At 46.7% G+C, this 64,530-nt stretch overlaps 1 protein-coding gene across 1 annotated transcript; it reads right to left on the reverse strand.

The window, feature by feature from the left end:
• Positions 1-4,610: 4,610 nt before the first annotated feature.
• On the reverse strand, positions 4,611-24,628 carry FAM174B (family with sequence similarity 174 member B). Its single transcript, XM_082488762.1, has 3 exons — positions 24,319-24,628; positions 15,445-15,576; positions 4,611-8,562 (listed from the first exon to the last, which is right to left on the reverse strand). The coding sequence occupies exons 1-3, from the start codon at positions 24,609-24,611 to the stop codon at positions 8,559-8,561; spliced, it is 429 nt and encodes a 142-aa protein (XP_082344888.1). The 5' UTR covers positions 24,612-24,628; the 3' UTR covers positions 4,611-8,558.
• Positions 24,629-64,530: the final 39,902 nt, after the last annotated feature.

Below are 64,530 nucleotides of genomic sequence, written 5' to 3' on the forward strand. Positions count from 1 at the left end.
TTCTATTGTTTTATTTAAGCTTAGCAAGCTTCGGGAATGTTAATACCGCTTAAATAGACCTGAGTCTTAACCACAGGAGCTCAGACTGGAACCTTGAATTAAGTGACATTGAAGTTTGCTCGTTACCAGTGGCACTGGCCAAAGAGTGGTCCATGGCCACGCACGAGGAGAAGCGAGCGTACCTGCGTGACTTGGGGCCACGCTCGTTGGTGTGCACAGACCGTGGGGAATGCCACCTCCGAGTGTGTAGCACAGCCTCCACGTCCCGCAGCTGCAAGCTCCATACCCGAGCTTATGGTGGTTTTAGGGACAGGGTTAGAGCTGGAGCATCGAATGGGTGACCTGTGCCAGGGACGGATATTCATTGCTGCTGTACAGGCTGAGCATGCGGCTTTTATTAGCTGGTGGGTTCAGGTCGGTGAGTCAGCCTTGGGAAATAGTGGGTCCTGAGCATCCCAGGAGCGCTCTGGCCAACATCTGCTTTGCTAGCAAGACTCCTCCTTGTCCGTAGGTTGCTGCAGCAATATTTTGCCTCATTTCTCCAAAAGAAACAGCCTTATTTCTCCCCTGCCAGAGCCTTCTCTACAAGGGCGTTGCTAATCTGTGGTAAACCACAAGGACTGGGGATGGGAGTAAGGTAACTGGGAAGGTGGTGGCAGGAATGTCAGAGGAAACTCTGGGTGGCATTCACTTCTGAGCTTTGATAGCATCGCTTTGTTACCACCAAGAGGAATTGGTCCAACCCAACAAAAAAATTTATCAGATAAGGAAAGGAAACAGGAGAAATTGTCTAAATACACTGTTTTTTCTGTTTACCTGAGAAACATCTTGATGCCACTGGGATCTGTACGATAGGACTCCTTGGGCAAGGAGAGGGGGAGAGAGGAGTAATTCCAGATACTGTCCAAAAGGTGCTGCTGAGACAACTCTGCTGACAGCCAGACAGGAATGAAGTGGGAAAACGTCAAACGTTCTTGACCTGAGCTTAAACCTTTATGAATTGAGGGCAAGAGAAGAGAAAAGTGTCTGTAAAGAGGAGCTTCTCTTCAGCTAAATATGTTTGTATCAGGGCAGAGGCAGTCTGGAAACTTGGGGGGGGAGGGAGCGGGAACAGCAGAGTGGGGAGGCAAAGGCTTTAGAGCTGCCTCAAGGAATAATGATGATTTTAAGCATTATTTTTTATTATCTCTTTTTTTTTTTTTTTGCTCAGCAGCAGTGCAGTGATTATTCTGGGCTGGCATCAGAGCTCACGAGGACCAGCCACATCAAGCCAGGCCCCCTGGCATCTCCTCTACCAGACTCAGGGCAGCACCAAATACTTGTTACCTGGCGAGAAACGCACCCCCGAAACTCCCAGCTGACGATTTACTGTGAGTGGGGCCAGCAAGTCTGGAGGAGAGAGTTTGGCTTCTGTGATCTTACAGCCCCGGAGCGAGTTGCCATCCCACCACGTGTAAGCGGGAGCACTGCTCCAGTTAATTCACTGGGTTTTAGGCTTGGCAGAGTCGTCCCCAAGGATGCTCTGTGCTGCCTAAAGCAGGTCAGAGAAGATGGCCAAATGAGCTCACTTGGGTTTTGGAATTGGTAAAGGTCCTGAGCAGGTATCTGTTGCTAAACTGTTGCTAGGCCAGAATAGCAACATGGACATAAAATTAAATTTTCTGGAAAGAGCCAGTGGAAGAAGCCTAGAGGAGTCAGGAAGAGCTTTAAGTAGATAATATGTGTTACCCTTCATATAAAAGCCTTAAAATAAATCGAGCTGGCTGAAGTGGTGCAGCAGGTCATCTAATCTTTATCCCTCCTCATCTTTCAAACCAATGGTCCCCCATCTGCACACCACAAAGCTGAAACCCCTGGCCGGGAAGCCCCAGTCCTTGCTTCGTGCGCAGATCAGCGGGTTCCCTCCATCATCAGGAGGGATGGAGTGGGCAGCGATGGGCAAGAACTGGGAGTGTGCCCTCAAGCCAGGGCTGGCAGCCTTTGAAGGCTGGCATTTAAGATTGTAATCTCTTCCAAAAATAGAGATTGAACATGCTGGTTGAAGCTGCGAAGCAGCTGTTCAAGCCCCTCAGGACCTGCCTCTCCTCGCCTTGTCTGCCCGTAGCCTGAGCAGGTTCTCCCCTTGGAGCTGGGAGTCCCCCAACATGGGGGGAAGCAATTGAACAAGATAATTTATGAGAAACCAGCAGAAGGGGAGCAAAAAGCCTAGAAACAAGCTTTGTGCCTCCTAAGCCACCCAGAACTGCATCTGGGTTTTTAAGAGCCTTCGCTTTTTAGCTTTAAAGGCAACGGCCACCCCTTCCATACTGCTTTCTTGAACTGGAGAGTTGTTTTTCATGAGATAGAGTCCTGTTTTGAATTATATTCAGCTCATTTAACGTGACATGAGCAAGCAGTCACTAGAGAAGCAAACCAACCAGGAGCTTGGTTGACTGAGCTCTGAGGAGTAGATGTCTGTTAGAAACTAGAAGCAGCTAGATGAGTTTCTGGTCTTATACAAATTGGTAATTGCCAGCTGATAGGGAGATGAACTATCTTCAATGATGTTTTTGCACAGCTTAGTTACAGACTACTTGGTCTTAAGCAATTAGAGCTATTCCTGTTTCATACTCTTAATAGAGCTCGTTGTCAGGCATAATTCAAATGATGTTGGTGTTAAGCTAACATCCCTCTGATAGCACTTGCCAAACACTGCTGACAATTTTGCAGTTATCAGTATCAAGGCATCCAAAGATCACTGACACTAAGAGACACAAGAAAGGCACCCCCTCCCTTTTCCAAGGTTATAAATGCATGTTTGGCAGCTCCGTTCAGATAAACTCACACTTGTGCACAGACTTGCTAATAAGAACAGCAGCTTGTATGAAGGAGGCAACTGCCACGTATGGAAGAGAGGGGAAGTTGTGTTATGCTCTGGCCCGTGCAGAAGTCTTCTAGATATTGGAGAAATAACCCTCTAATAGGATCCATTAAAAAAAAATATACATCTGAAGACTTGCCTGAGAATCTTTGTTGTGCAAGAACTTGTCGCTTCAGGCTTCCCCTGTCAAAATCCAGAAAGGGCTAAACTGAGCCTCACCCTTTCTGCCCAGAGCCCCAGCTGCAATCATCTTCACCAAGCTCTAGCATTTCAGCTCTTAATTAGCCAATAATTTACACCAGATTTCTGGTCATTTGCTCATCTTCCACTTGAGATCTCATCACAAATGTAAGTACACCCAGAGATTGCAGCCATTACATGTCATCTTCACTTTTGCAGCCCATGCTAATGGAGGTCTGTCTTATTTAGCCACAGCTCAGTTAGGTTGGGGCTCACCTTGATGGGTCTTGAACTTCCTACACAAACCAGCTTTGTTGCACAACAGCTGGCTCATGGCTGAGGCCTGATAGCATTTTGATAAGTATTTTGAACAAACGAGAACCTCAAATTGCCCTGTTCCTTGTCTCTAGCCCTTCAGCATCTCACCATGCCCCAAAAGCTACAAGGCAAAGTTGCTTCAGATGACAGGGAATGTGGTCAAGCAAGACTGAAGTGGAAGGAAGTCTGCTTAATGGCTGTGGTGTGATCTGGCCACCCCAGGGAGGGAATGTGGCTTGGTTCACTCAACTGGGCTTGGAGTCTGGGACACCAGGTCTGCAGCCTGTGGGCTGCAAGGTAGAATAATAGAATTGTCTGGATTGGAAGGGACCTCTAAGATCATCAAGTCCCACCATCAACCTAACACTGACAAAACCACCACTAAATCGTGTCCCCAAGCACCACATCTACCTGCTTTTTAAATACCTCCAGGGATGGTGATTTCACCACTTCCCCAAGCAGCCTGTTCCAATGTTTGATAACCCTTTTGCTTAAGAAATTTTTCCTAATATCCAATCTAAACCTCCCCTGGTATAACTTTAGGCTGTTTCCTCTTGTCCTATCAATTGTTACTTGGGAGAAGAGACTGATCACTCCCCTCGCTACACCCTCCTTTCAGGTAGTTGTAGAGAGCGATAAGGTCTCCCCTCAGCCTCCTTTTCTCCAGGCTGAAACCCAGTTCCCTCAGCTGCTCCTCATAAGACTTGTGCTCCAGACCCCTCACCAGCTTTGTTGCCCTTCTCTGGACATGCTCCAACACCTCAATGTCTTTCTTGTAGTGAGGGGCCCAAAACTGAGCACAGCACTCGAGGTGGGGCCTCACCAGTGCTGAGTACAACGGGACGATCACCTCCCTAGTCTGCTCACCACACTATTCCTGATACAGGCCAGGATGTTGTTGGCCGCCTTGGCCACCTGCGCACACTGCTGGCTCACACTGAACATGGTGGTGGTTGAAGGTACTGAAATAGCTTCCCTATTGCTGTGTGTTCTATCTTTTGAATCCAGGCGTAAGCCCAGCTTCTGGATGGGGACCTTGTGCGATTGAACATATTCCTCTCCTGTGCTGCTAAAACCAGTTTCTCCCCTTGTCACGCTCTGGTTCAAGATAACAGGACAAAAGGATTTGCACTGCAGGGACTCAAAGCCCTCTAAGGAGGGATCACACAAGGCTTCCAAACCCACCACACTTCAACAAGCAACGGCCCCTTTCCCATTCCCTCCCTAAACATAACACACAAAACAAAGGGGATCTCAAGAACATGTTTAATGATGGCAGTTTCTGCTGAAACATCAGAAGTCCATTCAAACTAGTCTTACCATTTTTTTTTCCTCAAAAAGAAGCTTTGGTCACAATGACAAATTCTCTTAAACATTTTTAAACAAAGTTCAAGCAATTGTAAAAAAACAAAACGCATGGTCCTGATAACTCTTCACACAAAAAACACAGCAGCAGAAACTCATCTAAAGAAAAAACCCTTAATGAAAACCACAGCCTGTCACCCTGCAGAGATTATACCACCTACAGTGAATTAGAGGGAACAGTTACTAACTAAATGCTTAAATGCATTAGTGCTTGTGCGTTCAAGCTTCATTAGTGCTTGTATACTTCTACAAGTCAGTTTGGGGTTAAGATAAGAATTAGGATAGCACATGTTAGTGTGCTAAACAAGCATTTGCAGTCATCTCCACATCTTTCAGGGGGAAAAGGCAAAAAAAAAACCAAAAAACAAACCCACCCCGAAACCCAAATACAAAGCTATCCGTCTATTTCTGACTTAATTCTGCAGGCAAGCGTGGCATACCAACCTTGGTTCTCAAATGTAACCTCCAGTGACTGGGCTGTGGTTGGAGTAAAAAGCTGCAATTCTGTGCAGGGTTCTCCCTCCACAGCACAGCACGCACAAAGAAGAAACCTCTCATTCGCTTGCTCCGTTTGACTGGCTACTAGTCGGTGGGTTTTGTAAGCAGTGAGCGAGCTACAGGCAGACATCTGTAATAATGTTTGTCTTTTCATTTTCTGTAACAAAAAAATACAGGTTTAGAAACGTTCTTGAACAAAGCAAGTTTGACTATGCAACACAAAATAGCAGCAGATACTAAGACACTTTACAGTCACAATGAGATTAGATCTGCAGTGTAAGATACACAGAACATTAAGGTAAAACATTCATGTAGTGGTTAATGGCTATTTTTTCTCCAATGAACTCCTAGAACTACCTGACCCAAACAGTCCAAATTATTAAAACTATGTTTTAAACTAATTCCTACCATTAAAAAAATATTTATATATATACTATTAGATGAGTCACGTCAAGTGCTCTTAAAATCTTAACTAAATATAGCTATAGAATATTTAACCAGACACTTTAAATCACATACAGCAACTTTTGTAGAGGTAAACATTGCCTCACATTTGCAACAGCAACTGAGTATCAAACAAAGCATTCAGATTATTTTCATGACCACGAGCAACCGGTGAGGTTGGCCTTTTTTTTTCCACCAAGAAGCTGCTGCTTCCCCATAAGCACTTTTCAGCTTATGGCACAGGGTTTGGGACCTTTCCCAAGGAGTGAGAGCATCCCAGCAGCAGCTGGGCACCTCCATCTTCCACATCTTAAACACCTGGTCCTAGTCTACCATTGACATTTGGCCTCATTATGGAAACAGTAGGAACTTTTAGCCACAAGCAAGGAAAGCGGATGGCCTTTGCCAGCCTAACTCAGCAAGTGACTTCAAGTTGGTGGAAAAACTCCTGATTTCAAGAACTGACTCAGCCTTAGAAAGGAGAAGTGCCCTTTATGCACCTTTGCCTCTCATCTCTCTCCTACATAACTTGGTCTCCCCTTTCTTTTGTGCACAGAGGTGGTTTCATTCCCTCTCCACCACTCTTCCAGCGTGCCTGATGCTCAGTTTAATGAGTTTGGCAGAAGAGTGGACATGAACATGTTGCCATGGCGTCTGCTCAGACAGGGCAGCCACCTCACTCCATCGCCTCCTTCCGCAAATGCAAACAGAAGCTTTTAACCTCTCTCTCTCCTCTCAGCATTGCCACTTCTCTGACTTCAAAAGGACTTGGTCTGCCTAAGAAGTTCAATTCCCAGTCTTCAAAGTACTTTAGTCCTGAAGAGCCACAATATTTCCTTCAGAATCATCCAGCCTAAGTCTGAAACTTGTTTCACCAAGGCAGGGAAAGAGCCCCGGAACTTATCCCAACGCACAGCATCGTTCAGCTTACTGGTCCCTGAGATTCCTACCAGCCAGAACACAACCTGCTCGGCCCCCTCCTCACCTCGCAGCCGACACGTTAAATATTGCTTAGTAACGGTAATACGGAATGACTCAAATTCATTCCATGAATGAAAATAACGTAGCATTTTTATATTGCCTTGATGACTAATATTAACACAACAGTCCGCTGTGGGATTTTTCCATCCAGGCGGAGTGGGCTGTTCGCAAAGCCTTTGCTGAGTCACGGCAAGGGAGAGCAAGCTGTGTCATGGGAGTGTCTTTGATGAGAGCACAACGCTGCTGGAAAGGGAAAAAAATTTCCCCCTTCACCTCCTTTTACAGACTGCAGGGCCCAAGGGAACCGCGCAGAACTGCCGTAGGTTGTGGTATCATGACAAAGCAGTTCAGTGTTCTCAGCAAGCCTCAAATCCCAGTCAGCCTTCAAAAAAAAAAAAAAAAAAACACCAGAACTGGCAGCTTGCTGCAAGGATGGTGCTTTGCCAGATACTCTGCAGTCTCCTTGAGGGGTTGTAACTGCAGGAGGCTAGTAGATGGTCAAGCAAACAGTGGAACAATCCTCAAAAATTGGAAAACACGCATTCCCCAAGAAAAGCAAGGTTCCAGCCAGCTTAAAAAAAAACAAACTAAAAGGTGTTAAAGGGTGCAGTAAACAGAGAATAAACATGTCAAAGAGAAGTCTGAACTGCATCTGTGGTTACTTTAAAGGAAAACCACAAAGTAAAGAAACTAAACCAGTTAGGTTTGCCCTTTCTAACGATGGCCTGGAAAGTGTACATGTTTGCGGTCTTCTAAACCCAATCCATCCAGATGCAGTAATCTAATTCTCATCATGTCATCCCACAGCTCTGACCTACGCAGCACAAAGCACAGCAGGGAGCGATGGTTAAAAACGCATCCTTGAGTTAAATGGGATTTGTCAAGCAGGTGGTAGGGAAAAACTTCCAGTTTGATACAGATTAAGATCACTTACATGAAGCTTCCATGAAAAATAAGGTGTTCTTTCTGCAATCTAATCATTCCACATGAGGACTTACTTTGCTTAGAAAAAAGGTAATATAGATGAATTGTAGACAAGTTACAGTAAGCAAAGGACAGTACAACACACTGTTTTTACTCCCTGTGCAAGGGCAGAAAATTACAAAAATACATCTTCTTTAGTCCAAGATTGTTGTAGTTTAGGGCACGCCTGATTCTTCCTATTTCCCTGTGGTCTCATTTATTCAAGTTGGTGTGATCAGAGCTCCTTGGGACAATGAGAATGTCATCACAAAAGCTTAGTGCAATTGTTTTAAAATAAAATTAAAAAAAAAAAAAAAAATCAGTAGCAAGTCAAGAAAATTTTCTACATGAGTCAATCTCTCACCCCCTCCCCTGAAAATCCTACACTAAACATAGTGTGGCATTTCAGCATGGCTTACATTTTTACCACCTAAAGTCATAAGTCGCCTCTGTAAGTCCTAAATAATACACCTTGATTTTTTTTTTGAAACACATGATCTATTTAACAATGACCAAAGTTTAACAGTGACTGAAGCACTGAATTAGAATTTTGGAAAATAAGTCCTTGGGGCAGCTTGGTTCAATCTTCCTCCTCTTCTTCCTTCTTCAAAACTTAATTAGACCATAATGAGCCGCAAGTCAATACATAGCGCTGCTTCTTTTCAGGCTTTAGTGACACCACAGCCCTCCCAAAGCAAGAGAGAGCTGAGTTTGCAAAGAGGAACTCTGGTCATTCCAATACAGCAGTCTGGAAACCAGGCAACCTAATGGTGACATTTTGGTCAGAAGATCCATAGCCTGCTGTACAAACAGCACCTCGAGGAGATGAGGTTTGGTTTGGTTCTAACGCTGCAGAGATGAAAGCCTCCCCTTTCACAGTTACGGCTTCAGCAGGTCCCTCGACAGCAGAATGACATCTTGCAGGGCACCAACACTCCACGGAGCTGCTTTACCTGGAAAGCAGGAAGAATTAGTGCAGCTGTAGATTTGCAATTAAATAGCTCACAGGCAGAGATGAGAACCCATGTGCAAAGCAGAAAAAACCCCAAAAGCCACATAGCAAAAGGCAGCATTATTCACTGTGATTGCCATCAGTTCCCTCCAGCAGTTGATTTCCATGATGTCACTGGACACTGATGTGATGTTAACACCATGCCAGGAGAAGCTGGACCAAGCAAAGACAAAAAAAACCAAACCAACCAGACACATCAGACAAAACCCAGATGCTGAAAGATCCTGTGACCAGCCACTCTGCGGACCAGAGAAGGGAGCATGCAGAGGGGGGCTGCTATTTCACTGCACGTGAAACAGCATCTTGGACCTCACAGGTCATTTTTCACACCAGTGCAGCCCCTTATTAACCGACACACATGGACTGTCCTCCTTCCTATGGATTCTCCTCCTGACACCCAACTGCTTTAACTGCTTCAGGGTTCAAAACAAAATACTTAATAGGAACTTGTTATACTCCATGAAGGAGGCAAGAGCTCTCCTGTAGGACTGCACCGCCAGTGTATAATTGACTGAATGAGCCAGCAGAACGTGGTGCGCTCTGCAACAACTGTTGCAGCCACATGAGGAAAGAACCTGGCCTTCAAAGACCAAACAAAAATTGCTTTTTGATCATCTCTTTTCCTCCCTTGCTGTGGACCCATGGGAAATCCTTAACAGCAGCACCAAAGCTTTGGCAATTTGTTGTATTTATAGTAAGCAGCTGACTGTGCTAGTGATTTGCACCCCCTTCAGATGAGGATAAATGATACCCCTCCATTTATACACAACTCGTCACTGCTGCCTGCTGGGGAAAAAAAAAAAAAAAAAAAAAGCTGCTACAAACCCCAGCACAATTCACCTGGCATCATCCAGAACAGCCTGCGGCTTTTGCCGGCAAAAAAATCCATTAAAGCTGCTCCCTTGAGAGTCAACACCTTGCTGTAACAAGCAGACAATACCATGCTCCATTCAGAGCTGCACACACAGTCAGGATCTGGAAAGGACGTATTCAAAGAGAAGACACCAATAGCGTAACTCTCATATTTTACAGAGACTCCCAAAAGACTCGAGCACATCAAAGGCCGAGCCCTGCAACTGTGATGAAGATGTTTCCACACAGTTCAATGCTATCAGCACCTGAAAAACGGATGAATCCAGAATCCAGCCTTTACATGTGCTGCATCTTTCCTCTAAAACATCCTGCAACCTCTCAAAAGCCCTTTAGTCCCGTGATGGTTGAATAAATGCTCCCCTTCCCTTTGTCTGCCACCACTCCTTACGCATAAATCTTTCTGCTTTCAAGAGCACTTTGGAAGATGCATTCCTAAAATGCTTCTGCATTTTGCTGGTGCTGCTGCTGTTAGAGGGAAAAAGGACAATCCATGTGGAAAACAAACTGAGGAATTTCACTTAGCCAACAGGAAGGATGGAGGCTTCAATCCACCCCAAGAAAAACTTGAGGCTTTCTTTCACTACTTATTTAGAGGCCCCCAATCAGGGGAGGGAAATTTCCCATCAGGATTGGGAAAATTCCAGCTCTGGCATTTAAATTCCACGTCCTTCCCCGACTCCGGGCTCTCATGTGGCACGTATCACCCTGGACTCGAAACGCTCTGCAGGGACGGTTGTGAAATTCACCCAGCTGGACTCAGCCAGCATAGCAAGAGCAGAATGCACTGCCTCCAACAGCTGCAAGTCAGCAGGGAGAGGAGACACTGCTGATATCCCAGATTACTGAAGTGCTTTCAAAGCCTTTCATGTGCAAGGCACCACAGAATTTATTCAGCGCTTGTTTTCAGTTTTCTATTGAAGCTGACAAGAAATCCCCCAATGAGCTACGCTAGAGTTAATAAGCTTAATAAGCTAACCATTTTATTTACCTTTTCAGAAACTGGTTCTTTTTGCAGCTGTTTTAACCTCCTTTCTCTTATTACACAAAACAAGCAGAGTGCTCTGTGATGGGGGATGGACGCTAACACCAGTTTGTCCAGGACATTTGCCTATAACTTACTTTATGTCAGTCCTCTCTTCTCAGCTATCACACAGTGCCAACTGTCTGATGAATCAATGACCTAGGCCATCAAGTAGAAGATCATGCAACCTGTACAACCTTCCCTCGCCTTCTTAAAAGAAAGTGTTAAAGTAGCAGAGAGGAGAGGGAAATCTTAAAATCAAGATCTATTGATGGGATGAGAAAGAGTACACTTGGAGGATGGGATTTAGCTTTCCACTAACTCATTTTCCAAGATGTGCAGCAAGTGTAATCCCATCATAAAACATGAAAAAATACCTGACATCTGGAAAATGATGATGAATGAAGTTCATACGGTCCAAAAAATCAATTGGACAGGGATACCTTTCGGCCTTCAGCAGCAGAGACTGAACTGGCGATGAAGAAACAAACATCCTTTCTGTGTTCAGTTTTCTTTTTTTGTGTAACTCTATAATAATTTCAGAACAATTCTTGAACTTTTTATCCAAATGCCTCTTTCAATACCAGAGCAAATACACACAGAAAACCATCCTCCATATTAAAAAACTGTTTCCACGACGCTTTTCAAGGAGGTGTTAGTGTCCAAGTGATTTGGCATCTTTGTTCTGTGCCAATCTTTGACTTACACTTTCAGCCTCCTGTCACACAGAAATTGTGCTTGCAGGATTAGAGAAGCCACTGACAGAACTGCTTCCCTGCTACTGAAATGAGATCGCAAAGGGGGCATCTAATCCGGCGCACGCACACTTCTGCATTTGTCAGAGGCAGGCAGTGGGTGGCTTTTGCATCCACAGAAAGGACTGTGCTTGGTTAAGATTTTGAAGTAGTCTCATTAGCCTGCTTTATGGGAGGAAGGTGGTTATTTCTCATTGCTCCACAGCCCCTGGGAAGTCAGGGGCAGGATCTACCGGGAGGCCCAAAACCTTAAAGACTCCTGAAACAAATGTTTTTAAAAAAAAAAAAAAAACAAAAGTAACAACCTTCATCCAACAGCCCAATTTACAAAGTCTGCTGTTCTTTGATGTCTCATGTAAGACTGGAAACAAATACACACAAGGACAAAGCATTAAAGGAAAGAAAATTAACTGCATGAGAACAATTGGAGAGGTATATGTCGCTTCTCCCCTGTTGCTGCTAGACACCAACTGCCTTTTAATTACAGCGCTGTTTGCATTACATGGGGGAGACAGCACAGAATCTCAATTACTCCCCCAAACACAGATGCAAGTGCCAGTACAGACTTTTCAATGGTGGGAGGGGACCTGAAACAAGCCCAGCCCAGAGCCTAACCACATCATCGTCAGCAAAGACTTATGCTACAAACCTAAAACAAGACTTGATTTACGACTTGTGTACCAGTCAGAGTAGGTTAATATCAGGGTAATGTACTTAGTATTACGCACAAGAGGTACCAAATGTCATGGCACTCCAGGCCAGCTCTTCAGATTTTTCCTTACTGCCACACTGGTGGTAACCCTACAGATCTGAAAGCATAAGATTGGCTTACAGTACATATAAGTAACACTTGAATTGAATAACGCTTATAGTCCATCACAGCCAACACGTCTTTACTGCACTGCTCTTTGGAAAACCATTTCCCTTTTCACTCCATTCCCATGTTTTCTCAGAAGCCTGTATTTCAAAAGTACTTTTGGTGCCTTTCTACTGGAAAGCACAGAGCAAACACCATTGCAAATCATCATGTTATGGATCATTTTCCCCATAGTTTCACAGTCTTTAAATCAAAAATGAACAGGACAAAAGATTCCAGGTAATTTCATGTGATATTCGGGAGCCAGGGAGACTTTGAAAATTCTAGGAACAGAATTTAAAACATCAGAAACAGCTATGGAAAGTTGGTTTCTGATGTAGATATGGCAGCATGTATACTACAATGCTGAACAATGGCCAGTCCAGCCCATAGGTATATCTTTCAGTACCAGTGTGTCACAAAGAAATAAAGAATCAAGGAAATCAAAATAATGACTCTTGTCAGCTATGGCACTGCACCAGTGGACCGTACTGCAGCAAGCGGCTGCATGAGGTTCAGCCTCTCTGAAAGCAATCCCAGTAACGACACAGCCACCAAAGCAGCACCTGGTCAAAATCCCCTTGCCAAGACTTGGTAGCACAGACGGGCCAGAAGTCTGTCATGCCATAAGCCAAGTAAGCACCACTGCTAGGAGGCTGTTTGAATAAACCCAAACAGCCACCACAACTGATACTGACTGCTGGCAAGGATGCGCCTTCATTTGAATTAAAAAAAAAAAAAAAAAAAAAAAAAAAAAAAAAAAAAAGAGAGAGCGTGGAATATTCTAGCCTGTGGGCACTTGTCAGGAGAGACTTGTCACTCCTCTGTCCCCATCACAACTGCTTCCAGGTTCCTACAACTCATGACGCATTGCTTTAGTTGGCTAACAAGCTGAAAGAGCACTATCACCCTATCCCATATGCATCAGCCCTAGAAATACCTCTGCAAGTTCACCTGATGCATCTACACAATTTTTGTGTTTTTGCGATAATGAAGAGGGGAAGTAGTTTTCCTGACTCAGCAATTAATGAAGGCTTTTACAACTGTAGGTACTTGCTGAATATTCAAACCAAACTCTCCAGTTATGTAGCTACCTGTACATATTTATAACTCCCAATCGCCACAGAGAAGGATAAAGTTACCTCTCCTTGCCCTGTCTTCCTGGAATCTGCACCCAGTTGCAAAAGCCTTAGATGACATAAGGCAACTATTGCTATTTATTATTATTGTTATTATAGTGCCAATTTTGGGGGCAGGGGGACACTGGAGAAGGAACCCCAACGGAAGACCTGGTAGAAATTAGTTCACTGACACCACAGGCATGTCTAAGGTGCCCTTTCTGCAGCCCTAGCCCTCTCCTCCCATCTGAACACAAGAACCTATGAAGAATCTCCTGACTGGTTTAATGGGGATGTCAATGGTCAAACTCAGCAATTCACATTTGTAAAGTGTCTTTACTGGTGACAGGAGACAGGAACTGTTTGGGGATGTAGTCTCTGAGCTGCACAGAGGAACCAGAGAGCTTGACGCCTTTTACAGCAAATGCATCCTCAAAGAAGCTTTACCAAAATCAGTCCTGCTAAGGGGTTGTCTGTAAGATGATCTCCCCCTCTAAACTGAGGTAGCTCTGTTTGAGCTAAACAAATGTGCATTCAAAACAGCATGGACTTCAGAAAATGTGGAATTTAATAGTTGTTTCACTGCAGCAGAAAGGAAGAATTCCTACAGCTGAAGGGAGGACTATTTGTCTAAGAACCAAAAACCCCTACAGTCTCCGATAAGAGCATCACACAAGGTGAAGAACTTCTGTACTGGGGAGGAACCCACAAAGACCAAATACCTTTTGTGAAAGCATCGACACAGCGTGTGCTCCAGGGAAGCAACGACAGATAACACGACTACATCTCTCTTGAGTCAGATGGTTTCCAGCAAGCTCTCTTCTTTGTTCATCTAGTATTTTACTATTAGATATCTTATCCTGAAGCACTGCCGTGATTGAGAATCTTCTGTTCTCTTTGGAAAAACCCCCTGAACGCACTACCAAAAGTTCACAGAGAAAGTACTCAGCTAAGAGGCAGAGGGGCAGGAGACAGGCTGTTAAAGTAGGCCATGGCAAGACAGATCTCTGCACTCTGGGTTTAACAAAGCTCGGTCCCAAAGTAAAAACTGCATAAGCTGAAATTATTAGCTAAACAAACACAGGTCAGCTCCAGAGAACGGCAAGAGTCAAGCAAGGACTGATACGAGTCTTCTAATTCAAGAACTAGTTATTTTTACATAAAGGCACGACTCACATCCTTCATTGTTTCATGGCTTCCAACTAGACTTTTACAGAGAAATAGCGCAGTTATATTGAAAACGACCAGCAGAGCATGCAGTGGTATGTGTTTTAGATGCTGGCACGCATGTGCTTAGAGCAAATGTGTTGCTCCCCCTTTCCAAAGTTAGGACATGGGCAACATGAGTAGAGTCTGTAAAATCTCCAGTTAGGAGTTGTCAAGATTTGTGTTTTTATAATTAGGAGAGCTAATTTCAGCCAAAGTGAGACAGATTTTAGAGTAGGCCTTATTTGGATGAGAATGCAACTCAAATGCTGTGGATGGCTTGATGCAAATAAAAATAAGAGACACAGATATCCTGATGCCATAAATCAATGCACAGCATCTTCATGTGTTGAGTGGTTGCTATAAATCTCAGGCCCAGAATAGGCACCCAAAGTTTTGGGTTGTCACACCCCTTCTTTTTCAAAAAGAGAAACACATTTAAGGAAAGTTTGTTGCTAAGGGATAACCGCTAACAATATCAGCAAGGGACCTCAGTCCTCTCTTTGTCACAGAACAACATGAGAGCACTCTGGTAGAAACATGGAAACTGGTGGAGATTGGCCATCACTTCCCTCCCAGGCTCACGGCAACGGCAGCACCTGGGAAAGCTGCCCTCCATCCAGTGCGTGTGTAGGCACTGAGAGTACACAGGAACAACTGCCAACAGCTTCCCAAAGAGGGGAAGTTCAGTCTGTTAAACTTTGTTAGCTATTTGGGGCACGTGTATCCCGTTGTGCTGCTCTGCAGAGCAAAGAGGAGGGCAGACAGCCTAGGGGGAGCAATGTGGCTATTACAGAGAGCAGGAGAGTACAGAGCAATGTGTGCTGAGAACAGGCAGAGGAGCTGTAAAGGACAGCGATCGTGCTTGGGCAAAGTGAAAGGGAGACTGTGACTGCCTCATCCCTGCCAGGCTGGCCCAGCAGAGAAAAAGAGAGCTGTCTTCACTAATAAGAACTCAGTGGGCAAACCTAACTGGATAGGCTCGCAGCAGTACCTGTATTTCACATCAAACACTGTTGAGTCTTCATCCTCATCGTCTTCTTCATTCAGAGGAGCCATTTCTACCCGCTCGGCTGGAGTAGTGATTATGTCGTACTTCCTGGTCTTCTTAATCCTCTTGCCAGACCTGAAACACAGAGGTAGAAAGGGACAGATCGTCTTTATTCAGTAGTCCTTGGAGAGGCTGAAGCTGTTCCCACCAGCACTGAACCACTGCCCCGTTTGATTCAGACCTCCCCAGATACGAAGGCTGTAGAGCCAGCCTGCGTCCCTTCCCGCTGCCTTTCCATGGCCACCGTTTGTGCCCGTCAATGTAGCGCACAGTTCCTCGTCAACTGCAATCCAGATCAACGTCAGTCTTTCAGCTGCTGACAAATCAGAGATCCTCTGGCATCCCGGGCAGGCACAAGAGCACAGCAGCCCACTGCGTCCTCCTGCTGCCATGCTCAATAAGCGAGACATGGGCTTAATCAGCTGAAGCAGCCAATGGTTTAGTGAACACGTTTAGATTAGAAAGCCCAGGTTAAGCCCTGCTGAGACAGGGCAATGTTCTAGGCAGGATTATAAGGAGCAAAGGGGTGGCAATATTTGGGTACAACCAACCTGCGCTCTTTTTTTGCCATCAGGCCAAGCTCTGAGCTTGACTCCCAGAGCAACAACCTTGAGCCTTGTCTGAGAATTTTCATGCTCTACGCTGTGTAAGTGCTATGAAAAATTATCAACTATCATTCAAAGCTAACTGTACCTACCACCTCTCCTCCTATAGACAACAGCCTTGCTTTCCTCTTGAGATGGAGATGCTCAAGCGCCTGCACGTCCCGCAGTTTTGAGAGATCTATTTTCTAACAATTAACAAACACTTGGTGCGCAGCTTTTCAACCGATTTTCTGCCTCTAGCTTGAATTGTGCAGGTTCTTTTTATTTCACCTAATCCTTTCATGCATATTAGGAGGGTCACACTGCTCATGCATGAATCCAGTTTTGTGATTATACATTAATGAAGGCACTGATGTGTACAGCTAGCCTTCAGGGAGAAAAATGGATGTCTTTGGTTAACAAACTGCAGAATTTTCCCCTTCACCTTTTATAGAACAAAATTGGCAACTGCCAAGCATGGGAAGGGAGCTGGTGCAGGCACAAGCAAGCAGCCCCTACATTTTGGTAATCACAACTACTGCTCCAAGCAGACAGCACATCACAAGTACACTTTCACCGTCAAGAAGTCTTGCCCTGGCACATCATGCAAGGTGTGCCAGATTCAACATTGCCATTTTTGCATCAAGAACGCAACCTTTTAAAGAGTTACATGGCAGCAAGAACCAAAGTGCGAACATTACAGAGAGACTGGGACTCAAGCCCTGCATTTGCTTCTCCACCGCAATGGTCCCTTTCAGGTTTAAAGTAAATTTAAAAGTTTAAAGGAAATTTAAATCAGTGAACAACTCCAACATGGAATTCTCAGTGCCTTTGCCTAGCATTGCTTTTGGGCAGTTGTCCAAGGCTGAACAAACAGGTCCCAGCCCTTGGGATGGAGCAGTTTGCATTTCCTCCCTGTTCTGAACACTAAGGTTGCATCAGAAGCGAGAAGAAAGACATGTCCTGTTGTCTAATCTTTATAGCAATCTGTGCTGCTGTGTCACGTAGAGCACAGGCTGGTTTGTTCTATTACTGCTGTTGTTGAAACAAGCAATTTTATATCCAATACAGTAGGACTCAACCCAAACACTTGAAAATCCTTTTGAAAACACTTCTCTCTATTACTCTGCTTCTCAGCCAAGACCTAGCAGCAAAGTGATGCAGGGAGGTCTCATCTTACAAGTAATGCAGTGCTTTTACAAGAAACATTTACTCATGCTGTGAAGCCTAAACATAGACCAAAACTAACATGTGTCTACCTGTCAGAACAAACCAAGCACAGCCTTACCACTTTGCCTTACATGTACAGTCCGCAGGGGGTTTCCACTCATTTAAGACCTCACCTCGTTATCAGGCCCACTTCACTAAGAGACATCCTCCCTCATTCCCTCTATTAGAAAACATAACTTATCCTAAGTAGTTCATCTTACAACAGTTAATTTTGGAGTGTTTGAAGCAATTACTGCAGAATATGTACTTTTAGAAATGGAAAACTAGAACCCTTTAGCCTCCAGCCATTAATTAGTCTATTTAGGCTACACTTTAAAGAGGACCTGGAGCAGAACTCGCTGCACAGTGATCTATTAATCCTCCACAACCCTCCCTTAAGCACAGTGCTCATTTAGAAAAGGGAGAAAGCTCGTTTTGCTGCTGGTTTTGGCTATACTGCTACAATCAGTTGTGTGCCATTGCCAGGGCAAAGGGTCTTTCCTTGCCTCTTCTTCCTCAATTAATGCTACACAAGATTACCTAGCTAATTTGTCATTAATCTGCGCTTTTCAGTGGTCTGTTTTCTCACAATTGCTCATTTGAACGACTCCCCTAGGCTTCATAAATACTAGAAGGACTACCCGAGCTAAGTTTAAAGGAAAGCCTTGGGAGTGTCCCTACATGCAAGCAAAATAAGCCTGCCCATCAGGAAACCGTTGCACATTAATACTCCTGAACCTCAGTAGGATCCCTGTAATCATCGCTGACGACAGCGCAAAAGGAAAAGCATTTTATCCAGTGGGTGGGACCAAGCAGCATCTTTTGTTTGCAGACAGACCGCAGAGTCAGCGAAGCAGCACAGGGTAGGAACTACAGCACACAAATGTTTCATGAACTTTGGAGACCTCCTGGATAGGATCAGAACAGGTTAGCCCTCAAAGGGCAAAGAGAGGATCTCCTTTTCCAGCCGTGTTCATTTTGTGGTTTGTTGGTTGTTTGTTTTTTGTTTGTTTTTTTTTTTTTTTTTTAAAGTAAACAAGAAATGGGCTGGAAGCTGTGGTGAGAGTATGCCCCTTGAATAACAACAAGCCAAAACGCTGAGTGGTTTAGCCAGGGTAGAAGTAGTACCAGGTATTTCAGCACAGAAAACCGTCTTCCACTTAAAAAACAAAAGAAAACAAAACATTGCTTCTGCTCTCTGATTTCAGCCACCCCCTGTAATTAGAAGGGGATGCTACAGGTCTTACACTGAATCATCATGAGGAAGAAAAAAAAAATTAACTGCAGCCAGGGATATTAACCTTTCACTTCAGACCCAGTGCTGCTCCCACCAAAACAAACTCACTGGCGTTAACATAAGGTGGGCACAGTGAGCACCGCGCTTAATTGAGAGAAGATGGAGAATAACTTATCAGATGTGGGGGTCTGTTTCCAGTTCCTCCTGAGCTGTTCAGCAACAGTGGTGTTCGTACAGGTACTGCCCTTGGGCTCGAACACCCGCGGCACTGCACACCATGCCGGGATTGGGTCCATTAGAAATCAGATGGATTCCTTCCACCACGCCATGCAGTGTGGGGAGGGACAACATACGGAGATGGGCTGGAGCAGAACGCTGACTTTGTGTCTCTGTATTTTGACCGGGGGCTATTTTGATCAAGCACCAGTCATATGCAGTACTTCATCCTCCTTTCTGAGGCATCATGTGGCGGAGTATATGCTCAAGTCAACTCACTAGTTCACTATATTATTTACGCCTCTATTTTAGTCAACAACCCTGATATTCAAAGATAATGCTTTCCGTGACCTGGAGAGAGAGGTCTCTGCATTTCTAATCTAACATTAACACTTTCTGCCAAGAGATGCAGAGAGATGGGACCTGAAAAAAAAAGAAAGAACAAGAAAACCCTTATCCCTTCTTAGTAGAGTACTTATTGGAAGTCTAATTAAGCCAACAACGATCCTCCTCCTAGAACTGCAGCAATGTTATAACAGGAACGGAACTGGGACCAGTTTATTTGCTGTTAATGGGGTCCCTTAGCCTTAAAAAAAAAAAAAAAAAATGGAAATATAAACCTGGGGAAACTCCGGGCTTACTGCCAGCTGATGAATTATTAGATCAGCGATATTTCATTAATGTTGATCTGTCTGGGTATCTGCTCTCTGGATGGTGCTGTATACAACAACGTGAAACGATGAAGCTAAGCCCTCACATGTTTTCTGGTATACATCTTGATGTAGCAAACCGAAAGTGCTGTGTTTTCTAACTACCAAGCCCTTAAGATGGAATATATGCGGCCACAAAGAGCAGAAGTGTCCTCTTGTTTAACTGTGCTGCTAATAGGAGGGATGGATCAGAGACTGCTACTGGGAATAACTTTAGGACCACCTAAATGGGATATTGTTGTGGTTCAATGAAGCAGTGATGTCTGTAAGTAATTAAAACACAGCCACTCACACCTGGTGGTCAGTATCAGTGCCAGCATGTACTTCTAAACTTTATAGCACAGTCAGACCAATATCGCTTGAGGTGTGCTCGAGAAGCATCCTTATTTTATAGGGCAGAGCTATAGAAACTTTTATGATCTACCCAAACTCTTCAAGGCAGTGAATCCTACAACAAGAAACAGCGTTCATCCTCTGTTGCGGCTGTTCATATCAGAGCTGTAAAGAGCCCAAGACAATATGAGACAGCAATCTCCTCTCCCTTCCTTCCAACAATTTGCTGTCATGCTCATATCAAGACAACCAGTCTTCCCAAAGACAGGGCCTCTGAGACTCAGGACTAGTGCCCCATTTGTCATTCCCTGCAGCCCTAACTAAACTACTTGCAGCTTAAACAAAGCTTTCAACGTGGGTCACAAATATATGTTTTGGGGTTGGTTGTTTTGTTGGTGGGGTTTTTTTTTCTTCTCCATTTAAGGTTATTTTAATGGTGAGCTTCTCTTTCCTGTTCCTGGCAGAGGTCTTAGTCTTTGCTGGAGTACTCTAACTGGTTATAATACAATCATTTTTAAATCAGCCAAACTTTCCAGGGTTAAGCCTTGGATGGCCCGGAGCAATTGTTCAGCTCATAGAACAATGTGTCTTGTATCCTATGATCATATCCTTCAACCTCTCTCCTCAATCTCAGTAATTTATACCAAGTTTTGCAATTACTGGAAAACTAAGCTTAAAGTGGTGTTTGAGAAAGAAATCAAAAGTGAACAACAAGCAACGTAGCAAAGCAATGAGTTGCAAAATAAGCAGGTAACTTCTCCCTAAAAATCTAGATAAATATCAGCCTTTTCCAGCCTGGGTTCTGTTCATTCAAGGACAGGTCAAGACACGTAGAAAACACTTACTGCATACAGTTTTCTGCAACTAAAGCTTTGGGTTGCTTTCAGCTGGCCCATTTGAAAAGAAATAACCAGTTTCCCTAGAAGGCATATGGTCTACCAGCACAGATAGCCGCATCTGAAAAATCATGTTTCCTGGGAGCTAATCCCAAGAATTGTACTGCAATGAAATGAACTGAGCTGCATCAGGGGAGAGAAACAGGGCAGAATATGGGGGTAGAAAGGCAAAATCAAAAACACAGATCAAAAAGTGAATTCAGACACACGAAAGGCTCGTAAGCTGTTGCAAGACATTGTATTTCTTGGTAAGGAAACTTACCCAACTATTTGACTGAGAATAACATGAAATTTGGTCTGCTGTTTTGGTTTGGGAACACGCAGTGCCCAGGGTTATAGGAAAGAAAGCAAGCCCAGAACTGAGCTTGCCAAAAAAAAAAAAAAAAAACAAACACACCAAACCAAACTATAGCAAATTAGGCCTTGACACGTGTAGACAAGTAGCAAAGTCTTGGCTGGCCTTCATAGTCCCCAGTAGCCACAGAGAGAAAGGAAATTCAGACCACTTTGTGTGATACCACATTCTGAATCACAGGACCATCAGACAAATTCAGAGCATAACATTCCCAAAAGGAATGAAAAGGAATCTCTGAGAATTGTCTTAAAAGCAGAGCTGGAAAGCTGAAGAAATATATCTATCCCTGCTCAAACCAAAAGAGGAAAATAATATATACCTAAAAATATATAAAAATGAGATGTATAAAAAAATAAATCCAAAGCCTGTAACAAAAATATCTGGCCACTCACTAGCTCGTTTCATCTCTACAACCCATATCTAAAAGGATAATTTACTTCCAGCAACCCAGAGCAATTTCACAGTGAAGGTTTAATCAAAGATTGGATTCCAGCAAAATCTCTTTAATAGGAATCCATGACACTTCAAAAAAAAATCACAATGTTTTTGACTAAGTATAAGCAAAGCTCTTATTCTGATGGAGAAAAGCTTTACATTTTGAGGGTAAATCCCTTATCTCTTCTGCAACAGAATCTCCTCCAATCTATGTTGTCAGCTACAAGTATGACACTGTACAAACACACCTGTTGGTATTCTTGTCTCATTTGCAGCTGGGATAACTGTTTACAAACAAGTGCTCTGTCAGATAAAGAAATGTACTTGGAAGCCAAAAGTTTGATATTCCTTGCAGGTTCTCTTAAAGATATACAAGAGAACTCAGAGGGTTTGGTTTTTTTACCTATATTTAATGCTGCATTAATTCTGACCAGTTGCGTAACGACGATTTTGGCATGGGAGAATTAATCCATCATCCCCAAGGTGACTTTAACCTGGACCTGGTTTTGCTGATTATGGTATAGGGAAAGGTCTTTAAAGACTATCAGTTTGCTTTCTTTGTCTAGAAACATTCAGCCTTATGCCAGGTCTCCTTGACACAAGGTCTCGCTTTATACCCAGAAGAAACTGAGGCAGAGGAAATAAACTCTCCAAGATCAGACAGAACTAGGAGTAGAAGCTTAAGCTCTTTATTCTGCACTTAGTTATAAACTTCCTAATTCTAGCTCATATACTTCCTACCAATTTGGCTGTGTTTGTCCATGACAACTTTATACAGCTGCAAAATCACAGAATCATAGAATGGTTAGGTTGGAAGGGACCTTGAAGATTGAGTTCCAACCCCCCTGCCATTGGCAGGGACGCATCCCACTAGACCAGGTTGGCCAAGGCCACATCCAGCCTGGCTGGATATTTTTAAAACACTGATTTAAAAAAAAAAAAAAAAAAAAAAAACCAACAAAAAAAACCCAATCCTCTTTGATATTTTACTGGGTTCTCCTGAATCACCTCACTTTAACAAGCAAATTTGTTTGCATTGTCTTTTGCCAGCTGCTGTGACACCTACGAAGAATTTTGTTAAATGTCAATTTCGTTAGAAAATATCAGTTCTCATCACTTTGGTCCTTAAGATCACACTTCATAATACTACTGTTGTGAACACTGCCCTTTCTACACGGAATTAACTCAGAAGCAAAAGAAGCAGAGCATTCAGCTACAGACATCATGTAAATACAATGGAGCTGTGTGAAGACAGAACAAGGAAGAATTCAGCAACTCCACTTGTTCAACTACTTCTGTCACCTGAGACGTGGCACACACCACCTCCCTGCCCCGAGCACCAGCTGTCCCCTCTCCGGGCTCTTTCCTGCTGCCCCTACCTACAAGTCAGATGACTCTTAACAACTGAAAGTTTGCAATTTTCCCTGGCAAAGCTGGGCACAAACAGGCAACAACTTATCTGTAGACTGCACAAGGCAGGGACAGCCTCTACTGCACCATGGGGACTCTCGCCACTACCCCAAGATAAATAATAAACGCTAACAGTGCCAAATGGAGCTTTAATATTTGCTTTTCTTCTGCTCCAGCAACAAGCGGAGAGGAAGACCAGCTTTCTAAAGGCACTGAGTTTAATTTGCTCGTGTCCCTCACAGCAGGAGACATTACATGAGTTTCAAGGGCTTCCTGGATAACTCAAGCACATGCCAGCACCAACCCACTTCAGCAGCGTCAAGGACAGTGAATGAACTGGTCCGTGCCAGTTATGCCATGCTAAATGGATGAGATACGAGCACCAAGCAGATGCAAACCTCTGCCCAGCTTCCTGCTGCTCACCGGCACTTCCCCCGGCCCCGCGAGCCACCAGGAACGTCCTCCATTCTGTGCTGGGAGCAGAAGCCCACAGCCATCAGCAACCTACCCGGCTGAAAACATCGGGGAGTTTGGTTACACATCGCAGTTCCAGTCAAATTCTGGCTGTGGTCTAAACCAACATCTACTTTTGGTTATGCTGGACCTCCTCAAACCTATCCGCTTAAGCTTTATTAAAAGGAAAAAGAAAGATTTGTCTTTTTTACCCAGCATGAGTTACCACAGCGGTGGCATCTGCATTGTCCCATGGTGCACACCACGCAGGTAGCTGGGGCTGGCCAGGACCTCTCGAGATCAAGCAGGGTCACCTGGAGCCGGGCCATCCCCTTGGGCTTTGAGCATCTCCACAGATGGAGACCCCACAACCTCCCTCAGCCACCTACCCCAGCGACCCACCATCCTCACAGCAAAAAAAAAAAAAAAAAACAAAACACACCCAAACCAAACCCATGTATTTTTGTACATTCAGGTGGCGTTTCACGTGCTGCAGTTTGTGCCCACCCCAGTCCCCAGCCACCGCCGTGGCCCCGTGCCCTGAGCTGGGACCCGCGTACCCCACGCCTGAAAAAAAGAAAGCCACTTGGAACCCAACTCTTGCCCTATTTTTCTACAGAAGAGGATAAAGACGCAGATTTGCGAGGCCCTACGACTCCCCGGGAGCTCCATAAGGCGTTTACACGTGCTGTGCTTCAAGTCGGGCGTTAAAAAAAAATAAATATTAATTATGCGAGGAGCTCCGTACCGCCCGGGCTTCCCGCCTCTCCGGGGAGGCGCTGGGGGGTGGCCCCGCTACCGGGACCCAGCGCCTCCCGCCTGCCTGGGCCGCAGCCGCCCCGAACCCCGGCCGCCCCGAACCCCGGCCGCCCCGCTCCTCCTCGGCCGGCGGTACGGGGAACCCCGAGGCCGCGGGGGGGAGGCCTCGGCCCGGCACCTGCCCGGGGGAAGGGTGCGGCGCGGCCCGGCCGGGCCCTACCTGAAGACGCGGAGCAGGAGGCAGGCGATGAGGGCGGCGGTGAGGGCGCAGGCCCCGATGACGGCGGCCTTCAGGGCGGAGAGGTCGCGGAGCAGCGCGGGCACCGGGCTGAGCTGGGCCCCGCTGTGGTTACCGGGGGCGCCGGCCGGTTCGGCGGGCAGGCGGCTGCCGTTCACTACCGCCGGGCCCACCGCCGGCTCTTGGCTACCGCGGGCGCCGGGGGCGGCCGGCAACAGCAGCGCCGGCAGCAGCAGACAGGCCCAGAGCAGCAGCAGCGGGGCGGCGGAGCCCATCCTGCCCGCCGCCGCCGTGCCGAGCCCCGGAAGGCAGCGCCGGCCCGGCCCGGCCCGGCCCCCCCTACCCGAGAGGCACCGCCTCCCGCCGCCGCCGCCGCCGCCGCCGGCCGGGGAAGCGCGAAGGGGGGGGTGCGTGAGGGGGGCGGCCGGTACGGCGGCCTTCAGCGCCTCCTCCCCCGCTGCTCAGGGCCGCGCCGCTGCCGGTGGCAGCCCCGTTTCCTCGCCGATGAGCGACGGTTCTTCAATTACAACGGGCAACATCTGCCCCGATGCGCCGCCGTGGCAGGGTTCACGGCGCGGCCGCGCACACGGCAGGGACCTCCCGCGGCTGCTGGGTCAGCGCGGGGCGGCTGCTAAACGCAAGAATTTCGAGGCCAGGTTGGCGATTTTTTGGCCTTTCCACTGGTCGCCGAGGCCTTGCTGCCGGGTTAGCTCATTTACCGACATTTCATAGAATCATAGGATGGTTTAGGTTGGAAGGGACCTTGAAGACCATCCAGTCCCACCCCCTGCCCTGGGCAGGGACACCTCCCACCAGCCCAGGTTGCTCCAAGCCCCATCCAACCTGGCCTTGAACACCTCCAAGGATGGGGCAGCCACAGCTTCTCTGGGCAACCTGGGCCAGGGGCTCACCGCCCTCAGAGTGAAAAATTTCTTCCTAACACCTAATCTAAATCTCCCCTCTTCTAATTTGAAGCCATTCCCCCTCATCCTATGACTACACTCCCTGATAGAGAGTCCCTGTCTGCCATTTCACATCTCCAAAATCTTAAAAATCTTAAGATTTGTGGAAATTGTGACCACCTCAGGCATGCCGAGCACATGAACGGTGCCAACGACGAAGCCAGACAGGGAGAATAAACAGGGGAGCCCACCCTAGGCTACTGCGAAGATAAAATTTAGTTTTGCTGTCCATATTTTGTATTAGCGTGAGCTTCACTACTGCAAAATAACTGCGTCTGGGGAGAGGGGTGTGTTGCAACCAAAATGAAGTGAATCGGAGAAAGGAGGGAAAGAAGAATGAGCTGATTTCCTTCCTATTAAACCCTATGCTTCAGGGCTGGCGTGGCAGGGTATAACCCATACGAGCGTGTGACTAAACCGTGAAAAAGCTTGCAGAGATGTATTCCTTCTGGCAATGTCCCATTGGAAAGGTGGCAGTGCAATAACGCGCGGTTCCTCGCCTTCCCCAGCCAGTTGGGATGCCGTATCAAATGCCGCCCACTCGGTAATAAAAGCGTCCTGTGTTTTTTAGCAGGAAGTTCTTTGGGATGAGGAAATTTTGACGTGGACGATGTGCAGAAGGCCCCCTACACTGTCTGAATTGGTCATTGTTCCGGCTTTATTTCATTGCTTAATTTTATGTAGCGACCCAGTTTCCAACATGGGGCCCCAGTTTATTTCTGCTCAGGGAAAAAAAAAAGAAAATCCAGCTGGGCAGGAGGTCAAATTGGTGATGCAGACTCTTTCCCAAACATTGGTGTGAGCACTGCTCAAGTGATTTATTATTTGTAAACACTGCCCCTGATGCTGGCCCTGCCTTTTCTGAGATGTTTGCCAGCTGCTGCTCGGCCTCTATCAGATTTCAAGATTTCACTTGGTCGCACCCTGCTGTTCCTCTTGCAGTGCTTTCCCATAGCACGAAGGAAGAGGTGTAAGGAGCCTCCAAAGCAAGAAGCACCTCCAGCTGGTCGCAGGGCTTAGGGTCCAAAGCCACATCAACCGTTCACCATTGCTTGTGTATTGAAATCAGAGCTCCACAGTACCATGTACCAGGCATGTACCTAGTCAGAGACACTCTTCACCCTCAAACACTAATATTCACATATGGGAAAGTGATGGGTAAACACTAGATGATGTCCCACACTGATCCTTATGTCCGTTCCTCTGGTCTTCCTTGAGCAAGAAGAGATGAGCGGCAAAGACTCCTACTAAACTTGCTCAGAGCCTAGTACTGCCAGCTTTGCCGTGGGGTGACGCAGCGCAAAATCCTTCTTGAGCATGAAAAATGGACATTGCTGGACCTACAATTTTCCTGCGATCATCTTTGATCTTATCTCAGCACTGCTGCTGTGGTGCTGGACTGGCAAAGGGGCACCGTAGGCTTTGTAAGCCAAGTCATTTTGTTCCGCATCCATTTTTTAATAGAGCCAGACTTATTCCTGAAATAAATGTTCTGCAGATTTGCAACAGGATTTGCTGTATTGTGTGAGCGTATCAGTGTAATTTCCTCTGAAATGCACAGCCTGAAACATCTGTTACTTAGTGACTACCATAAACTGGGCAGTGGTAGATGCTGGATCTGGCACTTTTGGTTGACTTTTATTACTGCTTTGGCTTTTTTTGACGTTCCTGTGTCAGATATTGCAGTCTACTAAGATTTAGGCTGAAAGCCAGCAGAGGGAATTAGTATTTATTGTCACTAGAGTTCTTCTATTTGACAAGTATTGTACCAGTATGTGTGGTGTCAAACATATTCCAAATAGTCTGAAATGACAAAGCTCAGGATTCTTCTGGCTTGTTTCTGATCCCACTAAGAAGGAAGCTTGTGCTGTTGGGATTTTTGGTGCTCAGATGAGAAGCTGCACAGCAGAAGGAAGAAAAGGAAGGTGTTACCCATGTGCAAAGTGCAGTTAATTCCGTTTGTACCCTTGCTCTGTCCCCTGCCTTCTAAGGATCTTATTTATGCCATCTTCTGCCTGGGTCTGAACATAATTATGTGACGGCAGTTAACGATTTGGATGCTTTTTATTGCATTCCTTGCATTTGGTTACATTCCGATCAGCAATGTGTAGATACATGTGGGGGTAGAGGCATGACTCTGGAAATTAAACCTGCAGAGTGGTGGTGGGGGGTGTCCCATAATTCATACCTCCGTGTATCTCTTACGTGAACCCTGCATCACTAGAAGATGTCAGAGAAATGCAGACGGGACCAGCCGCAGAGCGTCGCAGGAACCCGGTGCTGAGATTATACTTCAGCAGAGCTTGGAGCCCCATCTAAATCTCTCGGAAAGAACGAGGAATCTTCTTGGCTTAGAGGAGACTTCCATCCAACTCTGCGTTGCTTTGAGGACTTGAGCGTGTGCCTGGAGGTGTCTGTGACCTGTGAGGAGATGGAGCAGAGCTGCTGGCTGGCACTCTGCAGCATTAGTCCTGTGGCTCACCAAGTGAACTGTAGAGAAAGTCCCCTTCACATGGACGTGGGGTGGGTTGATGTGTAGCACCCAGCAGTTCTGCTGCTCCTGACAAAGGATTGCCTCCTTCTGTGCCTGCCCTTAAATGTTGTACTTGCAGCCTGGAAGACCTCTATTTCTTCCATGGTGTCCCCATTCTGCAGTGCAATGGGACATTATATTCCACCACGTTGTGTGGGATGCTGAGGAACTGCTCAATAACAATTTAATTTGGTTTTGTTCTTTAATTAGGCCAGATTGGGCTTTGTTCCCATCTGTTCAATAGAAATCTCAAGTGACTGATTCTTAAGAAAATAATATCTAAGCTCTGATCCATGTTTTTTTTCTGAGTTACACAAAGTATTTACCGTAGTCTCTTCCCCTTCATATGTTATAAAGGCTGAACCAGTGGAAAATGGCTGAACTTGCTTGAGAATGAGACATAAAGCCCTAGGAGGTAGTATGTCTCCTGAGGACTTCCCAGCATCTCAGCTAACTTTAGACAACATAAACTGATCCATCTGTCCTTGCTGTCTTAACTTCCTTTGGTGCCAGAAGAGGGAAATTTTACCCCAGAAGTGAAAATACTAAGCCAACCTCAAGAAATGCCATACTGGAAAGGAATCCCAACACTGTAACGGAGGGGGAGAAGGGCCTTCATCTCAACGATGGTCATGGAGTAGGATCTTCCAGGTTTTCAACCCTGCAACAAACTCCAGCCATTCAAAGACTCAGCTTTCAGAATAACGTTATACGTGCTCTTCATATTAACATTCAAACAAGTAAATAGGCTGTTGGAGCAGAGGAAGCTTGGAAGCTTTTTTACAGTCCCACCCCTAAAAATGCCATTAAAATGGGGAGCAGGGCATCCAAAATCTCTGCCAAATGGCAGTATCTAAAGGAAATATTTGCAGATTATTGCTATATAAATAATATGTAAATATTGCTCCTGAATTTTAAATTAACTTTGCAATCCTAGCTCCATATTCTCAAGATACTGAGGACTTTTTAAGTAAATATATTTGAGGTGAAGAGTCATTAACGTGACAGTTCTGAAGAACATAGTTTGTTTCATGTGGCTTCAGGTTTTTTTGGTTTGGTTTGGGGGTTTTTGTGGTCTCTTTTTTTTTTTCCTGGTAGATGCTTTGCTGATATTTCACATGTCATTTGCCTAATTTGGGAATCATTCCTGGTTCCCAGTCTGGAATGTGGGATTTCGCAACTCTGTTCTTCAATGACATCATGTGGTTTGTTCTGAACAGAGCAGGAACAAATAAGAGCAAGGGGAGTTTACCAGCCCTTCCATAATAAACACTTTATCTGAAGAGTCATCTTTTGGGGATCTGAACTAATTTTGGGGGGTTAGATTTTACTTAGTAAGTCACGTTTTCCGTGTATATAGGACAAAGAGTCCCGCTTGGATAACAAGGAAACTACGTCTCCGTTTCATCTCCTCCTGAGCAGTGGTTGATGTGAAATCCTGTGCTCCCGAGAGCTTCGGTGGAAGAACGGGACTTTGAGAAGTTGAGAGGAAATTCAGAGCCAGTGAAAGTATTTGTTTTCCTTTCTGACGAGAGCTTGCTTTTCTTTCCCGATACAAACATGAACCTGGAGGAGAAGGCTTTGCTGATTGCAGGGGCGGGAGTTGGTGTGGCTTCTCTCCCTGCTGAGCTGTTCTTACAGTTTACACCTGTTCAGGATCATTATAAGTCGGAGCTCTCACTAGCAATTGCACTTTCTGTAGAAGAGCGTGGTGCTGGCGAAATAGAACGAGCGAGAGTGTTTCTATATGCAATTGCTTCTGGGAATGGCAGATTTCTGTATTTATGAACGCCTATTGCAAGAGCATCCCCATTTGTGGGGAAGGCTCTTCATGCATTGCTTAGCAATGCATATGAAGCTCGGGCTGCCCTTTCCATTGTGCTCTCCGATGGCCTCCAGGCAGCACCCAGATGTATTTTTAGCTCTCAGAATAGGAGAGAATTTGCAAGAAATTGCACAGAGAAGAAATAAGCAAAGGAGTTGAAGCTGGCTCAATCGATGGATTTAGGCAAGCTGGATTTGCGGGAATGAATACGTGTTTCTGTGCGAGAAATGAAATGTATACAAAATGAGGCAAACTACCTTCTCAAAGATTTTCTGCAGAAGTAATACACCTTCTGGACAAAGACCGGAGTTCCAGTAAAGAAGGAACTAAAGTTTAACCTGTAAGGGATCAGTGCTACACGAGCACACCTCTGACATCTCAAAACTAAAAACCCGGGCTACTTGCAGAGATAGAAATTCAAGGAGCAACCGGGTCTCAATCAAAGAGTCTTTAAGCTTGGATGTCAGAGAAGAGAGCACATGGTAATTGCAAGGTTTAATCATTCTTCCGGTGACTATCGATGGATAATCTCGATGGAAACTGCAATGCCTCATCTATCACGAGTGGTCTGAGGGCTGCTGTGAAGTCCTATTGCTAATTAAAGAGCAGTGATCTAGAGCAAGCAGTAGCTTCAGATATACTTGGACAAGTCTGATTCCTTTGCACGTTCCTAGTTAGCACATTATATTAGCCTGTTATTCCTATAACCCTGTAAAGCATTTATGGCTTTTTACAGACACTTAAAAGCCGGTGTTATTGCTGCAAAAGGCTTGCAATTTAAGTCTATGATAAGCAGCAGATTTCTTTTGAACAAAGGTTGGTGCAGTCATTAAGCTGGGGTGCAGAGATTATCTCTTGAACAGGTTCCTACAATATCGCTAATACACACAATGTCACAGTGTAGCAGTTAATCTGAAAAAAAACAGGGAAAGGAAGGACACCAGTAAACCACAAATCTTTGTTTAGTTTGGATAACAATAATCAAAGAACACAAAAGCCGATTATGACTTTGCCTCCCACTGCTTCGCTGCCTATTCATGCAGTACGTCCTGGCTGGCCCACTGAAGTGCAACCTGAAGGAAGCCAACAAATAATTCAAATATATATATATTTTTTAAGATAATTTGCAGATTGTATCCATAGACTGTTTTTCTTCATCTCAGCTGCATAAAATAAACTCATTGGGGTGGTAGCTGCTAATCTTGCAGCTTCAGATGGCTTTGGAGGTTTATTGATGATGTTAAAGTGACTGCCAAGTAGCAGGACTCCATCCAGAATTACAAGTGACCTGGATGTGAAAAAAACAGAATTGGATTTTAACCCCTACTTATACTATCTCCTGGTCCAGCTGAACTGTCGTCACCCCCAGACATGGCACTTACTTTGTCATCACAGGAGAGAGAAGTCAGATCAGGTCAAAGGAGACGTGTGTGTGTGCTGTAATACTATTTCTCATCCATCAGCACCTGCTTACCTATGTCTTAAAAGTCCTGCACAGGTATAAGAAGCAGAGAAGCCACCTGAGCCCTTCTAGGATGCCACACTAACACATCATGGTCATTGCCACTATGAAAGCGGCTCTGGGATGTCTGCATGCCGTTTGTCATGCAGACATCCCTTTGGAGTGTGTAGCCTGTCTCCAGAAATCCTGAAGCTCACAGAGTTGCTGTGTGACTTCCCTGTCCATCCCACGGTGGAACATCTCACCCTGAGGGGTGCCTTTGGAGAGGTTATGCACTCTCCCCGTGCCACACTGTGCCTGTGGACTGGGGTGACCCCGCTGATCCTGGGGACTCTTTTGTGAAGCTCATACCATGTCGAAGTGCTACAGAAGAGCTGGTTGTTGAGAGCAACATGCCTTGCCAAACATCTGCTTGCAGTTCACGGGAATCCTAACACCCGATGGAGCAGGGATGAGGTAAACTGCCTCCTGGCTCCGCTGAAACATTCCCCTTTAAGCAGCAGTAGGCTTTAATTTTGATTTAACGGAGCAATGCCTGTAACTGTCATCCCAGCACCGGCCTTGCTCCTGGAATGACAGTGATCTTGAGTAGCCTCGAATAACTCTCCGGGTGGAGCAGCTCCCCTGGAAGCTGTGAGATTAAACCCTTGTGGCATCTTGTTACAGGAATCAGCGGATAGAGGATTATAGATGTGCAAGTGGCACCCACTCTCTGGGGAAGGCAGAGAAACATCTGTTAACATCTGCAGCCGGGCTTCCAAATCCCCAGTGTGAACCAGACCTAAGACTGTTTCATGGCAAGATGGATACCAGGAGAAGGACATCCCGAAAGGTGTACTGAGAGGAGAAAGTTCATGAGCTCTTGCTATGGTTTGTTGCTTTCAAAAAGGGTCGAACGCTGTGGCTCGTTAGTGGAGTTTTTGTGTGTTTGGTTTTGCTGTGATATCCAGAGAGGGATTTCTCTGTTTTTACTTTAGAAATATGAAACCTTATCTTTGTTTGGCTGGAGGGTCTCTAAGGATGAGTGGAGAAATAGTAGGATTATGACCTTACTCGATCAAAAGATAAAAGATAAGCGATCAGGAAAGGAAGGATTATTTCTTAAATTGCAGGCAACTCACTGTTGCTTGTTATCATCTATTTAATCCAAATATCAGAAAGACACCTGGGGTAAGAATCTAGATGTTCAGAAGATCCAGACATCTCATCACTTTAAAAGAAACTCACAGCTACTTTCCACTCTGTTTAAAAAGTGAAGCAGAAAGGGAAAACGCCTTGACAGTTCTCAAATAACAAAGACATTTTTTCAATGAAAATTTTAAGCCTCTGTTACACATGAAGAGTAGGTGTAAAATATATGTTTCCTTTACAGAGTACCTTTAAATCAACTAAATAAATGTCGCTTCCCACTATGCAAATTGTCACTTAAGCCAGCCTTTGTGGCTGCTATTTCTACCCATCTCTTGTTTTTGCTGCCTGAAACACCTTTTAAAATATTTTCAGCATCACCCCAAATACAGCTGACGATTTTTGGAAGCAAGCACTTCAGATAAGGTTGGCTGTAAAGAATTTGCCTGGCGCTAAACACGTGCTGTCAGTGCTGTTATCAGCCCAGTGCCACAAACCCTTCCTCACCTGTGGGATGCTAATAGGTTTATTGCAGTTGAGATGAAAGATGTCTGGTCCATAAGCCTATCCTGTTTCTCCCCATTTTCTTTCCCCAATCCAAACACCTGTGAAAGAATGTAGTGTTTATGAAGGCAGGAGTCTAATAGCACTTTTCGGAGCCAGGCATAGCGCACAATCCTCCCAAAGGAGGCTAATTCACCATGCTCCTAGCCATGAGGATTTGCTAATCTAACCTCTACTCCAACTCCTGTCCCCTGCCAAATCTGCTGTGCCTCTAAATCCTGGGCACCGAGACCCCTACAAGCACTTCTCCTGAGCGAGATGTACTTACTGTTTTCCAGTGTACCGTAAACTTCACCTCAAATCAAGCCCCTTAAGATTTCAGTCCTAAACTTTGAGCACAGCTCTACCCAGTGAATCCTTACTGGTAGGGTGAACCTTGTTAGAGCATTAAACCTCACACAGTCCAGGGAACAGCATACCCATTCTCTACAAGAAAGGCTGACAGAAAAATCACCTCATTTGAATTCAGCTTGGAAAAATTTCCACTTTATGTCATGCTTCCTGCCAGCAGAATGCAAAGCCTTTTTATCAGAATAAACCTTCTCCAAATCCCTGGGCAGTGGGTAATAATGTCTACTTCTATAGTGTACTTCAAAGCGTTTCATCAAAGCCTTCACTACCTGCACAACACCATAATGACCTTTATTTTAGAGAGAGATAAAGCCAGGCTCAGGAGCAGTGTAGGCCGATGGAGTGAGGTGCAGCGGCACGGTATGCTCTGTATGCGGATCTGTACGTATTGCTTTGGCTGAGCGATGTGAGTGGTAAATTGGAAAGTGCTTCTAGGTCACGGAAAAATTATATCATGCAGACAGTTGCTCCACAGGCTACTGGGCATCAGCTAATGCTAGACAGGGTGGGGTGGACCTACGGGCAAAGATCGGTCCTCTGCTGCCACCTAATACAAATCCTTTAGCACTGGTGCTCTGGGGCCACCCAAAGCAATCTGGTGTTGGGTTCTCTTGCCCCCAGTTCCCTGGCTGCGCTGCTCTGTCCTACCATTCCTCCAGAACATCCTTTCCTGGCTGCTGGCGTAGACTCTGGAAGGGAGGGATGCTGCAGCACAGCAGGGAAACCTGCACAAAAGAGTTGCTCTGCACTGGCTTAAATTTGCCCAGTTTCCCTCGAGCTTACAGATCAATGATCCAATGATCCAGTGTCCCTTGGACTCCTCCACCTGCTCCTAGTCCCATTCTCCAGCAGCCAAGGGGTGCTGAGCAATGGGTTAAGGGAACTGCAGGCTCCCTGCACACCACAGCAAATTCTGACTCCTAAACCCTGTTTGGGTTCTCTAGAATCCCTCCTTAAATAGAGATTGTAAGTTCAAATCCAGCCCCAAACACCTAAACCAAAGGAAAGACGGCGACATTTTCACTTGTGAATTTTCATCTGCCAGAAGAGGAGTGTAGATTTGAGAGAAGTAAGAGAGAGTTAGTTACGCTTCCTTGAATAATCCACTCTTGTCAACAGAGGTTGCTAATAGAGGCTCTGCCTGGGCATTTGGATGGAAATTAATGCGTCGAGGAGACAAAGCCTGGTGCAGTTTGCAGACATGACACTAGCCCAGTGAACGGAAATGATACATCGAGTTTTATTATAGAAGATTCTTGGTAGACCTGTTTATTAAATGGCTTGCCTGCCAAAAGTGCTAAAGCATTCTCTGCCATTTTCCTTCTGGCTTGCTATCACGTATCTCTAGGGCTTCAGATGGAGCATCTCCCCATACACTGCACTTTTTAGGCTTTTCCCCCCATGGCATGATCTTAATGAGCATCGCCTTTAAAGCCTATAGGCATCAGCAGATAAGAGACTGCCCGGCTCTGAGATTCATTGCACAGAGATATTTTCACTCTGAGTTTCTACTCTATCCAGATTCCTTTGCATTATCTTTCTGGTTTCCCTGGTGTTTGTGATCCCTTTCAACTTCATGTCACTTTTGTGAATGCCTGTCATCCTTTTGTTCAATCCTTCTTTAGAGTCATCAATAAAAATGTCAAAAAAGACCAAAGACCTGATCTCTGTGATGCCCTAATAAACATAATTCTATAACACAGTAAGTCCCTGTTTAGTATTCCTCTTTGTTTGTAGCCGCTCAGCAGTGATTTGGTCCATGGACTATTGCATTCAGACCATCCAAAGAGCTAAATTTTATGATATGATATTAAATGCTTTCCCAAATCCAAACATGCTCATAGATTTTTAAGATCAGAAAGAAGCGTGAGAGCATCAAATCTGCTCCTTTCAATCCTCAGTTGAGCACGCTAACGGGTATCACTAAAGCTTTGCTTCCGGAATGTCTGGAGCTGCAGACCCCAGGAGATGGGAAATCAAATACTTTGCTTCATTAATCACACATATTGCTTTTTTTGTTTTAAATAACTTATTGTTAAAATTAATCAGGCTTTACCTTCTAGACATTGGTTTTGTGTCTTTTTTCTCTAGATTAAAGATTGTCTGGTACCCGGGTGTTTCTCACTGTGCTTATTGATGTTTCATGCAGTGATATTTTGGGGTTTTGTTTTTTGTTTTTTTTTTCTTTTTCTTACTAACACTGCTTTTGATTCTGCAAACCCCTCTTTTCATACATCGTTGCGTGCAGAAGTCAGTCAGTCTCTGTGATGAGGAGGATCTGCTTTCACGGGGCAATTTGCAGACTTTGAACTCGAGTTTCTAATTCTACCCATAAGCAGATACCTGTCAGCTCTGGCAAGGCTCCCTTCCCCCCACATCTTGCTATCGCTTGTAGGGTCCCTGATGTACTTTAATTTTCATCTCTCCATACATAACTCATTTTCAGTCATTTAAAAGCTTAGGTAAGGTTCGAGACTATCTTTAAATGATGGTCCGGATTCCCTGCTCACTCAAATGTGGGCAAATGCAGAGTAACTGCTTTGAAGTCAGCGATGGAAAAACAGGTATAAATGTCAGGGGAGACAGACACAATCTCTTTTGATATCTCTGGAGCAGGTCATGCAGAAATAGCATCCCAAACAATATCTATGACCAGCTGTTCATCCTGTGCCTCCAGTCATTCTCCACATACATCAGATCCCATCTCCCAGCTGACAAGAAAACCAACTAATCCAAAAATGGAATTACCTAATTTTCTTCCCCATTATCTGAGGCTCATAATAGAAATGTGAAACGACCTGCTGTATTTCAGCAGTGGAACCGGAGATCCTAGTTGACTCTCAGGTCTCAATTCTCACTACATCGTATTTCCATTTGCAAAGGTTAGGGTCGAACCTGGAGGGGGTTTTGTTCAGGAAAAGCTCCCTACAGATTAAGTGGGATTCTTTCAGAGTTCAAGAGGGAAGAGGGAAGGAAAAAAAAAAAAAAGAGAGAAAGAAAAAGCTGCAGGATTTATTTAATGGAAAAAGCCTACTTCTCAGGTGGTGTAATTGAGGGTAGTTCTGCTGATTTACACCAGTTGAAGACCGGGAGCACCCTGTGCCTGTGCTCCACCATCTCACCCCATAATTCGTGGCCAGGACGATCAAGGCTTCACTCTGTCCTTCCATCTCCGCCAACAAGGGCTGTGTCACACCTCTCTCGGTGGGAAGGACAGTGACTCACCCACCATGATGTGGATTCCGTGATTCCCCAGAGCCATCAGTGGAGGACAGACAGACAGTCTCCGCACACTCGTACCTCGTAATCCCACAGGCAGGGAATCCAGAGGAGGAGATATTTAAATGTTTTCTTTACTTGCTCTACCTCTGAGCCCAAATATATGAGTGTCTAGGTCTGGGCTTCAGCCTGAGAGCTGTAAATAAGGACCTGTAAGCTACCTTAAGCTTGTAAATCTCCCCGCCATCCTGAGAAATCAACTGACATTGTCAGTCAGACCCACGAGAGCACAATTCATTACGCTCGTTACTCAAGGTGGGAAGCAAACTCCAAGGCAGCCCGCAGAGCTCGCACCTCGCAGAGCGAAGAGGAAGCAGGGCGAGCGTGGCACCCATAAGGAGCCGGCAGACCTGGTGTCATCGCCACGGCAGTCAGCAGGGGCCGAGGTGCTTCCCATCTGGGTTGTGGCATTAGGTGGATGTGGCCGGCAGCCGGCTGCGGTGCCGTGCGGAGCCGGCGGAGGGTTCGGTTCCCTGGCATCGAGGTTGCCAGAGAAGCAAAGTCGTAGGATCTCTTCCACGACCATCTGCGCTGTCTCATAAGGCACCAACCACGTCAAAGAGATTTCTCCCCTGGGCCATCATCGAGACGCTTGCTGGTGTGTCTGACTTGCATGGTAGTGGAATGCCTCAAAGTTAAATGAATTATTCCAAAAAGCGGAGAAAGCGAAAGAGCTCTGCTGTGAGCACAGTGCCAAGGCAGTAGGAAATTATTTTGCTCTTGGTTGGGGACTTCACAGTGTCAGAAAGGCCCACAGTTTATATGTGAGCACCAGAGCTAGACCTCTACGTCCTCATTCACGTGCCTAAATGAGTGCCAGCCCCAGGCTGTGAATTCAGGCTACAGCCGCGCGTGCCAGGGCCCTGCAACAGCTTGTCATAACTCTGGGACACGGCTGCCCGCGCACGGCCCCGCATCGGAGACGTGCAGGCGATGGGGGGGCTCAGGACCTGCCTGCAGTTCAGTGAGGAGAGCGGTGAGGACATCCTTTTGTCCCTGGCCATCCTTTCGCAGCAGAGGCTGCAGCGGGACTGTGGAAGCGCAGGTGTCTCTGGAGACAGTGAAGCCAAAGAGATGAGAGGGAGCAAGTTCTGGGAAGTGAGGAAGGGGGAGAGTGAGTCAGGCAGGGATACTGGTCCACGTCCCACACTGTGAAGCTGCTGTACAACACACTGGGGGCTTTTTGGAGAGAGAGGCCATGCCCTGGCTGGCAAAGTTACATCCAGGCAGTTGCGGTTATGAATGGGATGGGATTCATGTAGCAAACGTGACCCCGTGATGGAAACGGCTTTGCTGGAGAATTGATGATGTTCGGCACAGGTCGGTTCATCCCTTCCAGTTCCCTGCCCCTCTGCCCATGATCTTGCAGGACACGGAGACCACAGCTCATCCTCCAACAGCCCCAGGCACCGCTCAGGTTATAAGAGCGACTGAAGGCATCTCAGGGGGTTGGCTTTATTGGAAGGAGGAGTGGTTGTCCACATCAACTTGTGGGCAGCTGAGAGTTGTTCAGGAGCTTCGGCAGCCTGGCTGGAAACAGTTTGGCAGCCCCCACTGAAGAGCTGCCCACGGCTGTAGGGAAGCTGCCATGACTTTATGCCTCAGGCTGTGCAGTCGGGGCGAAATAAGGAGATTGTGAGGGAGCAAAGGGGTCTAGAAGAGGGTGTTTCTCGATTTGGGCTGCAAATAAGAGTGGAAGTTGCAATAGGGCAAATCCTTGGTGGGGAACAGCAGGAGGAATGAAAGCTGGAGACTTTTGTGCTACCGGGTAAAAAGGTGTTTGGGACTCCGGGGATAAGATAGTCCTTTGAAGCTCCTATTTCATCCTGCATCAGGGTGCAGTCAAGAAACAAAGTGGGAACAGTGATACGAGCTGGGGACAGGTCTCCAGTTCTCAATGAATAAGAGGTTAAATCCAAGCGATTTTGTAACTTTCTTTTCCCAAGTTCAGGACCATCTTGCAGGACCTTTGGGGGTAACAGAAGGACATTTTCCTCCTCGTTGGAAGCATCATTGCTGTGAGATGCATCCAGGCTGGGAAGAGCTGCATGTGGTGGAAGAACAATGCCAGCCTGCCTCGGGGACTGGTGTTGCTGCAGCTTTCTCTCCTGCTATATTTCAAGAGGATTTTAGGAACTCTTGGGTCCTCTTAAAACAGATTGTCTGATTCTTGGCAGTATATTTTGAGCGCCCAATTTGTTTCATGGCACAGAAGCGTTTCTGGACCACGATGTTTCTATGTCAACACGTGCTTGAGGAGGTAATTTTTTCAGCAGAAGTGGCAGGTGTTAGAATCCAGATCAGAGCTCTCTCTACATCTCCACATATTTTTAGTAAAGGACTTTTTTAATAAGACGTGTTGATATGTTTTCTCTATGTGGGATTAAAAGCACTTTAGGCTCATGCACGGAATTTCGCTTTATAAATCTGTGGGAGTGCAGATTTTCTCCACTCTTGTCCACTCTTGTTATATTGCCTTTGTGCAATGGGAATAATAAACCTTGTCTGCCTCCTGAAGGGGCAGAGAATTAACTCTTTGAAGTTTGTAAGACCATATAAATGCCTTGCTATTATTAAAGTTACTACTACTCGGGGCTTTTAAACAGCTGCCACATTTCACTTCAGAGGAGGTTGTCTTGAACTGGTAGGTGAAGCGAACACAGTATATCAGGGTGTTACGCTGAAAAAAAAGCTTTGGCATCTGTTGGGTTGAAAGGCACTATATAAATATGAGTTATTTGTAGAAATGGATTTTATAACCCTATCATTCTCCTCTGGTGTACCTCTTAATCTAAGGGTTTCAGTATCCTTTATGAACACTTAACAAGACCTATATTAAGCTTCAAACCTCTCCAGTGCACGTATTTTACATTTACATCGAGTCAATGAAGTGAGGACGGATCCACTTTCTGCCCAGCTCACACAGCAGGTCCACAATGGACCCCACTGGCCTGTTTTGGTAATTAGTAATTCATAATGACCCGCTGCACAGAAAATGGCAAGAGAAATGCAGGAGCTTTAGGAAGAGGTGGCCTCTCAGCGCTGTCAGGGTTTTGGGAGATTCGCTGCCTCTTCCTGCCCTTGCAGCTTTTCTAAGAATAGCTGAAGACCGATGGTCTCATTTAACAAATGTAGGCTCCCGATAAGTGGTTTTGGATGACAGGCACAAGGGCCACGCTCCGAGCCTGGCATCTGTGTTTCATCCGCATATACCTGTTCCCGTACCTTTCATAAATACCAGGACAAGAATAATAAATGAAAGCCTGTGAGTGGCCCAATTAATGCAGTTATGGAGACACACTGAGTATGTTATACAGACTGGGAAACTAAGGCAATGAGCTGGGGTTTCAGACAAGTCTGTATTCAGAGTGCCAGACTTTTGACTGCTAGAAGGTGTAGGATTTAAGTGCAGATAAGCATTTCTTGAAGGAAGATGCTGAGGGCTTCCCTAGTCCCAGTCCCTACATCCCTACGCTGGGAACCTTTTGAATCCGCCTTGAATCTTTGCCAATGGAGCAAAAACATTTTTTCTAACCTTTGATTTACTATTGCCTGGAGAAGAGAAGGCTCCAGGGAGATCTTATTGCGGCCTTCCAGTACCTAAAGGGGCCCTACAGGAGAGCTGGGGAAGGACTTTTTACTCGGGCATGTAGCGATAGGACGAGGCGGAATGTGGAAGAGGGCAGGTTCAGCTTGAACATTAGGAAGAAGTTTTTCACTTTGAGGGTGGTGAGGCACTGGCACAGGTTGCCCAGAGAGGTTGTTGAGGCCCCATCCCTGGAGGAGTTCAAGGCCAGGCTGGACGTGGCCTTGGGCAACCTGGTCTAGTGGGAGGTGTCCCTGTCTATGGCAGGAGGGTTGGAACTCCGTGATCTTCAAGGTCTTTTCCAACCTAAACCATTCTATTTATTCTATGATTTCTGCTTGAGGAAGGATCACATTTTGACCCGTGATACTTCAGCAATGCAGAGTAGCACTGATGGACAGTAGCTGTTTCAGCCCATGGTTGGTAACTCTCACTGAGCTTTCAAAGCCGCGAAGCAACAACAGGGCCATGCAGCTCTCTGGCAAAGGCTCTTCTCGTGATGTCCTCAAGACAGTGTGTATGGGAAGGCAGCAGCGTGTTAATGTGGAGTGGAGGGAAGCCAAGAAATTAGTTGCTTGATTTTTCAAGTGCCAAGCTTAGACCAAGTTCCATAAGCCAATAAAGGCCACAAGGATGCATGGACAAGCCCACGGCACTTCTCTGGGCATGAGGCTACAGGGAGGTTCTCCATCACTTGGTGACCTGTCCCCTCTCCCTGGGAAGCTTCCAGCTCCTACTGCTGGAACCAGATCTGTGTGCACCCTCTGTCAGGAGACAGAAAGCAGCAGCGTCAGTCTGTCCAGTCATCCCCTGCAACCAACTTCCCTCTTTAAAAAACAGCAAACATTAGGTTTCCCCTGTGCTTTTTCATGAAGCCCATGTCCTTGAACATACCAGATAGTAAACTTGTCTTAGCTTTGGTATCTCCAGAGGTACAGGCAAGCCACAAATGGGTATGTGCAAAGGAGACTTATTGCAGGGAACGGACTCTAAACCTCCTGCTGGGTCGGCGCAGAGCTGGCAGGCAGGAGAGGAGGAGGCTGCCTGTGCTGGGCGAGCTGCTGGTTGGGTTGCAGGTCCTCTCCTGCTGCCTGTCCCCGCCTTGCCTCTGCAGGATCACCCTGACCTGCCAGGGAAGGTGCCACCCTGCCCACCTCTTCTTTCTCCTGAGTGGGAATAGCGTAGGGAGCAGGGTGCTGCTGGCCAACAGACAGGGCTGTGTTTGGATCCCTCAGCCTTGGCCTGAAGGGACCTTATCCATGGCCAAGGGGAGAGCTCAGCTAACGAGTCAGTTTAATCATGGACAGCTTTTTATTTCGCCTGTGAAGTGTCCGTTGGCTGCTAAGTTACACATCAGGCAGCTGCAGACTGGCTCACTCTTGAATTGCAGCCGTTGCCACCGGTTCTTACATGATGCCCAGGTCTGGGACAGTGTTTTAGCACTGAATGGCTCTTCATCCTCCAACTATTTCCCAGGAGCCCGAGACATTCACTCCTTCTCTCTCCCTCTGTTGTGCCTACTAAAACTTCTCCCATGCTGCTGGCTCACAACTGCTACACGCTGCATCTGCTGCCTGGAAAGAAGAAACTGCTCGAGGCAGGGAAAACCGTGAGCCGGCTTGGGCTCCCGGAGTGATCCCCCACCCCTCGCAAGCCCAGACAGCTTCGGGGCATGAACGGTCTGGTGAGCCTCTTCCCTTGTCTGGGAGAACTGCTGTTGCTTTCAAATTCATTCCCGGCGTAGCTGAAGGCTGTACCAACATGGCCTTTATCCCGCTGCACGCCGCAGCGAGCACATTTGCAGGGGGGTGCAGGGGTACGCGCGTGGACCTGTGTGCGCTCCCCTGTGGGTCAGGACCAGGACGTGGGTATCCAAGTCCCTGCGTGCTTCCACACCAGCCGGGACCCGTCACTGGTGGCTTTGCCAAGCGCCTATTGATTTCAGGCACCGAACGCAGCCCTTTAAATACATTTGTTGCTTTATGTCTTCAAAGTACTCAACGAGCATTAGCTAATTAATCTTTATAGTGTGGCCTGTAAAACAGGTAAATATTATTCTTGCTCTGGAGCCAAAGAAGTGAAACCAAGAAGGTGCAGTGGCTCCAGCAAGCTACCCAAGAAAGTTGTGTTAAGGCCAGTAGTGAAGACTCCTGACTGCTGACGGCAGCCATCATCTCTGCTGCCACGGGCACACGTATGTGGGGCATCCTTTTCTAGAGGAATTAACAGTATAGACCTCATTTGTCATCACGGTGATATGCCGAGATGCAGCATGAATTCTGATTTCTAGCCCTGTAACCCACATGGGCTTCACCAAGTATGGAGTTACCAGAAGGGACAAAGCGGAGCGTGGTCCCCGTTGTCAGCATCACTGTGTATTGGATGCTCAGCTGCATTTACAGCTGCCACGTGAGTTAGAAAATGAAATACTGTGAAACAGCCTCTTCTTTTACAGCCACTTTATTTACAGCTGCCGAGTAAATCGTATTTTGGAGAGGCATCTGGATTTAGGCTGTTTCTTTCCACCAAACCGCTGAAATTTCCAGACAGGTGAACTGTGGAGGCATGAGGATGTGAAAAATAAAGCAGCTTCCTATTGCTGTTTTCAATTTGAGCTAAAATTTCCCTATGAAAGATATGTAGCTGCCAGCATTGTGGGTGGAAATTATTTGCCGTACTTTTGCATGCTCGCCTTTTGAGTAACATGTCTTAATAAGAAAAAAAATACAGGCTAAGAGCTTGACACCGTTTTGCCCAGTTTGATGATCAAAAGTGCTTTTGTTCTTTCTGCTGCTCCTGTTGTTTTACACGGAGAAGACTTCAGTAAACAGAGAGCGAGGCTGCCCAGGCAGCGGCAGAGAAGAGGATTAAACTCCAGGAGTGAGGCACAGATGATACCTGGAGGTGACGCGTTTTGTACTGAACATGTCATTAGCTCCCACAAAGCTGTCGCGCTGACGCCTGTTCATTAGCCACATACATCCCAACCCAATTGCCCATGTAGCTCTGTGAGGGATCCCATCGCTTTATCCCGACGGTGCCGCATACAAAGCAGGAAAGCTCCAGATTTCAAGCCAGCCCCTCAGTTGGAGATATAATTAGGGAGTCTGGTCCATCAATATTTCACCGCATCTCTGCTCCATGAGGGAACGGGCTGTGGGATGTTTATCTGTAGCTCATGTGCTTCTCAAACTTACCTCCTTGACAACTCTTTCGTTTAAACAAAGATTATTTTGGAACCCGAGCTGTCAAAAAAAAAGAACCAGCAGCTCCAGGAAGTTTTCTTGTTAAAATATGTTGGCTCGGCAGCACCATCTTCTGTTCTGCCCTTTAAACAGCCTTAGATGTCACACTTTAAAAATGAGCGCAAGGGCCTCGGTTAGCTCGGGGCAAAAGAACAGTTTGACTAAGATTGAGTTAATGTTTTCCATGCTGGCGGTCGAAGCTGTAAAACAGATATAGCACAACAGGTTGGAAGTGTGAGTCCCGCTCTGCGGACCGAGGGGGTGGCTGGCAGCAGGGACCACGGTTTGCTCATGCAAAACCTTGCAACCGTGGGCAAATCTCTCCAATCAAGTGGTTTCCCAGGTGAGGTGCCTTCCCTCTGGTGGTTGGAGTCCTGCTTAGAGGATTTTGGAAGGGCTGCAGCCCCCTTATTACTGCCGTGGCTTTGGGGGAGCGGGAAGTCAGGTCCTGCCCTACACAATCCATTGAGCACGCCTGCCAAGCCCTGCTTTCCCCGGATGCAGAGTGGGGAGGTTTGCTGTCGGGTTTGCTCAGCTTTGAGGTGAAGATGTTCCTCCTTGCCAGAAAAGTTGCTTGGCGGTCGCTTCTTTGATGGGGCTGCATAAATGCCGGGTCCCATCCGGCAGAGCCCAGGGAGATCCAGGGCCAGCAGAGGAGACAGGGAGAGGGCAGAGGGAGGGAGGACTCGGAGGAGCCAAGGCACGCTGGGGAGTTCTCATGCGACGGTGAAAAATCTGGAATTACAGGAGGAGCTGCTCCTTGTCCCACTGCTGCACAGCACATCGGGATTCAGGCAGAGATCTGTGGCATGACAGTGAAATTAGGAGGGCAGCTACAGTAATCTCTCATATCTTCTTCTGGCTGGCTGCAACCTCTCAATGTCCTGCATACAGCGCACCTCCTTCACCTCCAAATACAGCTCTGCTTCCTGTACCCTGGGCTGCATCAGAAGAAGTGTGGCCAGCAGGGTGAGGGAGGTGATTCTGCCCCTCTACTCCACTTTCGTGAGACCCCACCTGGAGTAATGCATCCAGCTCTGGAGTCCCCAACATAAGAAGGACATGGACCTGCTGGAGTGTGTCCAGAGGAGGGCCACGAAGATGATCCAAGGGCTGGAGCACCTCTCCCATGAGGAGAGGCTGAGAGAGTTGGGGCTGTTCAGCCTGGAGAAGAGAAGGCTCCGGGGAGACCTTATTGCGGCCTTCCAGTACCTAAAGGGGACCTACAGGAGAGCTGGGGAAGAACTTTTTACAAGGGCATGTAGTGATAGGACGAGGGGGAATGGCTTCAAATTAGAAGAGGGGAGATTTAGAATAGATATTAGGAGGAAATTTTTCACTCTGAGGGTGGTGAGCCCCTGGCGCAGGTTGCCCAGAGAAGCTGTGACTGCCCCATCCCTGGAGGTGTTCAAGGCCAGGTTGGATGGGGCTTGGAGCAACCTGGGCTGGTGGGAGGTGTCCCTGCCTATGGCAGGGGGGTTGGAACTCGATGATCTTTAAGGTCCCTTCCAACCTAAACCATTCGATGATTCTATGATGATTCCTCAGCCCACCATATAGACAGCTGCCCATCTGTATCACTATAGTGTGTGTGTGAGAAAGAATATTCGTATATACCTTTTACTTTAGAGTATTGTTGCAGACCCAAAGTAATTAATATCTGAGCAGCTGAGACCCTTGTGTGGCGATCACTACACAAGAGAAAAGTGTTCTTATGAAAGATACAACAAAGCCCTTAAATCTAAAAGACAGCAGCTTTCTTGTAAGAGACACTCTGTGGCAGGATTCTGCAACACCGCAATCGGTCCCGCTTCAATATACAGACCAGGGCAATGTAAGAAATACTTGGAGAGCGGCCACAGCTTTCACAGCAGCTGCTGCTACATTTTTGTCAGGATTAAGTTTATTTCAATTATAGAAAGGCTTGTGATCACCTGCTAGGAGGTTTTCAGCGGTTCAGGAGGCCTAGGGTGTGTATACAGCTATATTTAAATACCAACTGCTTGGCATACTCCAGCACCAGCCCATTTGCAGAGCACTCTGCAGACATCCCCTAATTAAGTGTTTAAGTATAGATTCCGTCGAACTTTATGGCTTGATACAAGCGGATTTTTTTTAAATGATCCACATAAATCCTAATTTAATTTGGAGACAATTTAAAGGAACTGAGGAGGCTGAATATAATGGACATCACGCCGTGCATCCCTTTGTTCCTGCTGCATTGCTCAGGATATGCCAGAAGAGGGCTAAACGTTGTACCTTTTGGTGCTGCTTCAACCCTTCGCTCCATACGATGAAACCATGAAATGATGAAATGCTCTGTCCCAGTGTAAGCACCCAGCTGCTGAGGCAAACCTCAAAAAAAAAAAAAAAAGAAATTTATTTTGCACAGAGGTTGATGGACAAATGCAGGCAGCAAAAAGGCGGAGAAACCCACGTGGGAGCCTGGAGCCCCCCATGCAACCTCAGAAGGGGGAGGACTGGGAGCTGGGACAGAAAATGAATGTCCAAGAAGTGGTCTATGGTAGGAGGACGCGCAGTTTCCCATGGCCCTTCTGCCAGCCACTGACACCAAAGGTCTCTTCCACGATGCCGCTGGGCCCGAGCAGCCAGAGCCTACATTGCAGTGTGAAAGGGAAGAGGCTTACGGGGACTGTTGGGAGTTTTAAGTGTGCGTTCTGCACCGTATGTGCAGCCTGTGCCACTTCCCTCCCTCCTCCAACCCAGGTATGACCGCAAAGGCAGACCTCAGGGGCTCGCCAAGTTTAGCCGGATTGATGCTTTGCCCTTCTGTGCCCTCATCTGTGGGAGCTTTGCAGAATTAGCAGCAGATGGTCCCACAAGACATACCAGTGTCCCTGTCTGATGGCAGGAGAAGGTAGGTATGAAGAGGGGCAGCCGTTCACCTTCTGCTTCACCTCCCGCTCCCCATCGGGCATCTCTAAGGGATGTCACATTGCAGGGCTGGCCAGCAAGGTCACCAATAATGGTCCCCCTTCCTACCATGCCTATCTTGTTATAATCAGACCCCGCAATCGTTGTGAAGGTGGCAAAAAAGGGACAGAAAACAAAGGGGCCAGAGGACTGCGGCAGCTCAGGCAGCAGGGAAACCTTTCGGGGCAACAACTGGGCTTGGCAGCTGCGGGAAGTGACTTCTGGTGAGAAGGTCTGGCACTTCATCTTCTGGTAGCGGTGCTGGCAGGCAAGTCACAGCTATCATTTGACCTGGGGGATGATATGGTTTGATTGCCCTTTTAAAAATAAATTAGGAAATGGCTAATGCCAATTTTTAAAGAAGTGTCAGAACAACAGAAGCTTCCTAGCACTATCCAAAGTGATGCCAGAAGCTTGTTCTCAAAGGAATTAATTTTGTCTAATTAAATATCTCCACAGAGCTCTCCAAGTATCAAACCAAAACATCAACACGCAGCACTTTGCAGACTAATCGGAATCACACTGGAGATTGGCATCGTGTGCTGAAGTGTTGACAGATGGAGCGGATGGTCACGATGGAGGAGTGGGAAGACAAACCTCCCTTTCCACCTCTGCCCCAAACGATGCGCTTCGTCTCCCGTCTCAGCTTACCCATCTGTTAAATTCACTGGAAAATACTTCCTATAGCATGGATTTACCCAGAGGCTCACAGAACAGCATGGCAGAGGCTTCCAAGGAGCTGAGAGCTTTGGTTTTTTGGATGAGGTTCAAATGAGCGGGGGGCAGAAGCCCTGGTGGGATCTGGAGGATTACATCTCGCTCTGCACTACAGCACTGGGACTCTCATTGCTCGCAAACCCTGAGCGTTCAGGCCTGCCAGACGCCGGCTCCCAAATCTTGCCATTTTGGTGTACATTGCAGCAGAGACGGACCGGAGGGTTGAGCTGCATCCTGGAGGCAGAGGACTGCCACCAAACCCCATCCTGGAGCATCCTCTTCTTGGATTGCTTATTCACACAAGAAGTAAAGCATTTTTGCTTTCAGCCTGATTCATTTACTGTCTCTGGCTCCTTTTTAAGTTCCCAGGAGTGGAAGCCTTGTGTTACAGCCAGCTCTGGTCCTGCCCCAAAGTCATTGTTCTCAACTCCGTCTCTTTATGGAAGAACAGAGTGTTTACATCCATGGCCGTGTTTTGACAAGCTGGAGAGATTTTTGACACTTGGAAAATAGAGCTTTTAAAAATATTTCTTACCTCAACACCTTCCATTTTATAAAACCTGGACTATTCATTCCAAATCAGGTTAAACGAAAAGAAGTGAGAAGTAGCAAAGTCCTCCAAAAAGTCTAAATAGACAGTTGATATTGGCGGTGCAGGTTGGTACATGATATAATACAGCCATTCAGTGCAGGCTCAATTATTTCTCAAACTGTTCTGAAAAGCCCACTGGCTTTGCTACCTATTATGAGCATTTACCCTATTTATAGGAGACATTTCTACATAGCGCAAACTCGGGATGAGATTCGATGCGGTGGATGCCTGAGGCTCCTGGAAAGCCCTCCCTGAGTCAGCTGCTGCAGTTTGCGATGCAAAAGTGGTGCCTCAGCACAGACAGGAGCAGCTCACCCTCTTAAAAACTGTCAGATTACCAATCCCTTGCAGCAGACAGTAACATTACTCCAGGTTGGGGTTTTTTGGCTTTTTTTCAGTGGAGTGACAGGCACTCAGGTGAATTGTTTTCATGTCAGATGATTTCCATTGACACAGATAATCTTGCTGCAGAAAAAAAAAAAAAAAAACAAAACTTTTTTTTTTTTAAAGCCACTGCAAATAATAAATTATCAGTGCTGTGCATCTATAACTATTTATTTTTTTTCTATTCATAACACCTCACGTTCCTGCTGGTCTGATCCCCAGAAATGCTGGGTAACAGCAACAAGTCTCCCAAGGGTGGACAGGGGCTAAAGATGATTTTGAACAGGAGGGGGAGCGCTTTCTGCACCAACTGCTGGGGAACCGCTGCTTGCTGCAGGCGGAAAAAATGCCAGGGGAAAAGCTCTGCTCACCATTTTGTTCCCGATGTGTTTTCTCATACGTTCGCAAGAATTTCACAGGCTATTTAACCGCAGTGATTTGGTTTTATGTATATAGTAATGCTCTATAAATCTAATAGTAAAACAAGCTTCCATGCACAGTGTGTTTTCATTCCCGCTTAAATGCAACAACTTAGTTTTTTGGGAGAAGTTTGGCACAGGAAAGGGAGAGTACACTCGTCACATCCCTCAGAGGTCCGTAGGTGAGAACCTTTCCCTTATAATTTCAAGAAGTTTACAGAATGCTAAAAGCTGTGCAAGATAAAGCTACACTTGAGATCTGAATTTCCTATTAAAAAAAAAAAAAAAAAGTGTTCAGATCAGATCAAAGTATTGTTGCCCTTTTGACCTAAATAAACTTAAAAATAAAATCAAGGACTAACAATTTGGAGAGGAGAGGGAGAGGGAAGGGAAGGGAAGGGAAGGGAAGGGAAGGGAAGGGAAGGGAAGGGAAGGGAAGGGAAGGGAAGGGAAGGGAAGGGAAGGGAAGGGAAGGGAAGGGAAGGGAAGGGAAGGGAAGGGAAGGGAAGGGAAGGGAAGGGAAGGGAAGGGAAGGGAAGGGAAGGGAAGGGAAGGGAAGGGAAGGTGCTGAACAATTAATCTTTGATTTGGTTTTGTGCATTTACAAATATACAAAATCCTTGTTTTTTGAACAGGAGGATTCAAACAACTGGGGCAGTTTCCTTGTTCAGGGCTTCTGGCCCAGATCTTGCTCAGTTTTTTCAGCATCGCACATCATTTCTTGTTCAGGGTGTTCTGGATCCCCCTGGTTTCTCACTTTCGGTAATATTACTTCTTACTTTGCAGTTTGTCTTGCTCCCTTGTATGCCTGAGGCAAAATACCGCCCATCCACACAGCCACGCACACGCGCTCCCAAAAATCTGCCGCGCGGAATTCCACAGCCCAGGCGGTTTGAATCCCCCGCGCTGTCTGGCATTGCCATTTTGGGGACAGGGAGATGCCTTTATGCCCTTTAGCTGCCTGAAACCAAAGGCGGAGCTCACGGATGGGGGTTTCAGCCCGGTTCAACCCCACCAGCAGTGCCACACTGGCGGTTTTTTTTTTCCTCTACGAGTTTTTCCTGACTTTCTAGGTTGGGTTTTTTCCCCAGTCTCGCACCCCCCCACACATATACCCCCCCGCACCCCCCCCCCCCGAGCTCTGCGGCGGGACCCCCGTCCCGGGCCGCGAGGTGGCGCCGCCGGTTTCCAGCGGGACCGACGGGGCGGGCGGCGGCGGCGACGGGGGAGGGCAGCAACAGGCGCTGCGGGTCCCGCCGCACGGGAAAACGATACTTATCCATTACACCCCCCCACCCCCTCCCAAATACCCTCCCTGAGGGTGCTCCGCTGCGCGTTATAGCGCACGGGCACGGGCGGATTTCGCTCCTGCGGCACTGATGAGGGCAATATTAACGACAACTGGGGGGGGAGGGGGGGTTGGGGTTTGGTTTAGCAGAGTCTGGGTTTAAGGACTCCTCGCTGCTCCTGCTGGGTGGGGAAATAGGTCTCTCCTGCCTCTGACCTCAGATCCCCAAAGGGATCTGTGGGAATTTCGTTGTATTTTCTCTCCTATTTTGCGCTTCATTTCACCCTGTCCATTTGAATATCAAATGTAGTTTAATTCTCCTGGCTGTTAACACACCGAGCAAGTATGGCAGATTAGCAGCCCTTTCATTTGACCTCCTAATTACAACCCTTTTCTTTTTTTTTTTTTTCTTTTTTTTTTCTTTTTTTTTCTTTTTTTTTTCTTTTTTTTTTTTTTTCCTTTGCAATAGGAATGTCTTAACTCACATGTGAGAATTACTTTGCGATTTACTGCCACGGACAAAGCAGTGCGTGGCAAAGACGTCTTTCCTCTTTGCACGCTGTGTTGGTTTTGGCTGGATTTCAAGTCTGACCTGTCTCTATAGATACGTAGGTATATACTAGATGTTTATGCACTCTTGCGGGTGGGGCTGAACAGAAAACATGGACAGACAGGCAGACATTCTTTTTCCCCTTTTGCAAGGGCTTTATCTTCAGCTCAGAACAGGAGGGATTTAAGTCTGCTGGTATCAATTTGATTAAGAACACGGAACATTTTTCATTATTTCTTTTTTTTGTTTCTTCTCTGTTGGGATATTCTTAAGCACTAGGAAATTACGCAATCGAAATGACTGTGTAAGTCATAATTGCAACAACTCATAATTGCAACAGCCTTTGGAGTCGGCTTATGCCTGGCTGCTGAAATAATTTTAATCACTGCTAGAATATTTCCGTGTTTGAAGAAGAAAGCCTGTGGTACATACCCTTAGAGCCATGACTTAGTCTTCAGTCTTACAAGCAGATGGGGAAAACCATAGGGTTTGTTTTGTTGCTTAGCCTCGGAGAGCCACACTCACTTCTCAGCTTTGGTCACGAAATTCCTGGCAAAGGAATGGCATTTCAGGACTGATTTAATCTCTCTGTATATCATAGTTACTTCCATGAGGCACACAGGGGACCTCAGCATTTCATAGTGACAACAGGACTGAGATGTGGACCTGCCTGTGCAAATTTCCCTCAGCCAGCAGCAGGTACGGGTCTCGGGGCTAGAGCAGTCCCAGACCCACCTAGAAGGAGGCAATGGGGCCAGTGTACCACATATTAACCAGTTCCTGGCAAACCCCTCTCAAGAGAGGTCCACCAGTTTCCAAAGGTGCATGTGGAAAGACCTGCATTTACGCATGCAGGTGAGATGGTGAGGAGACACCACACATCTCATCGTAGGTCAGGCTCCAAACGTGTGTTGGGCAGCACCGTGCCTTTCTCTTTACTGGTAGCTTCAGCAGAAGCTGGAACAGCAGTCATGAAAATTGATGCAACTCTCCCAGCAGGTCAGTGGTCTCATTAGGTACATATTTAACAGGAATAAATTCCAGCGCTGAGCCAAACCACAGCATTAGAGGTGAAGTCAGGGTCCCCGTGAAACCCAATGTCCTCTAAGCACTGCTTTAATCTCTCACTACCTTTGGTATTTACATTCATTCCTTCATTAAAGGATTTTTGTTTGCCCAGGGTAATGTGTCATTCTCCCCAGCGGAGCTCAAATTTTAGCTAGGCACAAGTCGCGGCAGCGCTTTGCCAAATGACCCGCTGCGCTGCACTTGATGACACAGGGAAAACTGCAGTTGCATGGTGGAAGAGAAGAAGCCTTGATACCACCAATCCTGGTATTTACCGGCACAGCCACACTAACAGGAAGATGCAGGGATAAGGCTGGGATGCCGATGTTCGACCCAGCCTGCTGAGGGACCTCCCCATCTTCTAATGCCCTTGCACTGGAGGGCATCAGCCGAAATACCAGTTACCCCACTCCAAGTGCTCTCAGGGGTGCTAGACTGGCTTTATGGGTGTCCTGCAAAGGAATATGCATCCTCTAGCATATTCCTCCAGATTTACACCATAAAGCAGACAACTGGGACATGATCCTCCACGGGCAGGAAGTAAAGCCTCATTTCCTGCAAATCTGTGTCCTGTATTGCTGCAAAAATCCCGACTGCCTCCCCATGCCTCCCGTCACACCCACACCAAGCAGAGAGTATGTGCTGTGATGATATGCGCACTAATTAGCAGGCTAAAATGCACACGCAGCCTGGCCGGGCAGCTGCCGCCTGCGGGATGGCAGATGGCCACGCTCACAGCCTTCCTACCCCGAGCTCGAGGGTTTGGGGGTCAGGTGGGGGAAGGGGTTTTTGGGAGACACACAGAAACTTCTCTTTAGTTCTCCTACGCGTCTTCTTTTAAGTGTGGTTGGATTTGGTAACAGAGCTCAAAGCATCGTCGGAGGCATTGCACAGCAGATTGTGCAGCACAACATTCCCATAGGAAAGTGGGGTAAGAGGGCTGGGTTGAGCTGAGCTGGCTGCTGTCTCACGGGGCTCCACAAAATCTCTACCTTCTGCATCTCCTAAACATCCTCAGCAAGTCTGGAGTTGCAGATGTCACACTAGAACAAGCTCCTCCTGGCTGGAGCTTGTAGCAGTTTCCAGACTTTGCCTTTTCTGGGGTAACACAGAAATACACGCTGGAGTTAGAAAATATATAAATATTGAAACCAGAAGTGGGGTAATTTCTTTGTAAAAGTGTTGGTAGGATCCTCCTATAGTTCCTCTTCCTATAGTTCCTCTGTATCTACCTGCCCCCTTAGATGGCCATTTACTCGGGCATTAAGGCAATGCAGAATAAGCTGTAGGCTCTGTCTCTTCACCTTCTGATTTCACAGTGCACTCGGTGTGTGCTGGTTTAGGAGGGGGGAATTGGCCAAGTCAAGAGCTGTGGCACTATGGGGCTGTTCCTGGGGTCACCGCGCACCAACCCAAGTCCTTGGTGCTGCTGGCAGGAAGCATCTTGAACCTCTCTGCCCCAGTGCTCTATTCCCACTCCCTCTGTGTGCTGGCTTAGGTGTTCAGGGAACTGGCCCAGGTGAAAAGTAGAGAAAAAGAGAAGCTCAACATGAGCTGGCAATGTGCGCTCGCAGCCCAGAAAGCCAACTGTATCCTGGGCTGCATCAGAAGAAGTGTGGCCAGCAGGGTGAGAGGGGTGATTCTGCCTCTCTACTTCGCTTTTGTGAGACCCCCACCTGGAATATTGCATTCAGCTCTGGGGCCCTCAACATAGGAAAGACATGGACCTGTTGGAGCGGGTCTAGAGGAGGGCCCTGAAGATGATCAGAGGGCTGGAGCACCTCTCCTATGAGGAGGGGCTGAGAGAGTTGGGGTTGTTCAGCCTGGGGAAGAGAAGACTCTGGGGGCACTTTATAGCAGTTTTCCAGTATCTGAAGGGCGTCTACAAGAAAGCTGGAGAGGGACTTTTTACAAGGGTATGTAGTGATAAGACGAGGGGGAATGGCTTAAAACTGGAAGAGGGGAGATTTAGAATAGATATTAGGAGGAAATTTTTCACTATGAGGGTGGTAGGGCACTGACACAGGTTGCCCAGGGAAGTTGTAGATGGCCCATTCCTGGAGGTGTTCAAGGCCAGGCTGGATGGGGCTTTGAGCAACCTGGGCTGGTGGGAGGTGTCCCTGCCCACGGCAGGGGGGTTGGAACACAATGATCTTTAAGGTCCCTTCCAACCCAAAGCATTCTATGATTCTATGAAAAAAGGAAAAAGATTGAGTCTGGATTAATTAATTGGTCTGGCTGACAGCATGACCACTCGCTAGCAAGCATCTCTTCAAGAGAAGGGGCCGCGTTCTCTTTGAGCAGCAGCTGACACAGAAGCCAGTTACTGAAAAAAACAGCCTAAAGTTGTAGCTAGATGAACATCTTCCACAGACACGGGCACTGGTGCCAAGAACAGTCCTGCTTTCCTCCAGCCCTGCCACTATTTCCCAACGTGGCGGAGCCCTCGCCTCGTGCTGACGGGTGGTTTCGGCCAGACCTGAGCTGGCTTGGAAGCTCCTGCTTAGCTGTCAGCTAAATTAGTTCCCTGACCCAGCACCCTGGGTGGCCGCATGTGGCCAAGGGTGGTGAGAAGGACATCTGTCTCTCCCATTCAACACTACCATGGATTTGTGCCAAATTAAAATGACTATTAACTGAAGCCTTCATTCGTAGGATTGACAATGGCAACTTTTAATCAAGGGTTTGGCTTGCGGAAGAGCTGGAGGAGGGAAAGGATTACTTCTCCATTTACTGCAGATATGTTTAAAAAAAAAACACAAAACAAAACAAACTAAAAAAAAATCCCCGTGAGTAATTTGAGTGTGATACAGCTGGATTTTAAAATTCAGGATTTAGGTGTGGGATGGAAAAAAATATATTTTAAACCCCCACTTTCTCTCCCCGGCCAGCTGCATTTTAGCAAGGATCAGGTTAAGGTGGTGACTGTTTTCCATGTTGGCTCTTGAATGCTTCTGCCAGGACTGGATTTTGACGTCCCATTTATAACAGGGCTGGAGCAGGGGAAAGGTGCTGTAATGGAAGTGCTGACACCACTTCATCACACGGCAGCCCCGCTAACGATGCCCGTGGAGCTGGAGGATCCGACTTGGCAGCTTATACCGGGCCAAGCCTGACAGAAAGGCTCTTTGAAAATAACTTACTGCTCTAAAAATAAACACCGAAAGGTTAAACTTCTTTGCACTGAATGGGTGGCAAAATCACTCTCAGCTTTATAGGAGTCCCAGGACATTGTCCAGGGCTTCTCCAGCCAGGGCTGCCACAGGACAGGGTTAATTGCTTAAGGTGTGGTGGGAATTGTTTGGTGAGATTTATTAACACTCTTGATCTGATATAGGAGGTACCTGAAGGAGAGAGGAAAAACTAGTTAAGCTGGAATAGCCCTGGCCTTGCTGAGGGTGGAGGCAGGGTAGCGCACAAGACTAAAGGTGTCTCATCTACTCTGTGTCCTTCTGTCCCTGTGGGACTGCTGGAGGAGAGCCGCTGGCCACCAAGTGTCCTCCCAGCCCCGCACCCCAGCTCTGGGGTTGCGCTGGGCTGTGGGGTCCTGCTCCGGGCTTCCTCTTATGAGGGGCAGCGGAGGGAACTGGGGGTGTTCAGTCTTGAGAAAAGGAGGCTGAGGGGAGACCTTATCACTCTCTACAACTACCTGAAAGGAGGGGGTAGAGAGCTGGGTGTTGGTCTCTTCTCACAAGTTACAACCGATAGGACAAGAGGAAATGGTGGGAAGTTGTGCCAGGGGAGGTTTAGGTTAGACATTAGGAAAAACTTCTACACTTAAAGGGTTATCAGAGACTGGAACAGGCTGCCCAGGGAAGAGGTTGAATCGCCATCCTTGGATGTATTTAAAAGCCATCTAGATATGGTGCTCAGGGACATGGTTTAGAAGTGGGTCTGGTAGAGTTAGATAATGGTTGGACTTGATGATCTTTTCCAGCCATAATGATTCTCTGATTCTATGATTCCTCACACATTTTTCATGTCTGTGATCCTTTTCGCTTGTATGGCATGGAAACATGTTCCCAGGGAGGAGGAACAAAGGCTGGGTGCTTTAAGCCACCATGCTGTGGTCTTCAGGGAGTTTCTGGTTGTGTTCTTGGAGGAGCTGCCATTCTCTTTCCTCCTGTTGAAACGCACGTTGTGCCACAAACCACAGGGCGAAGTCGGTGGAGTGAACCCACTGCAGGTGTAGGCAGCAACCGCTCTGCTCAGCGTGGGACGCACAGACCCAGGAGAAGTGGTACTGCCGAAAAGAAGTTGGTATTTAACACCATGTGAAAGCGCTTCAGCTGGGGACACCACTGGTTATCTTGATTTTTCACAAAACCAAGCCCAAAGCTGAGTTTTGAGCAGAGCTGAACCGGGTTGTTGTTTGCAGAGGGGAGAACTGTGCAAAAATCAGGAAGTTCTGAGGCTCGCTGAAGCCGAAACGCTTGTTCAAACCGCAAAATCTGAAGGGAAGTTTAAGGGAGTCTGGGGCTTTTAACAAGAAACCGTTCTTTTTACACAATCAAGGTTTCTCCTAGCAATGCACCAGTGTTTACGCAGGGAGTTGACACCTAACCAGCAGGACCCAGAGCATGGGAAACACAAGGGATGCTCCAGAGATGGGAAGCAATGGGGGCACCACAAGAGCAGGGAAAATTAATTCAAAATATGTATTTCAAGTGGACTTCTACAGTTTGGAAAAGTGTAGGGGTTACTTGAAAAGCAGGCCACGAACAGATGTTTTAAACTCAAAACACATTAAGGTGAAAAGCCCCGATGCATCCGTGCTGAGCGAGGCCCCTGGCACGGTGCAGCACATCCCCTACTCCAAGGAACTGCCTCGCTTCAGCAAGTGTATTAATTTAGTGGTGGCCAGCGGCTGTGTTTACCCATTCCCCTGTGACAACAGCGTCCACTGGGTGGAAACCTAGGTTGCATTAGTAAAGCTAAAAAGATAATAAAGCTGGGGCATCTTTGCCTTCCACTCCCTTGTGCGTGTTTACTGAGCTCCAGCCCTTTTGCTTTCTTTGTCTCAGACCACAGCCTTAGAAACGCAGTAGAAAATTCCAGCAATTCCTTCCAGCCGAGCAGAGGCTGCCACGTGGGCAGGTCCGTGCATGGCTACTGGTCCTCTCCGCCATCAGACGTCTTCATGTAACTCCAGGCTCAGCCCGAGGATTAGCTTTCGTCCTGAACGCAGGTTTGCAGATCTTCCAGGGAGCCTCTGTATGCTGCTGTTGAAGGGTTTTCATTTCTCCGTACCGCTTGTAAAAGGCTTCTTGGAAACCAGATCTTTGTACTTTACTTGAGTTTGCTTATCTGCCAAAAGCTGTTTCAAGTTACTCTTTCCAAGCCATGTTAAATGAATTCTTAGGAAAGAAGGAGGCAGCAACAAGAAGTACTGTATATCTTTGTTGAGAAGTCACCGCTTCTAATTACGTTCCCGCCTTATAAGCTTTAATATCGAGGACTACAAAATGAGGTCAACCTCTATTAAATGTAATGACTTTCCCTGTGGAGCTTGCAATGAAAGCAGCTTCACAACAAAGGTTTCTATTTAAGGTGGGGGTGTGTGTTTCTGTTACAAAGAAGTCCCCTAACTCGGTACCGGGGCTTCATTTTCATTTGCTGCCTGCAACAAAATGAAAAGATTCGGGTTGAGACTTTAACCAGTGCTTATCTGAGAAAAATAGAGAGGAGGGGATGAATTAAAATGTGAAGATGGGGCAGAGCAAAAGCTATGTTGCTGCAGGAGCTGACCTAGAACCCGTCTCTAGCAAACAACACCCAAAATTGCAGGCAGCTCCCGAGAGGGCAGAAAACCGCAGCAGCATCCTTGAACCAAACCAGGGCCATCACGAGCCGCAGCCGCATGCAGCGAGCAAAAAAACTATAGAAGAGGAGCAGGTTTGCCTCTTGTTTCCCTGCAGGTTAGACACACTTGGTTCCCCATAGGTGCCCCGAGGAACAGGCAGCGTTGTCTGCTCCTCGAGGAGATGAAATGAAACTTGTAATGGATACGGGAGCTAAATATGAACCCTGCAAAGAGCACTGCTTGCGCAGCAGCAGTGCTGTGATGCTCTTGCGGGGCAGCTCCTGTGGCCATGTGCCCATCAGGCAGATGTTGCCCTGCCCAGCCGGTAAGTCCGCAAATCTCTGATTTTCATATGGCAAAAGTGCAGTAGCTTAAATGGGCTGTTTTGCGCTTCTGTAGCTATTTGTGTGGCTCTTTAGCTTGGTATTTTAAGCTAGGTAGGCACAATGCTGTGTTAAGAAATAAGTTCTCTTTTACACTAGAAACTGGAGGTAAATATGGCCGTAATTTTTAAAAATTACTGTTGCCCCAATAGTAATCTAACAACTGGCAACATAAGTTTGTTCTTTGTTTAAAGGCATTTTTTTCTTCCTGCAGCCTTGCAGGCAGAAATATCCCAGGCAGTTGTTAAAACATTGCGCCTGCCAAGCGCGAGGGGATTATTTTGGCATCAGTTCTCCGCTTGTATTAACTGCGCCGCATTCAGGTGGCCATGTTTGAGGCTGTGTCGAAAGCGGTTTTAGAAAGGCAGCTGCCGGCTTGTTCACCTCTCAACTCTCCCCCCCTTCGCTGCTGCTTAGCTCTCTGCTTTACTTTTTTTTTTTTTCTATCGCCGCAGTCAGTTGAAATATCATGCAAATGGTATCTGCCTTTATTAAAGCCCCAGCGTGCTGGTGACGCACTGCAGCCTTTCTTGCAGGAAACAAAAAAAAAAAAAATTACCCCGGGGCGCGCTGGGAAGCGGGATGCGGGGACCAACCTTCTCCGCCAACAGAGATTCTCGCCCTTTAAGAAAAAGCCCGCAGTAATTTTCCATTACCCTGCACGGTCTTGTCTACGTGGCAAGAATTGTTTGCGGAGGCTGGAGCATCACGGGTGAGGCGCGAGCCCCGAGCTGGCTGCCGTTGCTTGGCTACACGCTCGGCTCGCCGGCGGCGCGCCAGGCTCCTGGGAAGCACCTTTGTTCCCGAGAAGGGATTTGAGTTGCGTTTTCGTGCCGAAGGCGAGGGGACAAACGCTGCCTTTCTCGAGCAGCCTGGCAGAACTGGGGTTTCCAAATAGCGTGAGCCAGCCAAATACTCCGCGATAATAATACGCTTGAGGTCCAGCTCCTGGGATGGTTTTGCTGCCTTTGCGCAAGGAAATGTCTTACAACGAGCTCGTGTTGTTTGTTTGCTGTTGCACTGATTGTAATAGTCACTTAATCAAGGCAGCGTGTTGAATCGGGCAGAAATAATGTCAGCAAAATCCCCCCCTGCTTTTGCTGTTCCTAGATAATAAACTAGATGGATAGTTGTTGTTCTGCAACTTGGTAAACAGATATTATTTTTTTTTAACGTAAGCCCTGGAGTCCCGCTGGGCGAGTCTCTGCTCCAGTCAGCAGAGGGTTGACTGAAGTGCCTGAAATATTTCAAATGCCACCAGCGAGATCTGCAGCAGCATGGAGGACCGGGTTTGCGTGCTTTCCCCACTCGCTGGGGCTAGGCTTCGAGTACGGCAGCAGCGGTAGCGCAACAGGCATTTTCATGATGCCTCAGGCACGGCTTCAGCTCCGGAATAGCTTATTTTATTTGTGTGAAGCTTCGTGCTTCCATTAATAACACAGCTCTGTTCCTCTGCGAGCAGCCTACGCTGCCAAGGTCTCTCCCCCCACCAGCAGCCAAACCGACTGATAACTGTTAAGCAAACAAGTCTCCCCATTAGGTAATGCTGCCATTCACTTTCTGCAGTGGCTCCAGGTGCCCTCGGGAGCTGGTCCCCAGGAGGAATGAATGAACATGTCGTTTTGGGGTGTCTGGCTACCACTGGAAACCCCAAAATTGAAAAACCTCGTATAGGGTGGAACATAGAGCGTCAGCCTTAATTTTGCTTCATGAAGTATGAAGCCAGAGGGGAATTTTATGCTCATAATCTGGCATCCTTCATCGCCCAGATGAAGGAACCTCACCCAGCAGAGCCTTGGCACAGCTACAGAGGGGACCACCTACCCAGACCCGCTCCTTGGGGGGGGCCCAGATGAATTGAGGCTTTGAGGCATCTCTCCCCGGGCACTGGCACAGCCCTACCTGCAGCCCTGTCACCCTGTGATGTTTGTCTCTTAACCACAACCTCTCTGAGGTTTATAGTTTAAAAATGTTGGCTTCCTGCTGTTTTTCTTGAAAATCAGCAATGTTCTCTGCTTTCTGTGCTCCTTTTCTTTTTGGTCCTGTTTCCTCACATCCAGCCTTTCTAGCCTTTCTACCTCCTCCTCCTCCCTGCTGCTGGTGGCTCTGTTGCTGCCACCCAGTTCAGCTGATGTCCCCTGCCATCTGGGGACATGAACAACGCTCCCCGCATCCCACAGAGCCACACAGGAAGGGTAGAGCTGGGCATGTTCAGCAGCTTGGCTGTGTGCTGTCTCTCACCTGGCACACGCTTGTCCTTCCTCAGTGAAGTCTGTTTTGGATGTTGGGAATGACTGAGCAGATGTGTAGGATGGTGAGTTTCCGTATCCCTAGGTCAAATTTTCCCATATGGATAACTCAATGGTTAGAAACAGCACCTTATCCACCTTACACACTGCTTGGTGCTCTGTTCAGTTCACTTTTTGACTTGTCTTATCTGACCTTTGATTGTTAAAAAAAAAAAAGCCAACTACTGCCTCTTAGCAATTTTAGAGCAATTTTTGTATCTAAGAAAAGAGAAGTTTGGCTCTGGAGAAGCAATTGTTAGTAGTAGCCATGTTACTTTCCGTTGTGTTTTCAGAGGTGAAAAGCAGAACTTCTGAACTCTTGAATCTTTTCAAGAAAGCAAGCTGATACCGCGGCTGGCGAAGCAGGGTCCCTTTCTGAAATACATTTGGGCCTGTGCTGTGTCTGCTACAAGGTGCCACCGCCATGGCTCGCTTTTGCTTGGCATTTGCTCCGCATGGAAAAACGCGGAGGATCGGGTCTGCCAGGAGGAGGGTTTGCCTCTCTTGTCTGAGCAGTTTGGAATGTGGGTGAGTCACTGCCGTGTTTGAGGCATGAAACCTTCCACCCCAGTTTCTTCTGCCTTTGTTTGCTTTTAGAACTGCAGTGGTGTTGAAGGTAACTCACACTCCCGTGGCTTCTCTGTGGCTCTGTCTTAACATCTGGTTTCATGTTTTGTGTTTCTTAAAAGCACATAGATGAGACTGCCTCTTCCTACACGCGCTCAGAAATCCATAGGATCCAGCAGACCTTACGAGATCAGAGCAGGCAAAACCACTTCTGTCCCCAGTGAACAAGGCTCATATCCAGTACAACCAGTGCAGCAGGGTATAGTTCCACAGCAACGTCGCTAATTAAAATAGTGGCAATTTCTAAATACAGAATTAGAACAGTCTTTGAGGACAATTTGTTTCAAGAAGGCAAGAAAAGCAGAGGAGGAGAGAATGTGTAGGAAAGACACAAAAACCAGCACAATTGTCTAACTTTGCTAGCTTTCAACTATTTGAAACTGTTAGGGGGGACCTGTGGCCATTTTGTGAATGAATTATCTGATTTCAAAGGTTTTAAATACCACAAATGACATTACATTTGAAAATAAGGTCCCTCCTTTATGCGGATGCTTAACTATGAGTTTAGGTGCGTTCTTTTATGTTTTTACAGATTTAAAAAAGGAGGTATTAAAAGACTCTTCTTACATACACTGTGCCATTTTTCCTTTACTACAATTTGACATCTAAAACTGATCTTTTCTCCTTATGTAATAGATAGCTTTCATTCTAGGGTGGTTGGGGTTTTTTTACATTTTAATTTAAGTCTGCCAGTTATTCCCAAAAGCTCAGTATTTATATTTATTCCACAGCAAGCATGTGACTCGTGACTGCATAATTATATCAAAACGAATTTGAATTCCTTTTGTTGCAAAATGTTCAAGGGCTACAGATACCATTTGAATGCATGATAAGCTCTGAGTATTGAGATTACAAGAAAAACTATCTACAAAATCCTACGGATTAAGGTCATGCATGAGATATTTAATTCTCCCTCCTGTGAGGTTCGATTGTAAGATACGTTCTGCTCCCACTGACTTCTTAAAATGAGAAAGCTTGAAAAATTGACCAGATTCTGTCAAATTTGCTTTGCTGCTAGAGGAGCTGGAGGTGTTGAAGAAATAGGGAACTGTGAGGAAAGGAAGAAGCAGGGACCAGGAGGGTCAAAATCCCTGCTGGCTCACAGCTTGAGAGTGAGGAAAGCCACCAAGATGACTCTCTTTCTGCCAGAATTTGATCCACTATAGAATTAACTATATGAGAAGGGGCAGCTCTTCCTCTTTGTGTTTCAAGGCTGCACTTGGGACCAGGGCTCCGTTGTGCTGGGCCAAAGAATCTGTGTCCTTCCAGTAAAAGAGATGAAGTGAGGACAGAAGGAATGTGGAGAGCAGAATGGAGGTCATGGGGGAAGCACCTTGGCCCTGTGGAAATTCAGTCGTAGGTGGGCTTTTTTTCCCCCTCAGAGGCAGATATATATGATCAGGCAAAATGCCACAGAGCCTTGACTTGATAGAAGGTGAAATTGGGGTTGCTCTCTGTGGGCCAGCCAGGCCCTGAGGGCACCGAAGACCACTGCTCACCTCTAAAGCAGGAGCTGAGGGTTTTTTTTAAGAGATGACCAGTCTTCTGTTTGAATTTGCTCTGAGATCACCAGTTATTTTTTCCACAAGCTGTTAAAAAAAAAGTTAAAAAAGTTATTCCGATGGGAATAACCTCCAGTAACCAATTATAATGTACAAATGGGGCGTATCCTTATGGAGAACAAACCACCCTGTTTTTAACAGTTAAATATCGACCAGCCGCCTGCACTCCCTCTCCGAATAACCTGTGGATGTACCAATTTCACCCTCTTGCAGACATGATTAGTCTCTTCTGTCCTTCCTGATGTCTGTAACTAGGGCATCGCTGCTGCCTGACTGCGGGTCCCAAGGGAGCCCGGTGGTGTTTGTGCAAACCTGATTGGGCTGAGAAAGGGGTGGAGAAATGCAGTTTCTCTGCCCAGGATATATTTAGTGAATGCAGCTGTGGGAGGCAACAGGAACAAGAGAGTTCTTGTATTGCCAGAGCTCCGACAGCTCACATGCCTAAGTAATCTGCTGTTTTCTTAGCAATACATTTTTCTCCCCCCGCTACAGTGTTTTTAATTTGAATGTAAAGTTACACTTGAATGTAGCCAGAATTCTTCCTAGAGCTTAAAAGTGAGATGCATCATGGTGCCAGCCTTGCTACAACCCTTCAAGAGGAGCAGCAGGGACCTTCCATGTGCACTGGACCTCCTCCATGGCAAGGAGGGAGACTTGACTTCATTTTCATCCATTAGAGAGGCTAGTGGTGAAGGAACATGCCTTTCACGTGCACTGCAGCACTTGCTCAGAGTGGAAGCAGCCCTTCAGGACTAGTATGGCCTCTCCCACGGAAATAAACTCTGCTGCTTGCTAGGGATGATGAGCTGGGGTGGAGAGGCACACCAGGGCACTTCATCGTGCTGTGTCTGCTGGTCTTCCTGGCATCTCTGAGAGTCTGAGGTTCTCTGCTAATTCATGGAATTTAAAAAAAAAACAACACAAAAACAGGTTTACAGACCTGCTGGGTCAAGTGGGAGCATGTCACTGTTGCTCTGCATTAGGACTAATTTGTCTGTACTCCCTGGCCATGTTCAGACTTGCCCCTGGAGAAAAAAAGACCATGGCTGGGAATTCCCCATGCATCTTCTTCCCTGCCTTGTTCAGCAGTGCACAAGCCATGAGCTACTCTGCCTCAGGCATTAAAAGTTTATGCCAAATTAAACAGCAGAATATAACAAGAACTTTTGTTTGTTTGTTTGTTTTGGTCTTGTCGTAATGCAGTTAAGGGGTTAGAAAAACACGGCTGGTGCAAGGAGGTCCAAAGTATGTCCTTCTGTCTGGGCACAGCCCTGGGATGATGGACACACATACATTTAGAGGGAAACAGACCATGCCGTGGCTTTCTTAGGGTTTGCACCACTGTATGGTGTTTTTCCATCCACAGCAGGATTGCTGGGAGATGCTGCGGTGCCACAGTGCTGGGAGATGCTGCGGTGCCCTGACCCGTCCTGCCCCACGCTGGGCTGTCCGCGTTGGCCCTTCCCGAGGGTGGGACTTGCCACCCACCCGAAATCCCTATCGGAGATGCAGCTTCTGAGGGTGGCTTTCATGGCTCCACCACAGGCTGGCACAGATCCTGAAACAAATCCAGCTTTTATCAAAATTGTGCTGTGTAGGAGTTCTGGATATAGCTGTTCCACCTTTGCACGTTGTGACCTGGTCAAGTTTTGGTGGTCAGCTTGTTTAGTGAAAATATATACTAAAGTGTAAAAAAAATAATATATATATATATATGCATCTGTGATCAAATCTGCACACAGCTCGATGCCCCAAATACCGACACGGTCTTTTCAGTCCCTAATCTCACGGAGTCTGTGCCTGAGACTTGAGTTTTTTCAGCAGTTAAATGGTTAACTTCAGGACTAATTGGCTCTGAGCTCTCCAGTCCTTTGCAACAGATTATTGGCATGCTGGTAAGAGCAGCTCCCTTCCTTCCCTTCCCCCATCATTATAAAAACATGTACTGTAGCGAGAAACCAAATACCACATGGCGCCCTACTCGGAGCCCATCAGTGCTCCAGCTCGCTATTTAGCACAAAAGTCCCTTTATATTTGGGAAGCGGAGGGAGAAAATTCTGGAAACACAAAATCGCGGTGATACCAGCTGAATCAGCAGATTTTTTTTTTCCTTTATTTTTCTTTTTACACTGTCCATGTTGCTGGAGCCCAGAGCCCCACGTCCCAGCCCAGCATGCACCCACTGTCCCCACATCTGTGGGGAAGAGTCTGGGGTATTTGCCCAGTGATGGGACAGACTGGTCCCTGCAAAAGGAGAGCTCCGCACGCTCCCCATCCTGCTCCGGTTGTCAGGTCACGGCTTTGCAGAGGGCTCTGAGGAGTCCCTGAGGGGGCTGAATGTAAAGAGAGAAAAATGAAAGCATTTAAAAAAGAAAAAAAAGTTGCTTTTCTGGTTTCCTGCAGGGACCGGGACGCGTGCGGTTGTAGGCAGCTGCCTACAGAGGCAGTCGCCATTTCGTGAAGCAGCATTAATGCGGCGGGAGGAGACATGTTGTGTTCCTGGGAGATTGTGTTTTCAGGTTTTTCTCCTTGGTTTTAATCAAGAGGCTTGTTTGTTCCACCTTCAGCCTCTTTCAGTCCACAGTCTTTCATTTTTAAACTGAAGGTAAAAAAAAGTACTAACAACAAGTCAGAAAAACAAGGA

The sequence above is a fragment of the Vanellus vanellus genome, assembly GCF_965231255.1.
Source record: "Vanellus vanellus genome assembly, chromosome: 11".
Lineage (NCBI taxonomy): Eukaryota > Metazoa > Chordata > Aves > Charadriiformes > Charadriidae > Vanellus > Vanellus vanellus.

Coding starts and splice junctions, on each gene's coding strand:
- FAM174B (XM_082488762.1), bottom strand. CDS start 24,611: ATGGGCTCCGCCGCCCCGCTGCTGCTGCTCTGGGCCTGTCTGCTGCTG. Junction 15,577..24,318: donor CTCCTGCTCCGCGTCTTCAG/GTAGGGCCCGGC, acceptor TCTGTGTTTCAG/GTCTGGCAAGAGGATTAAGA.